The sequence below is a fragment of the Glycine max genome, chromosome 15 (genome assembly GCF_000004515.6).
Source record: "Glycine max cultivar Williams 82 chromosome 15, Glycine_max_v4.0, whole genome shotgun sequence".
In the NCBI taxonomy this organism is placed as follows: domain Eukaryota; kingdom Viridiplantae; phylum Streptophyta; class Magnoliopsida; order Fabales; family Fabaceae; genus Glycine; species Glycine max.
This window is the reverse complement of record NC_038251.2, coordinates 41,025,557-41,097,645: the sequence shown is the minus strand read 5'-3', so window position 1 is coordinate 41,097,645 and position 72,089 is coordinate 41,025,557. Positions and strand designations below refer to the sequence as shown.

At 35.7% G+C, this 72,089-nt stretch overlaps 2 protein-coding genes and 1 pseudogene across 2 annotated transcripts; 2 read left to right on the top strand and 1 right to left on the bottom strand.

Moving 5' to 3' along the window:
- Window positions 1-18,024: 18,024 nt before the first annotated feature.
- Window positions 18,025-18,627, bottom strand: LOC102660149 (uncharacterized). The gene is made up of 2 exons (XM_006598490.1): window positions 18,516-18,627; window positions 18,025-18,386 (listed from the first exon to the last, which is right to left on the bottom strand). Exons 1-2 carry the CDS (start codon window positions 18,625-18,627, stop codon window positions 18,025-18,027), a joined length of 474 nt encoding a protein of 157 aa, XP_006598553.1.
- Window positions 18,628-30,126: 11,499 nt separating this feature from the next.
- LOC732616 (calcium and calcium/calmodulin-dependent serine/threonine-protein kinase) lies at window positions 30,127-35,054 on the top strand. Its single transcript, XM_006597983.4, has 8 exons — window positions 30,127-30,785; window positions 31,241-31,546; window positions 31,878-31,932; window positions 32,342-32,452; window positions 32,808-33,040; window positions 33,663-33,870; window positions 34,363-34,422; window positions 34,695-35,054. Exons 1-8 carry the CDS (start codon window positions 30,352-30,354, stop codon window positions 34,869-34,871), a joined length of 1,584 nt encoding a protein of 527 aa, XP_006598046.1. The 5' UTR covers window positions 30,127-30,351; the 3' UTR covers window positions 34,872-35,054.
- Window positions 35,055-38,459: 3,405 nt separating this feature from the next.
- LOC121173551 (uncharacterized) lies at window positions 38,460-66,302 on the top strand (annotated as a pseudogene).
- The last annotated feature ends 5,787 nt before the right edge of the window (window positions 66,303-72,089 follow it).

Genomic DNA, 72,089 nt, shown 5'->3' with positions numbered 1-72,089 from the left:
TTTGAAAAAGTCTGAAATCCATGATACATGCAAATGCAAGTTGCAGTCTTATGGCTTCTAACCTTGCAACTGGAGCGTAGGTTTCATCATAGTCGATTCCTTCTTCTTGGTTGTAACCTTTTGCAATCAATCTTGCTTTATTTCTTACTATGATGCCAGATTCGTCAAGTTTATTTTGAAACACCCACTTGGTTCCAATTGACTTGTGAGAGGTAGGTTTAGGAACTAAGTCCCACAAAGCTTCATTAATGTTTCTTGGTTCAACCTGAGAAACAAAAGCCATGTTGTTGCAGAAAAACCTGAGTCTAGAATGAGTAGAGACACCCTTTGAGATTTCTCCAATTATGTTATCCAAGGAGAGGTCTTTCCGAGTTTTCCATTCTCTAAGAATTTCTTTAGGCATTGTAGTGAGATCTCTTTGCTTTGTTCAAGTTCTTCAGACTTGATATTATCTTCAAGAGCAAAATCCTTTTCCTGAAAACCTACATCATCTTCTTCTAAAGAATTATCTTGAACAATAGAGTTAGTTTCATCACATACTACATGAACAGATTCTTCCACACTTAGAGTTCTCCTATCGAATACTCTATATGCTTTACTATGCAGTGAATAACCAAGAAAAATAGCCTCATCGGCCTTTGCATCAAATTTACCAAGAGAGTCTTTACCATTGTTTAAAACAAAACATTTGCAACCAAAAACTCTTAGGTGAGACATATTTGATTTTCTTCCTTTATACAGTTCATAAGGAGTTTTATTTAAAATAGGTCTAATAAATACTCTGTTCAAAGTGTAGCAAATAGTACGTAAAATGCCAGCCTAAAAATACTTAGGTAAATTTGTTTCATTTAAAAGGTTTCTTGCACCTTCTTCAAGGGATCAATTTTTCCTCTCCACAACACCATTATATTGAGGTGTTCTTAGGGTAGAAAAATTATGGTGAAGTCCATTTTCTTCACAAAAGTTTTCAAAAGACTCATTTTGAAACTCAGCTCCATGATCACTTCTAAGTGAAACAATGTTGAGACCTTTTTATTTTTATTTTGAATCACCTTGGAAAGTTTGTGAAAAGCATCAAAAGCTTCATTTTTGGTTTTCAAAAACAAAGTCCATGTGAACCTTGAGTAATCATTTACTATAACTAAGCCATAGTAATTACCACCCAAACTCAGTTCTAGAGGGACCAAATAAATCAATGTGAAGACTTTTAAGGGGTTTTGAAGTAGAAACAATTTTTTTACTTTGAAAGGAATTTTTAACTTGGTTCCCTTTTTGACAAGCTTCACAATTTATTTTTCTCGAACTTGAGTTTTGGAAGACCAATTACTAAGTCTTTCCTAACTAGATGATTGAGATGGTGCATGTTTATGTGTGCAGTCCTACGATGCCACAACCATGTATCATCTATCTTACTTACCAAACAACTCAGCTCATGAAATGATGCATGTTCAATGTTTAACATATAGATATTACCTATCCTTTTGCCAATATGGACAATATCGCCGGGCATATGCTTCACTAATAAGACAACAATTCTTGTTGAATTCAATTTTGAAGCCTTTGTCACATAGTTGACTAATGCTCAGAAGGTTATGCTTTAGTCCATCAACATATAGAACATTCTTTATCTGTGTTTTATACTGATTTCCAATATTTTCTTCTCCCATTATTTTTGCCTTTATTGTTGTCTCCAAAAGTGACATATTCTCCTTCTTTTGACACAAAGTTAGTGAGTTTGGACTTGTCACCTGTCATATTTTCTTCTCCCATTATTTTATGCTTTAGTCCATCAACATATAGGAACTAAGTTCCACACTTCATTCTTTATTTGTGCTTAGAGCAGCCACTATCCAAGTACCATAGCGAGTCCCTTGCTTTTAGGCACACCTAGAAGACAAAATCAATTAGAGAAAGGTGGTACCCAATTTAAGTTGGGTCCAATGGGGTTAATCTTCACAAATAAATCTTTTGGAATTTAGATACATTTGCCTCTTAGAACATCATATCTCCTAACATAGCATTTATATGATGTACGATCTCTTTTCATGCAATAATGACATGTCTTTACATTTCTCTTAGAATGCACTATGTTCTTCTTTTTGGAGACCTTGTTTGGGTTCACCCCTTTTAAGGATACAAACTTGGTTTTCTTTGAAAAGGTAGTTTGCTTGTTATACCCCAAACCAATCTTATCTGTAGTATGCTTTCGCACGCTGAGCATTTGATTAAGATCACTCTTTCCTTTGTTTAATTTTCTAAAAAGATCTTTAAGATAGGAAAGCTCAATTTGAAACTTCATACATTCAACATAGTGATCCTTTTTGAAATTTTCAAATTTAGTTTGCAAAGACTTGTAATCATTCATGTTAAAAGAAGTAGAGGTACAATCACAACTAGTGGCTTTATAGTTGGAAACAAGTTTTTCATTTTCTTGCTTCAATTTATTCATTTCACTTTGTCTTTAAGCCAATTTAGTGATATGCAATTTCATATTGCTTTTCAACTTTTTTGTTTAGAACAAAAAGCCTTTGAGCTTCTTCATGCAATTCATTAAATGCTTCCAAAACTTCTTCAAATTTAGGATTTACCTCAATTTCTTCAATGGTTGATGAGTCATCTATTGACCTTACCATTAAGCATACATTTGCAACTTCTTCATCACTAGAAGAGTTGGAGGTTGTTGACACATTATCTTCCCAAGCTATGTAGGCTTTCTTTTGTTTTCTATCCTTCTTTCCTTTCTTTTCATCAACATGTTTTCTAAGGTAGATATGACATTCTGATTTGATATGGCCTTGCTTACCACATTTAAAGCATGTGAAGTTGTTGTTGTTGTTCTCAATCTTCTTGAAGGATTTAGAGAATTTTCTGTCTTTGGATTTCTTGAGAAATTTTCCAAACTTCTTTACCATTAAGTTGAAATTCTCTGCCTCTTCTTCACTGTTGGACATATCCTTGTAATCTTCATTTGAGGAGTTGACTTTGAGTGCAATTCCCTTTCTTTTCTTTTCTGTTTCTTCTACATGAGATTGTTGAATCAACTTATGTTCATATGCAAGTAATTTACCGAAGAGAACTTCCATCGTCATTGTAGCTAAGTCCTTGGATTCCTTGATTTTGTAATCTTTGGTTCCCATGCTCTTGTAAGACAATTGAGGATCTTGATGTTCAGCTCATCATCTTCAAAGGAGATGATTCATAATATGGGTGAATCTTGTTTGAAGTTCTGTAATGGTTTCTCCATTCTTCATTTAGAACGTTTCATATTTGGATACAAGAGTGTGTTTTCTTGCTCTTCTCACATTCGCTGGGCCTTCACGAGTGACTTCAAGCACATTCCAAATTTTCTTTGCACTTTTGAACCTTGCAATACGAAAGAATTCATCAGAAGATAAACCAGAAGTTAAAATATTTTTAGCTTTTTGACCATCTTGAACTTTTCTTTTCTCATCATATTTGATCTCATCCCATTTTTTAGGTACCAATTCACCATTTACTTCTTTAGTAAGAATGAAAGGACCTTTAACAATGACATTCCATGAACCGGGATCAATTAATTGGATAAAGATTTCCATTCTTTTGCCAAAAAGAAAAATGTTCACCCTCAAACAAAGGAGGTCGATTGAAAGATGCACCCTCTTTGAAAGTGATTTGTTTTGAGCCCATCTTTAGAAAAACTGTGATTTTGAGTAACTTTGAAGACTTAGCTTTGATACCAATTGAAAAAGATGATTGTACTCACAAACCAAGAGGGGGGGGGGGGGGGGGGGGGCTGAATTGGTTTTCAAAACAAAATGAACTTTTAAAACTAAAGTTGCAAAACCTTCTTTTGTACGGATCATATCACAAAAATAGAACTCAATCAATCCATCCTTTACACAAGATCCTTGTTAGAGTTCTTTCTTTCAAAAAGATATTTTCATGAACCTTTAGAAAACTAATCAAGACTAGAATGAGAAAGAAAGATAAGATCAATAGAAGAAGTACACAACCTTTTTATATTGGTTCACTCTCTATCACTAGAGAAGCTAATCCAATTATCTAATCCAAAACCTGAATTAGATTTTCACTATGCATATAAAATCCTTACAAGCAATCTATGATTCCTACCCTGGAAAAAGAGACTTAGGCACCCAACACTAGGGTTCTTTGTGAATAAGAGTCTAAGAGAAACCTACCCTTATTCCAAACTAGAAACACCAATTCCAGCATGCATTCAGCGATTCATGCACAAACAAAATATGTGTAAAACCATACACGAAAAACCAAAAGTAAGGATAGACACAACCTAGCCAATCCTTTTCACAAAACCTTGCTTGACTGAATAAAGTGGCTTCTTATACTCAAGAAAGTAACAAAATTCACTTATTACAAAAGATCTTCACAATCAAGAGATTTGAAGTTGTGAGTTACTGTTTCTAAGCACTTTTCTTCTCTTCTTTCTTTAAATAATAATAGCACATGATCTTGACTTAATTAGATGATTATTTCATTGTATTTTGAAGAGAACACAAGTTGGTTATTTATAGAGAAAAAAATTATAATTTCCTATAATCGATTAAATATACAAGGTAATCGATTAATTGAATGAAGTAATCGATTATATTATCTTTTTAATCGATTAAAGTGTTCTTCCCAAAACCTGGAAACAACTCAAGAACAATGTAATTTATTAGATACTCAAAGTAATTGATTAAAGTGTTCTTGTTCACTTCTGGAACACTTATAGAAAGGGAAGTAATCAATTATATCACATGGTAATTGATTAAAGTTGAGACTCCTAAATAAATCAGTCATTGTCTCAAAAACAATTGTGTAATTGTTTACGATAAGGCTATAATCGATTAAACCAATATGAGACATAACTCTGCAAGCTTAAGACAACTTGTGTAATCGATTATGATAAGGATTTAATCGATTAAAACAAAGAGTTTTTCCTTTTGAAGAACTTTTATAACTTCAGAAAATTTCTTCTCACTCACTCATGATGATGCATGATGCACAAAAGATATGATATTGACTAAGATGCAACATTTAATAGAGCATCCAATACAAATGCCACTCAAAGGAGTTGGGCATGTAAAAGAAAAAACATCTTCAAGCTTTAGTCTTTATATTGCTTATGTTGCTCCCTATATCTCTAACACCTCTCTCAAAGTACGGTGTGGTTTGAGGACGAACCAAATGGAAGTTGGTAGGAGTGTGTTAGACCCTGATTTCATCCGGGTATAATGTTTTTATCAATCAGATATGATGTTTTGATCATTGCTAATCGAATTATGGTGTTTGGAACCAGTTACAATGCAAGGCCAAGGGGTCGCGTAGGGTTTTGATGGTTGTTTGTCAGTTCCAGAAACAAAAGCCACAAGGAAATGGCAAAATGGTCACTTGCTACATTTTTCTGACCCTAAACTCGCCTAGGCTAGCATCTAGCTCGCCTGGGCCAAGAAAAAGCTTTAGCCTTAAGCAAGCTACTCACCACCAACGTTTATTTAAGGAAAACGTTAGAAAAACCAAAAAGAGGTCTGCGAATTTTGAACAGAAGGGTTCATGAGTTGTTTACGCATAGGGAAGGTATTAGCAACCCATGCGCTCGTCACAAGGGACGACATGCTTTAATAGAGTGTGTAAAACGTGACTTCAAAATTATTTATTTTCCCCTTTTTTTATTATTATTTTTTTTGAATCGACAAGGGTGTTGCCCTTGCTCCTATGTATCCCCAGGTGCAATGAGGAAATCAAACCTATGTAGTTCTTTAATAAGAATGTTTATGTTTTTTTTAAAGATTTATTTTAATTGCAAACAAAGAGAAAGGCGTTGGACCTTGAAACAATCTCAAGTGATATTTGAGCAGAAAATATTACATTTATAATATCAAGAGGGATACATAAGGGTACAAAGATTACACCCGATCCTTAAGAAAAACTAACTAATCATTGCGCAAGTCGCAAGACTAACAAGAGAAATGACAAAGGAAATGATCCAAAGTCACAATTTTGCAGCGCCTCAGCTTTACTTTTCTTCTTCTCTTTTTCCTTCTGTGTTTTTCCTCTGTTTTTTAAAGTTTTAGAACCCCCAACCTCTCCCCCTACATGGCTATTTATAGAAAAAGCCATCTAGTGCAGAGGAAGCTCGCCCAGGCGAGCTGGTTACTTAAAGCTGAAGGTATCAGCTCGCTTGGGCAAGTGGCTTGCTTAGGGCTGAAGAAATTTCATGGGCCAGGCGAGCCAGATGCTAGCCTAGGCGAGTTTAGGTCCAGAAAATTCTAGGAAATGACCATTTTCCCCTTTTCGTTGTGGCTTTTTGTTTTTGGAACTGACAAACAACCATCAAAACCTTGCGTGACCTCTTGGCTTTGCACTGTAATAGATGCCAAACATCGTAATTCGATTAGAAATGATCAAAACATCATATCCGAATGATAAAAACATAATACCCAGATGAAATTAGGGTCTGACAGTTGCCCCTCTTTACTTATCTTTTATTGAAAGTAAAAGATAAGTAAAGATAATGACACTAATTTCATTCGAGCAATCTAGCTATTCAAAACCAGATGCCAGAGAAAAAAAAGAAACCGAAAAAACAAAAGGACATTGAAGTCCTATAACACCAAACAGAGGATCTTGAAGTCCTATAAAACATAAAGTGGAAAACATTGGAGTCCTATGGGGCATAAAAACAGAGGAAATTGACATTGAAGTCTTGTAAAGCGTAAAAATAAAAGACATTGAAGTCTTTGAAAAGCATAAAAGTAGAAGACATTGAAGTCTTTAAAAAGTATAAAAGTAGAAGACATTGAAGTCTTGTAAAGCGTAAAAACAGAAGACATTGAAGTCTTTGAAAAGCATAAAAGGAGAAGACATTGAAGTCTTGTAAAGCAAAAAAACAAAAGACATTGAAGTCTTTTGAAAACATAAAGACAGAGGACATTGAGTCCTGTGAAAACATAAAGGCAAAGGACATTGAGTCTTATGAAAACATAAAGATGGAGGACGTTGAGTCCTATGGAAACATAAAGACAGAGGACATTGAGTCCTACGAAAAATAAAGACAAAGGACGTTGAATCCTATGGAAACATAAAGGCGATGACGTTGAGTCCTATGGAAACATAAAGGCAAGGATGTTTAGTCCCTGATAAATTACAAAATTTTGTGTTTGCTTCCTAATAAATTAACAAATTTTATTTTAGTCTGTATTAATAACAAATGGAAATATTTATCATGAACCAAACACAAAATTTGTTAATTTGTTAGGGACTAAAAATAAGTGTCTAGGACCAAAACTAAAATTTTTGTTTTATTATAAACTCATCGCAAAACAAAAATTTATGAAGGAGTATGACACCCTCTACCAAACATGCATATAAATGGGAAAAACATATAAAATATGGAATCTAATTAAATTAATTTGATTCAATAAAATTATAAGTAAATCCACGTGGATAAAATGTCCATATTCACTTCACTATTATCAAATAAAACTTCTCAGAAACATTTCTTGCTCAAAACAATGTCATTCAAGGTTACAAAAGAACTCAAGTTAAGTAGCAAAATAAAACAAAATAAAACGACATGTTTGGAACATCATGCAATTAAAACATAAACCCATGCCCCAGTGTCACATCCTATCATAGCATTGTGTCCCAACATCCTTCAGCACGAGGTTCCTTAAAGCAATCCATGTAGTCATCTACTCCCACGAACACAAGGTTCGAGATCATCACAAAATCCAAATACAAACAACACACGAGGAGTGAGTTATCACATTATTAAATAGGTAGAGATAAACAAAGAGATACATATAAATAGTATAAGTATAACATGCTCAACTTAGCACAATTCGCGTCATTTTACCACTCATTGCGTAACATCACTTGTTCCAAGGATTTAATCACAAAATCACATTCTAGACCTTCACATTAATCACTTGTTCAGAACAACAAATCTCAAGTCACAATGATTATTACACATGCATTATGCAACAGATATACTAAGACTCAATCCTATATGCAATGTGATGTCATGTCAATGAGAAACAACACCAGGGCGCTTAGGAGTACATAACAAGACACACTACACAATGGGTATGTTAGGTCACTCTCACTAAGTGAAAACATAAGGTGACCAGTCAGGGTCACTCTGTTTTGCTGGAATGCACCAATCATATGGGATCAATATAGGCTTAAAGGAGCACTCAAGCCGAGTGTATTTACCCCCAAGCCCTAGACTTTGAAGAATCTGTTAGGGCCTCACCTTCCTGATTCAGGTCCAAACCCTAAAACAACTTTTTCATGCAGACACTGCTCATGAATTATACAATACTCAAGATCTCACACTTATTTTGTAAACATGTTTAACACAATGCACTACAATTTAACACCTCAGGTTCCTAACTTGGAACCCTACACTTTCCTTTTAACGTCTTGCGCATTATGCTACAATTTAACAACTAAGGTTCATAACTTGGAACCCTACACTTTCCTTTTAACACCTCATGCATAAACATTTTTCTCAAGGTAAACACCAGTCAGGTTATTATATAATTCACAACTCAAAACACAAGTAATATCACATCAAGTATTAATCACACACTTATTCACAACCATATCCGATGCCCATAATTTAACACCTCCCAGTGTCACATTCCACCATCACATGTTCATGTGTATCTAACAAACTAACACATGCACAACTTGCCACTTATACTCAATCTCAATCAAAATTCATAATATACAAATAGTATTACACATATAAACACACACAATATATAAATAACTAAACACACAAATATTCTAATCATGAATTTACAAAGTGAAATATAATCAAACAAAACTTCACCAAAGATTCACTAAAACTTTCAAAGAACCTTATAGATAAATAGACTTTGACCAATTTTAAAGAATAAAAATATGAAACAATATATAAACTCATACTAAATATTAAAACTAAAACAATAATCGAGAATGTCATTTTGTTAGCCTATTCTAATTCCAAATTATAATATTAATTCCAAACTATATAAAAATACCCTAAAAAGCATGAGAAAAGGGAAACACAAAATCAATATCTCACTCCTTCTTACGGTAAATCTCTCCTTACTTAATTTCATCAATTCACACTAATTAGAAAATTCTCAATTTCTAGGTTTCACACTCAACACAAGAACATATTAATTTCACAATAATTTTACATTGGGACATCAATTGGTCTGTCAACCACATTCAATTCGTGAATTAAAGAATAAGAACATAATTGAAATTTATAAAACAACCTAAAATTTATCCTCTAGGGATCCCTATACATGTTCATTCTAATCTCCAAGCGTGAGTAACCCATATCTTACCTCTAAGCGCGCTCACGTGTGTGGTCCAACAGCGATAGCGCCATCTCTAGTGGTTCCATAAGATTTTTCAAGCTTTTCCTTTGGTTGCTCTGCTAGGGTTTCCAAGCGTTAGAGAGAAGGACAAGGATTGGAGCCTTAATTTCACTGTCTCTATTCGAGGGGAATTTATCTCTCTAAAGATATTATATCACAAATCCCAACATTGAGAATATATAAAAAGGAGTTCCGAAAGTGGTATTGAAATTTCAATACGATCCAATAGTTAACGAGTCTGGGATAGAAGTTTTACTTAGGCACGTTTGGGTGTATGCGGGAAAAATAAAGGGTTTTGAGAGAGGAAGAAGGGAGAACGAATTTGGGAGAAAGAAAGAGCGTAGAGGCGTATCGTAATTGTAAAAACTGACTTAGTATATCTCTATTTATAGCTAGGGTACTTAGAGCCTATTATTTACTCTATTTTCTTTTTTTTTATTATTATTTTATAAAAAAGAACTCTATTTTACTCTTTCATTAAATAAATAACCAATTAGATAAATAAATAGAGATGAATAAAAGCATAGATAGTTGAATAAAAGAACTCTATTTTACTCTATTTGAAAAAACATAGTTCTGACTTAATCCTATTTTACTCTATTTTACTCTATTTGAAAAAAGCATAGAGATGAATAAATAGAGATGTATAACAGGCTAAAAAAATCAACCTATCCCTAGTGATGAATTATTTAGATACCCTTTCCCAGTTCTATTAGAGAATAATACTTCCCAATGCTACCCCTAAAACTTACTATGCAAATGGGTGATCAAACCATAAACACAAAAACTAAGCATAGAAAAGGATAATGAAAAAGTAATATTCATAAATAGATAGGAAGAGAAATTACATCAAGCAGTTGGCTGCTGAGCTCCCAACAAAAAGGGTTTAGCCTTTCATTGTCATTGTAGACTTTACAATTGCAAGAGGATAATATTTAGAAAGGGGGAAATTGAAAAAGGGAATGGAGGAAAGGAATGACTCCTAATGATTGCTTCTCCTACTTCTGACCTTTGCCTTCTGCAAGGAATTGTATTCTCTTAAATTTTCTGAGTGTTTTTTTTCCTTCTTCTCTCTCCTTCTTTTATAAGTGCAGTTAATCTTGGTTTTCACGCAACCATCATGCTAAGCGTGATTGCCGCGCTTAGCGAGTATGGCGATAACCTTGCACTTAGCACGCGATTTGTGCTAAGCAGGCATTCACGTTCTAGACTTCTCTCAACTTCTTAGCGCTAAATGTGTGTTGCCTGCTAAGCGCCTGCATCGCGTTGGGCGCCTAAGACAAGCTGGGCAAGTAGCTTCACATCGTTGATTTTTCTTCTTTGGGATTTACTTTTTTTTCTATGCCAATTATTCACCAATTACAATGAATTCACAACTTTTAACACTTTCTGCACAACAACTTAAGTGATGTAAAAATTTCAATTATTCACAATAAAAGGAAGAAATAAGAGAGAAAAATTAACAATCCTTACTTAATTTAATCCCAAAATATACCAGTTATCAAACTCCCCCAAATTTAAAGCTTTGCTTGGCCTCAAGCAAAAGTAATTACACTAAGATAAAGTTTAGAGTTTACCAATCACTACACATGAGATAATTGCATACATTCCAAAAAGCTTCATTGGCCAATTCTCAAGTTCACAGTTGTCATAAGTTCATGAAAAGAGCATGAAAAGGATACACTTTGAGATGAATCAGTTAGCAAGAATGACAAGTCACATGGATGATTCACCAAGCTTCATTCTCTCAATCCCACAAGTGTCTCAGTTATAAGTGTTTCAATTACAACAACTGAATATTAAAGTTCCCAACTTTGCACGTCATCTCTGTCTATGCAATCCTACATGCATAATGTGGATCACTAAGGACTTTATCAGGCTTGTAACGTGGCTAGGCTAACAAAGAAATAATGGTTTTTCTTGGATTTGAGGCTTAAGATCTAGGAAAGCATTCATTCCCCCAACTCTTGACAAACCATAACTCATAATTTTTTCAACACACCAACCTTATTGTTTTGCTACTCTTTTCAGCACAACCACTTTATTGGTCATAACTTACCCCAGCTTTTTTTTCTTCAAAATGATAAGATTTTTTTAAATTAAAAGGTAATAGACATTAATACTGGGTTGGAGGAATACCATATATTGTGACTCACGTTAACTTGTGTTATTTATTTATATACATGCAATAAATATTCACCCAAAAACACTCCCCCAAATTTGGGACAAATTTGTTTGGATTCATGAGTACTCTTCTACAACCTAAGAAGGGTAGTTATTCAACATCAAAATTTTGGCTTAGGTTCCAATGACAAATAACTTACATTAGGCTAAAAAAGAATGCAAGGGATACATTCATTCACCGGATGACTTTTTGGCTAAGTAGCTGTAATAAAATAACAATTAAGGCCTTGATCATCACCACATCATACATGCATTCAAACAATCCAAGAGTCATGCAAAATTGGGAAATTAAAACCAATCATTCTCTCACAATTTAAAGTTCACATAACTCACCGGTTTTTATGAAGCATTCAGGTTCACCTTCTATGATTTTTTGTTAGAAATACTAACCTCTTTATTCTTGTATTGTTAATTCACACTTCAACACTTACATTGACGCCTGCTTACATGAGAATAAAAAATTTAACAAAAATACTCATTAGTATGCATTTTATCTCACTCATGCAATCAATTCACTCAAAATGTGTTGCAACCAATCAATAAGTGCCTATTTCACTATCAGAATTAAAATTAAATGACTGAATTTTAAATTACCATAGTTCAAGAAAATAAAATGACAATAAAATAGAGAATAAAATAAAGATAAAGAAAATAAAAATAAAAAAATATAGAAAAATAAAGAAAAGAAAAATGAAGAAAAATCCTGATCAATAAAAAAAAGGGCCTCAATCCCGAGCTGGTCAAGGGTCCCAGGCTCCCTAAGCAATAATGATGTCTGCCACATAATCTTCATCAGCTCCTGTGTTTGCGGTATCATCATTACTCACGGGAGAGGTGTCACCCCCCTCCCCCCGACAAAATAAGGCTGGACTCCTGGCCAAGGAACCTATTGTAGGAAGTCCTCTGGCGTCATTAGTGGATGCTGAAGGGAGAGTTGGATGGAAAGCTAATGGAGGTTCTGGATGATGAGGCACTTGTCGTGGTGGAGGTTTTGCATCATCTGAATTAGTTGCTCCGGCTGGGAAGAGGAGGGCTAGCTGGCGGAAGATTAGGTGGCTAGAGGAGGGATGATTGGTGGTGGTGGTGCATCCTGAGTGGCTGTTGTTCGGACCCACCTTGGCCCTGGAAATACTATAAAAGAATCTGCTGGATTCTAATAGTTCTTCTTAATATAAGCAAAGTTAATCATTGGGCTGAGGGACTCGTATGTCAAAGTGTCTAAAGAGACCCCCTAGGCATCGCAAAGTGCGATAATCAAAGCGGGGAAGTCGAGTCTGGACGTACTGGACTGGGCGACCTGTGTAATCTGTAGGGAAATCATACTGCACACATCTATGTCCATCTGCATCACGAGTTTGTATATCAGGCGGGCCTGATCCATGTTAAGGTCGGAGGTGTGGGAGGTAGGAGTGAGGTTAAATTATAAAAGCATGCTCCAAGTCTGGGTTAGAGTGGTGAGGTCCTTTCACAGAATCTTCCACAAAGCTCCCTCAATATTAAGAATAAACTACCTTTCTAGCATGCACAGCTTGGCCGCTATGGCTTGATGGTCAAGATAGGTGTAGAGATACTGTGATGCAATCCTCCCAAGGAGGGGACCCATCACCAGAACCATGGCTAGGAGACTTTAGGAAGATTGGGCCAGGGATGCAGGAAAAGGTCCTAGAGTTCTCATGAGCCTTAGGGTAGATTTTAGGCCCATGGGCTAAGTATGAACCCACTTATCTTTGTACATATTAGATTAGGATTTCATTATTTTTTGGATTTTGTATTTAGGGCTCCATAGTGTAGGGAGGGTACCCTACAAGTTTAGGATACCCTAGTAATGTAGGATTTTTCAACCCTTGTATTTTATGGCACCTAGTCTAGTTTTTGTATTAGGGGTAGTTTTTTAATTTCACATGCATTAAGTGCACTATTTGATGTGTGTGTTGGGAGAGAAATTTAATTGAACTACGAGAAGCCCAATCCAATTAAATTTCGGACTAACCTAAGGAGGAGGTGAACATTTGCTTGCTACACCCCATTGCCACATCATATAGTCACACTTTGTGCATATCTTTCATGCTTTACATGCCTCGTGACACCTAAGCACACTTAGTGGAAAATCTTGGATTTGATCTTGGATTAGTGGGCTGAACCATAGCTGAAATTCACTAATCATAATTAGTAAAATTTTGGCTCCACAAATTCAAATTCAAATTCAAATTCAAGTGAAATTTTGTGTGGCACATAGGCTATAAATAGAGGCCTTGTGTGTGCATTTTACAACTTTGATCATTTGAGAAATTAGACTTCAAAGTTCAGATCTCATTCCACCTCTTCTCTCTCTCAAAATTCCATTCCCCTCTCTCCCTCTCCCTTCACTCATCTTCTCCTACCTCTAAGCTCTTATCCATGGCTTCCTATGGTGGTGAGCTTGTTCTTAACTCATCTTCTCCTTGAAGTGGCATCTATGATCACCTTTCCTACTTCTCCATTCCACTGCCATTGATCTTCAAGAAGAAAAGGATTCCATTGATGAAGAAGATCCAAGGCCTACAAGCTCTACATGGAGCTACATTATATTGGGAGTATGTAGTCAACTGCTCTAGCTCCGGGAGGATGACAGGGGTCCCTAAGAAATCATTCAACATCTGAGCATTGAATCTGATGGTCCACCCCCGCTCTTGGCACTGCTTCGGAGAACCATCGTCCGGATCATAGATGTTGGAATAGAACTCCTTTACCAACACTACATCAATCTGCTTCTCAGGTAGGGCGGGTAAGTCTTTTGTGCCACTGATGCCTCTGGAGCTCACCATAGAATTCATCATACATGTTAGACACAAGCTCCAGGTTCCTCTCGAAAGAAAGCTACAAAGATGAAAGTTTTCTTGGTAGCGTACCCAAGCTGTCTCGGAAGCAAAGCGGGAGGAATCCCTCCAATGCAGCTGACTGGATCCTGTTCGGTGCTTCCTCGAGGTCATCTACAAATGAAAAAAAAAACAGTAACAAAAAATATTAGAACAAGGAAATAAGAAGAACAAAGAAACAAAAATTTAAATTCAGAGTGTGGCGCTAAGTTGCCATGGGATGCTTAGCGCCAATGCAAAACCAGTTGAGGCTTAGCGTGAGATAGCGCACTAAGCCCATGCATGGAAACAAAAAACACTGGGGCTTAGCGCGAGACTTGCCCTAAGCCCATGCATGAAAAATGAAAAGACTCAAAAAAGACAAAATAGTAGTGGGCTTAGCATGAGACTACATGCTAAGCCCATGCATGTGGTACTGAACAGACAATGGGGCTTAGCGTGAGACTGCGCGCTAAGCCCATGCATGAACATTCATCAAAATTCTGTAAATGCAATAATATGTGCATGTGACTCATGAACTCGCTAAGCACAACATACCAGCTTAGTGCATTCAACCCTAAAAACCTAGAAATGAAAAAATGCGCTAAGCACGCGACGGTGGCTTAGTGCGTTTATCTAAATACCGTTATTTTGCCCAGATTGTCCGAACTCACTAAGCCATAGATGCGGGCTTAGTGAGATTAACAAGGCATAGATGAAACAAACCATTTTAATCATAATAATGCATGTTTGACATAACAAAACATGAATGCAACAAACGATAACAAGAAAATGAAAATAATGACTAAAGAAATGAAAACAACATCTAAGCATACCTAGTGTGATCAAAATGCAAAAGCAACACAAACACACAATGTAGTATGCAAAATGTAGAGATAAAATGCAAGAATGAAAGAAGAGACAAAGTTCACAAAGGAATGTGTAAAGAGTGGAGGAAGGAGAAGAAGAGTTTATAGTTTTAGGTAGTTTTTGAACTGCCTGTAGTTACGAATCTCGCGCTTAGCGTGAGTGTCACGCTTAGCGTGCAGTTTTATAGTTACAGTTGCATTAATGGTGTCTGCGCTTAGTGAGCCCGGCGTGCTTAGCCCACAAAGGACTAAGTCCTTCGGTCTTCCTTCTCATAAATTTGTTACTAGCGCTTAGCGAGATGATTGGGGCTTAGCGTGTCATCAAGATGTTCGCCCTTAGCACAGGATGGTGCACTTAGCGCCTACAGTTTCTTCTTGAAAGACAAAAATCATTAATCCTTACCTTATACACCTGTAAAATCATAGTGAACATTTTTTTTTGGATTTTTAATTAAAATAAAATTAACAAAAATAATTAATGAAAAATATGAAAATAGAAGAAATCTCGGGTTGTCTCCGAGTAAGCATTTCTTTAACGTCACTAGCATGACGTAAGGCCCCTTCATGGGTGTTGAAGGTGGATGATGATGGTTAGTCTTTCAATATAGCCACCATTGTAGATTTTCAGTCGCTGACCATTGACAATCCAGCTTCTCTCAAGTTCACTTGAGGCAGGATTTACTAGCTCCACTGCCCCATAAGGCTTCACTTCTTTGATTATGAATGGACCTGACCATTTAGACTTGAGCTTACCAGGGAAGAGCTTAAGTTGGGAATTAAATAACAATACTTGTTGCCTAGGATGAAAGTTATTCTTTATCAGCTTTCGATCATGGTACACCTTTATCTTCTGCTTATAAATTTTGGAAAACTCATAGACATTGAGTCTCATCTCCTTTAGCTCCAACAGCTATAGCTTCTGCTTCTCACCGGACAAAGATTCATCAAAATTAAGAAATTTGAAGGCCCAGTAAGCCCTATGCTCCATCTCTACTGGCAAGTGATAGACTTTCCCATAGACCATCTGAAAGGGTGATAGTCCAGTGGAAGTCTTGAAAGCAGTCCTGTAGGCCTATAATGCATTATTCAACTTTGTAGCCAATCTTTTCTTGAGGAAGAAACTGTCTTCTCTAAAATCCTCTTCAGCTCTCTATTAGAAACTTCTGCCTGGCCATTTCTCTGAGGATGAGAAGGTGAAGCTACCTTATGTCTGACATGATAATGCCCTAAAATCTTTTGTAATTGTGCATTGCAAAAATGTGAACCTCCATCACTGATTAGCATTCTAGGAACTCCAAAATGGGAAAAAATATTTTTCTTTAGGAACCTGATAATCGTCTTGGCATCATTCTTTGGATCAGTTACAACTTCTACCTATTTAGACACATAATCAACAACAACAAAGATGTATTGATTCCCATAAGAGGATGGTAGAGGACCCACAAAATCAATGCCCCAACAATTGAAGACTTCTACTTCCATGATGTGTTGCAATGGCATCTCATTCCTCCGAGAAATGTCCCTTGTTCTCTGGCATTGATCACAATGAAACACATGATCATGAGCATCCTTGAAGATAAAAGGCTAGATGAATCCAACTTGTAGCACCTTAACAGTTGTCCTATCCCCACTTAAAGCCTGCCACAAGGAGAATTGTGACAGTGCCATAATATACTTCTGGCTTCTTCCATGGTGACACATCTTCTCAATAAATTATCTGCTCCAATCTTGAATAAATGGGGATCATCCCAGACATAGAAATGAGCATGATGGAGAAACTTCTTCCCCTAATTCCAATTGAAATCCTTTGGAATAATACCTGCAGCTCTGTAGTTGGCCATGTTTGCAAACCAAGGTCTCTCATTCACATGTAAAAGGGATTCATCAGGAAATTCATCCCGGATTTCCTGCTCCTCTTGAGTTATTTCTTCATTTGCTAACCTAGAAAGGTGGTTAACCCCAACATTCTCGGAGCCCTTCTTATCTTTGATCACTATATCATACTCTTGAATCAGAAGGACCCATCTGATTAGCCTTGGCTTTGAATCTACTTTTGTGAGAAGGTATTTGATTGTTGCATGATCATAAAGATAACCACTCTGGACCCCACCAAATATGATCTGAACTTCTCTAATCCGTAGACTATGACCAGCATCTCCTTCTCAATGGTTTCATAATTTAGTTGTGCATCATTCAGGACCTTGCTAGCATAATAAATAGTGTGGAATACCTTGTCTCGGTATTGCCCAAGAACTGCACCAACTACATAGCATTGGTGTCGCACATGAGCTCAAATTCTTTACTCCAATCAGATGCCACTATTATCAGAGTAGATACCAGACTGTTCTTTAGGGTCTAAAAGGTTGTCAAACATTCTTCATCAAGCTTAAGCATTGCATCTTTATTCAGCAAGTTGCTCAAGGGTCTAGTAATTTTGGAGAAGTCCTTTATGATTCGCTGATAGAATCCTGCATGTCCAAAGAAACTCCTGATGCCTTTCACATTGACTAGTGGAGGTAGCTTTTCAATGACATCAATTTTTGCTTTGTCCACCTCTATCCCCCGAGCGGAGATCTTGTGGCCTAACACTATTCCTTCCTTGACCATAAAGTGGCATTTCTCCCAGTTCAGCACCAGATTTACTTTAAGCAATCAGTAGCATTTATTAGGGCCTTCTCCAATGGGGAGTGAATGGTTAGGTAATGCATAGCGAGATCGACTTCTTGCTCTATTGCCTCCACCTTGAAGCGTGTTTTACTATCACTGGGATGTTTTTTTTGCTTCGAATAGGTTGAAGGTGACTTTCTGATCCTCCACACTCATTTCTAAGTTTCCATTCCCTATGTCCATAACACATTTTGTAGTAAGCATGAATGGTTGGCCCAGTATTAGGGGAATATAAAAGTCTTCTTCTATATCCATGATCACAAAATCCACTGAATAAGTAAATTGGTGAACCTTAACAAGGACGTCTTCAACTACACCATATGGTCTAGTAATAGAGTTGTCTACTAGCTGAAGCGTCATCCTAGTAGAAGCAATTCTCAAATTCCTGATTCTCCAGCACATAGATGGGGGCATTAGGTTGATGCTTGCCCCCAGATCAATAAGAGCTCTACCCACTGACACATCCCCAATATAGCATGAGATGGTTACACTTCCTGGGTCTTTGAATTTCTGTGGTAGAATCCTCTAGATCATAGCAATGTAGTTTCCTTCCACCACGATGCTCTCATTGTTGATGTATTTGCCTTTCGTGAGCAAGTCCTTCAAAAACTTTGTATACAGAGGCATCTGCTGTAAGGTCTCTCCAAAGGGAATGGTGATCTCCAGCTTCTTAAATATTGTAGAAGCAAGCTTCATGATGATGAATCAAGTATAAATCAAGTAGTTTTGATGATGACAAAAATCCCAAAAGAATGATTTCAAGATTAAGTCAACAAGTTCAAGATCAAGATTAATTTCAAGATTCATTAGAGGAAATCAAGAAGAATCAAGATTCAAGAGAAGATGAATTCAAGATTCAAGAGAAGAAATCAAGAAGCAACAAGTCAAGACTTCACAAGGGAAGTATTGAAAAGAATTTTTCAAAAACCAAACATAGCACAATTTTGTTTTACAAAAGAGTTTTCTCAAATTTTTCTAAGTTACCAGAGTATTTACTCTCTGGTAATCGATTACCAGTGTTAAAATTTGATTTCAAAAAGCTTTAACTGAATTTGCAACGTTCCAAATGATTTTTAAATGGTGTAATCGATTACAATATATTGGTAATCGATTACCAGTGTATCTGAATGTTGAAATTCAAATTCAATTGAGAAAAGTCACATCTTTTCATAAAAAGCATTGTGTAATCGATTACCAATGACAAGTTTTGAACAAAAGGTCAAGAGATGTAACTCTTGACATGATTTTCTCAAGGTTATAACTCTTTCAATGGTTTTCTTGACCAAACACGAAGAGTCTATCAAAGCAAGACCTTGACTTGCATTCAATTTTCTTTTTTGAACAACTTCTTGAACAACTTTTGAGAAACCTTTAAACCTTTACAATTCTTTCCTACTCATCTTTCATTCTCTTCTCCCTTTGCAAAAAAGAATTCAACAAGGACTAATGGCCTGAAATCTTTTTGTGTATCTCTTATCCCTTTTCCAAAAGAATGAAGGATTAATCGCCTGAATTCTTTTGTGTCTCCCTTCTCTCTTTCCAAGAGAATTCAAAGGACTAACTGCCTGAGAATTCTTTTGATTCTTCCCTTTCCCTTAAACAAAAGATTTCAAAGGACTAACCATCTAAGATATCTTTTGTTTCCCCTTACAAAGATTCAAAGGACTAACCGCCTAAGAATTCTTTGTCTTAACACATTGGAGGGTAAATCCTTTGTGGTACAAGTAGAGGGTACATCTACTTGGGTTGTTGCAACTGAGAACAAGAGAGGGTACATCTCTTGTGGATCAATTCAAGTGGAGGGTACATCCACTTGGTTGTTCAAAGAGAACAAGGGAGGGTACATCCCTTGTGGATCTTTACTTGTAAAGAATTTTACAAGGTTGAAAGAAATCTCAAGAACCGGTGGTTGCTTTGGGACTGGATGTAGGCACGGGTTGTTGCCAAACCACTATAAAATTCTTGTGTTTGTCTTCTTCTTCCCTACACTTTTTAATTTTCACTGTGCACTTTACTTTTACGCTTTACTTTTGTTTAAGTTACATAACTTAGTAGTAAAGCCTAATTGAATCTAGTAACATTAAGAAGGATAAGTTTTAATTAGTCAAGGTACATTAATAATTAATTCACCCCCCCTTTCTTAATTATTCCGAGGCCACTTGTTCCAACAAATATATCAAGGAAATGAGCAAAGTATCGCTCCTTCTCTTTCTTTGACGACACCAAGGGATATGGGATGTCCTTCACTAGGGTTGCGAGTATCTTCTTCCTAGCCTCCCTAACTAACATACTCTTGGTTTTAGTGGTTAAGACTTCATTACCACTCTCCTTACTCTCATTTTTTTCTTTTTCATCATTTTCTCTCTTTTTATTCTCTCCTTCCTCATTACTCACATCCTCCACTACTCCATCATCTCTCTTTTCTCTCTCAACATTTTCCCTCCTTTGGATTCTAGTAAGAACCGCCTTGCACTCTTCCTTGGGATTCTTCTTAGTGTTTGCCACAAAACTCCCTGTGGACCTTTCAGCCAGTTGCTTAGCTAGTTGGCCCACCTAAACCTCCAAATTCTTGACAGCTGACTCTATGCTCTTGTGATTTGACAAGGAAACCTGCATAAATTGAGCCAGAGTGTCTTCTAGCTTGGTGGTCCTCTCATAGAGATTAGGCCCTTGGTTGGGAGGCCAGATGGATGGACCACCTTGATCTTTGTTGAATTTATTCCTAGAATGGGATCTACAGCCTTGGCCTTGAGAGAAATTTCCCCCCTGATTATATCCTGGAGGTCCTCCTTGATGAAACCCTTGATGGTTGGGATTGGCCATGTAGTTGACTTCTTTGGATGCATCGTCCTGAGCCATGCACATGCCTGACTTATGAGCCCCACCATAAATACTGCATCCCCCAATTTGCATGACTAAAGAATGAGCAGGTTGCACTACATGCAACTATTGAGGAAGCTTGTTCAGTGTCTTTGTAAGGGTCTCTATTTGCTTGGCTAGGAACTTGTTTTGAGCTATTAGTGCATCTTGTGATGTGAGCTCAAGAAGACTCTTCTTTGTGGGTGTGAAAGCTTGATCACAAAGGATAACATGGTCACTGGCTGCCATGTTTTCAATCAACTCCATAGCTTCATCAAGTTTCTTCAGTTTGATCTTTCTACCATTGGAGGCATCGAGAAGTTGCTTAGAATGGGGTCACAAGCCATCAATGAATGTGTTTAGCTGAATTGACTCACTAAACTTATGGGTAGGAGTCTTCCAGAGTAAACCATGGAAGCGTTCAAGAGCTTCACTCAATGATTCATCAGGGAATTGATGGAATAACGAGATTTCCACTTTCCCTCAGCGGTCTTGGACTTTGGAAAATATTTCTTCAAGAACTTCTCCACCACCTCTTCCCATGTCCATAAGCTATTTCCTTTGAACGAGTTCAAACATCTTTTTGCTTCACCAGCCAATGAAAAAGAGAACAGGTTAAGGTGGATGGCATCTTCTGGAACTCCTGCTATCTTCACCGTGTTGCAAATCTTTATGTATGTAGCAAGGTGGGCATATGGATCTTCATTTGGTAGCCCATGAAAGAGATTTTCCTTGAATCAGCTGGATGAGGGAATCTGGATAAGTGATGTTGGCAACTTGAACTTTAAGCTGGGCTATGCTTATGAAGTACTAAGGTGTAGAGGAACTAGAGTAGTCCTTTAGAGTGATCCTCTGTGGCCGGTCCTTTGCCATGATGTGTTCTTCAAAATATAGATGAGGATAGATCACATGTGTGGCGTCCCTAAATAATGACTGGTTTAATAGTAATAAATTAAATAGCAGAAACCATGGGGAATTTTTTCTCTTTTTCTTTTTTTTTCGCACTGTTATTCATTTCACGGTAATTAAATTCAGAAGGAAAATTATCACTATAGAGTCCTGAATGGCCAGTTCACAACTCTATTCGGATTCATTTCTTTCTGATCACTCATAACCTTTAAACTATTTTGCTCATTCAAAAATATACCAGCCATCATTTTAGGTCGTCACGTGAGAAATAATAAGATGTTGTCGGTAAACTCTTTTCAAATAAAGTTTGTTAACATTTCCTTTTCAAATAACAAGATAAAACATAATTATATTTATCATCTAAAACTGTCCAAAATATGGGAGTTTGCAAAATAACATAGTGACATCCAGAGCAAAGGTAACAACTGTGGTGGCTTCAGCCACAATATATACAATCATCAAAATCTCTATACAATAGGTCTACCCACCCAAAAATCAAAAGAGTAAACCTAGCAGTATGAACTAGATACACCCACCCCCAAAAAGTATGTACGCCTAGTCTAAGGAGTCGTCTGCTATGATGAAGAGTCGTCACTATTCACTGTCCCTCCAGGGTCACTCTCCTCTATAGAGTCTACCTCAGATGTTGACATAATATCCTCTGGAGAATCAACATCAGGGAGTGGGTCCTCATCATCCTTTGGGAAGTCAAGGGCATCCACAACAGGTTCAGGAGGTAACTCCTCTGGGTCCTCTTCAAGATCCTCTTCAGAGGATGACACCTCTATCACTTGAACCGGCTCAACTAGTCGATATGGAGTAGGTGTAGGTAGTATCCACTCCACAGGCTGCTGAAGTGTGCGTGCGGGTTCCTCCGGATGTACTAATGAAGTAGCAGTAAGTCGAATTGTGCCACGAAATCGGCACCTCTCATTGCCTTCGAGGGTCTCCCAAACACCCTCTAGGCACTCCATCGCAACGCGATCATGGATCAACTGCGCTGCCATCGTGATCTACAAGAGATGAAAGAAAGAGGGTAGACTCTTTCACAAGAAATCTAACTACACAGGTAACAATACAATGCGTCCTATAACGACTACGCATAGTCAAAATGTCTTTTTCAAGGGATTTCCTCTCTGGTAATCGATTACCAAAGTATGTAATTGATTACCAGTGCCCAAAAATGAATTACACAGCCTTTGCACATTGGAAACTAAAAATTACACTGTGTAAGGTAATCGATTACACAGTGTTACCTCTAATCGATTACCCACGAATGGTAATCGATTACCAGAGGCTAATTTCCAGATACCACCCAAGATACATAGCTGGCCAGCCGCCACACAAGTCTCCGTGCTTTGTGGACTTTGTTCTTTTATTGGTTGACTGCCAAGAGCTCGCCTGCTTAGGTACGTCACAGGTTCTCACTGACTGACAATGCCCGGGTTGGGTCGGGATTAGCCAAGATTGGTTTTGGGAAATAGCACCCCACCTGACGTCCCCAAGGTCTCCTGACCCGCGCGACATATTTCCAGGTACCACTCTGTGGTCAACAAACAAAAGTAGGAAGACTAACTCTTCCACGCTTTCTCACATCAAGCTTATTGGATTATGGGGCACCCGTCATATGTGGTACTAGGTGGCGATCGGGCGATGGCGCAAATCAACTCTCCTACTTCCACAAGTCAAACATAAACACACCATCCCCAGTTGCCCACCTTTAAATTGAGCTCACGCACTCCTACGTAGCCCTTATCCTCGTTCCTCTCAGCACCGGGTCCCCATCAACCCCTCCAAGCTTTCCCAATATCCAAACAATTCAATTTCATTTATCATGAAACTACCCTAAACCAAGAAAACAGAGTGGAGGCAGAAAACTCTGCACAAAACTTATTCAAATTCCACAGTTTTCCCTACTCACATACCCCAGTAACATTCTCTTCTTTACGATTCGTTAACCATTGGATCGCCTTGAAAATTTGACTGGAGGTTCCTAGTACATAAATATACATTTTGACCGTTGGGATCTGCTAAAAAATGCCTGGAACACGAGATGTACTACCCTTCCCGTGACTAGCAATGCACAACCATTTTTCTGCACATTTGGTAAAAATCTGTTGCACAATTTAACAACATTTTTCTGCATAATATGGCAGATTTCGAAATCCAACTTGCCCACATCCAATTTTACTCAAATTGGATCCTACAAGTCCTAAATCATGTATAAATCATATTTAAATCAAAAACAAACTTCAAACCAAAGCAAATCAAAATATAGGTATCCAAAACCCACCAATTTAGTGAATTCTCAAGGTTTGAAAGGTGAAATGAGAATTGGGTAATTTTGGGGTAAACTCTCATCTCAATCAAGTCTATAATATTGATTTAAAATTTCTCAAACTGGTTTTAAGGTGAAAACTCCACCTATTCAAAATTTGACCTCTCAACACCTAATTTACCCTAGAAATGGCTCTTTTCTTTCACATTTGTCACTCATTTTTCTCATTTGTTCTGCCCAAGCTTTCCTACAAGTCCTAATTGACATTCTAAACTTGAATCAACTCACTTTTGACTCCAATTTCCACTAACCCCAAAGTTGGCTTTTCTAACCCTCAAAATCTCACACTTTTCCACTCACAACATTACCAATCTCACATTTAACCCTAAGTTAACTCTCCCTATCATCTCTACCAGTTTTCTATCAACATTTTCAGCATACATATATCACAAAGCATCATCATAAAACCCTAAATCAGCATGGGTAATTTTGCTCACATCAAACATATCAAGTTTAGAATGATTTCAACAAATTCCTTCAGAAATAACTACCCTAAGGCAATAACCTAGTAGAACTACCCATCATAGCTCCCAAAAACCCAACACCCACGAATTTCAAGTGAGAAGAAGTCCACCCTTACCTGAAATTTGAAGCCCCACAAAGTAGAGGTGTGCTCCAAGACTCCGAAAATGGCTTCTCCTTGCAATTTGGGGTAGAAATGAGGAGGAATTTTGGAGCTTCAATGGAGGCTTCAATGGTGGAGAAGAAGAAGAGAAAAGCAACGTGGAAAGAGGGAGAAGTTTTTGAAATTTTCTGAATGAAGAGAGAGAAGATTTGGGCTGTTTTTTTAAAAAAATGATTTTCTTTTCTTTTTCCTTTTCTTTTCTAAAAGCACTTGCCACATGTCCCATTTTAAGTGGAGCAAAAGGGCCCACCTTTTTTCCTTGATTTGACGTCATACTCAGCCACAAAGGAGAAAAAATTTGACCTTTAGGATGCTGAAATCCTGCCTCGGTTTGCATGCCACCTCTCTGGTTCCAGTTCCTCGTGTTTCTCTGCACCCGTCGGGGCCCGTTTTCGAAAGTAGGCAATATATATCAAAACGCTCAGAATGAGACCCTGAGCGTGGTTCAGAGGTTGGTTTTTTTAAATTTTAAGTTGCATGCAAAACGATAATTTTTAGACTAATTAATTGCGAATTACTCTATAACCGTTCGGTTATGGGTTACTCTTTGTTAATTAGTCTAACCCGCGTATCTTTCCCCCAATGTACATACTTCTACCAAGAATATATATACACTGAATAATATATATATATATATATATATATATATATATATATATATATATATATATATATATATATATATATATATATATAATCATTTAGATGTAACACTTACAAAATTCCGGGTAGAAATTCTAGGATGTCACAACAGGGAAAAAGGAAGATGATACAGAGGATGATTTTTCTCTATTTATGTTTATTCCAATTTTCACTTGCATCAACTCATACTCTAACCATGATCCCTCAAGCAAAAGAACATAATTTATCTATTTTCTCTCCCAAATCTCTTTAAGAGATAAAAAAACAGTTAAATTGCATTAAGAAGAGAGATATATAACAAGCTAAACAAAATCAACCTATCCTTGGTGATGAATTATTTAGATATCCTTTTTCCAGTTTTATTAGAGAATAACACTTTCCAATGTTATCCCTAAAACTTACTATGCAAATGGGTGATCAAACCATAATCACAGAAAAGGATAATGAAAAAGTAATATTCATAAATAGATAGGAAGAGAAATTACATCAAGAGCAGTTGGCTGTGAAGCTCCCAACAAAAAGGGTTTAGCCTTTCATTGTCATAAGAGGCTTTATGATTGCAAGATGATAATATTTAGAAAGAGGGAAATTGAAAAAGGGAATGGAGGAAAGGAATGACTCCTAATGATTGCTTCTTCTGCTTCTGGCCTTTGCCTTCTGTAAGGAATTATATTCTCTTAAATTTTTGGTGTATTTTTCCTTCTTCTCTCTTCTTCTTTTATAGGTGCAGTTCAACTTGGTTTTCACACAACCTTTGCCCTAAGCTTGATGGCTGCGCTTAGTGAGTATGGCGGTAACCTCGCGCTTAGCACGTGATTTGTGCTAAGCGGGCCTTCACGTTTCATACTCTCTCAACTTCTTGGCGCTAGGCATGCGTTGCCTTCTAAGCGCCTGCATCATGCTGAACGCTTTATATGCGCTGAGTGAGTAGCTTCATATCTTCAAATTTTCTTCTTCTTTGAACTTTACTTTGTTTTTCTATGCCAATTATTCACCAATCATGATAAATTCACAGCTTTTAACACTTTCTATACAAAAACTTAAATGATGTAAAAATTCCAATTATTCACACAAAAAGGAAGAAATAAGAGAGAAAAATTAACAATCCCTACTTAATTTAATCCCAAAATACCTATACATAGCAGTTATCAATTACCTCTTTCAAGAGGTATTGAGCATCAAATTGACTGACTTCATTCCTGATGCTTCACTTCCAAATAGGCCAACCTATAGGCCAAGTTCAGAAGAAGCAAAGGAGATTCAAAGGCAAGTTGATGAGTTCTTGCAAAAGGGATTTCTTAGGAAAATTCTTGGTTTGTGTTCTGTTCCTCTGATCTTGGTTCCAAAGAAAAATGGGGCATAAATAAAATCATTGTAAAGTATAGATATCATATCCCTAGATTGGATTATATGTTTGATGAATTGCATGTTTCGTGTGTGTTTTCTAAAATATATTTGAAGAGGGAATACTGTCAAATTCGCATGAAAGAAGGTGATGAATGGAAAATAACTTCTAAAACAAAATATGGTTTATATGAGTGGCTAGTAATGCCATTTGGTTTAACTAATGCACCCAGTACCTTCATGAGGTTAATGAACCATGTTTTGCGTGCTTGCATTGGAAAATTTGTTGTGGTGTATCTTGAAGACATTTTGATCTATAGCAAAACATTAGAGGAACATGTTGATCATTTACATGTTTTTAATGTTTTGAGAGGAAATAAATTGTATGTCAATCTTAAAAAGTGTTCTTTTTTCCATGAATATGTTGTGTTCTTGAGTTTTGTCAATAGCTCAAAAGGAATAAGTGTGGATGAAGAAAAGGTAAAGACAATTAGGGAATGACTTTAACCTAAGAATGCTAATGAGGTAAGAAGTTTTCATGGTATAGCAAGTTTTTATAGAAGATTATTGAAGAACTTTAGTTCACTTGCTACACCTTTAAATGAACTTGTAAAAAAGAATGTGGTGTTCAAGTGGACTGACGTGCATGAGAAAACTTTTAATTTATTGAAAGGTGAGCTAACCAATGCACCTTTGCTTTGTTTGCCTAATTTTGATAAAGCTTTTGAAATTGAATGTAATGCTTCTGATGTTGGAATAAGAGCAATACTGATGCAGGACTCTAAACTAGTTGCATACTTTAGTGAAAAGTTTCCAGGAGATTAGGAATGGTTCATATGAGGAAAGAAAGATTCCCGGCTCAAAGAAAATCCAAGTTGCAACCAAGAGGAGATAAGCCTTTTCAAGTTCTAGAAAAGATAAATGACAATACTTACAAGCTGGACTTGCCAAGAGAATATGGTAACATAAGTGCCACCTTTAATTTGGCTGATCTATCTTTCTTTGATGTAGGTAATGAATCAGATTCGAGGACGAATCCTTTCAAAGAGGAAGGGAATGATGGAGGTGCAACTAGCCCGTCTAATGATCCTTTACAGGGGATTGAAGGTCCTATGGCAAGGCCCAAGACTAAGAGGATGAAGCAAGCATTGCAAGGCCTGATTCTAAAGATCTAAGAAAGAATACCAATGTGAATTAAGGGTTGCACCTAATTGGGTCACTCTCCTACAAATTGATGAAGATACTTTGAGGTCAACTTGAAGAATCACTTTAGGAAGCACAATTTACAAGACAAGAAGCATTGAGTTGATCAATTTTGGTGGATTATTAATATTGGGTTGGTTAGATAATAATTAAGCTCAACATGCTCATAAATTTTAACCAACTTTTAGAATAAGATTTGTTTTCATTTTTAATTGTATTTTGAACCTATTTTCAGACTTGTAATGGACTGTCACGACCTTTTATTGTTTTTTTAAAATATTTTAATTATTAGATTAGTTATTGGCCCTTGGGCCTAAATTAGGGTTATTAGTAGGAGTACAGATAGACTCCTTAAACAGCTTGTTGGGAGAATTTGAAGATTAATAAAATTTAAGAGTTTCTCTATTGTGAGAGCTTTTCCTTTGTTCTTGGGTTAAAAATTGATAGTGTTAGTTCTATCAGCAGATCACGGTTAGGGTCACGCCCCTTTTGATAACTTTGATTCTATCGATAGGTCACGATTAGGGTCAAGTTCCTTTCTTTTTATACCTATTTTCCAAGACGATCTTAAGTGATCTCTTATCACACAGTGTTAGAAAAAGGCATAGTTTACTACTAGCAATATTCAAAGTTCAATGAACCAAACTACCTATTAGAGTTTTGAGAGACTAAGTCAATCTCAATCGGAGGCATCAATGACATGCTAAAGCTGTCAATAAAGACCCACTCAAAATATTATTTCTTAGTCATATTATTGCATATCCAACCTTTGAGCATAAGAGGATCTTCCTGGAGTTGTTTACCAAACAAGATTTTAGTAGTTTGAGGAGAAATTGAACCCAACCATATCCATACAGAAGACGGAAGTTAACTTTGAATCCTTAACCACACATGCCAACCCAAGTTAGCAAATAGACCCATTCACAATCAAACTTTGTAATATCATACTTCAATACAACCACACTACTACATAAATAATAGGTTTAATTACAATTTTAGTCCTTTAATTTTTATTTTTTTAAGTTCATTTGGATCTTTTTTCTATAAAAATGGGTGCAATTTGGTCCCTTTTTTCTTCCATCTACTCCAAAAATTTAAAAAATAAGATCAAATTTGATTTTAAATGGAACCAAATTGAAAACATTTTAAAAAAATAAAATAAGAAACTTAATTGAAACTTCTATAAATAAAAGGACCTAATTGAAACTCTTTTAAAAATTATGATCTATTTGAACCTTTTAATAATAAAAAGACTAAATTAAACTTTTAAAATAAATTAGAGGATCAAAATAGTAATTAAGCCTAAATATTAAGACAATCATGTATTTTTGCATAATTTTTTGCACCGTTTTCATGCTTTCTAATGAACATTATTCCGTAAAATGAAAAAAAAGTATACCTAACCTTGTTTATTTTAGGTTGTGTTTTTATTTATATAAAATTAACCAATTTTGATATCAATGCCTCTAAATTTAACCCTGATTTATAAAACAAATGTTTTAGTTTTGCTATTTGTTAAGTAATGACATATAGCAAATGGATCACTGACGTATGGTATATTAAAGTTGATTATGGCTCATCATCACCTGAAGCGAAATTACTCTGGGGGGCTAAGAAACATATTTTTATTAAAAAATAAATTAAATAAAAAGAATTGAGGAACAAAATCAAAAGATAATCTTTATGGAAGAAAAAATACATAATCCTTTAATTTCATTTATGAAATAGTGTAAAGTTTTGTTAGATTTACATGTTTGCTTAAAGATTTCTTTGAGTTAATGACCATCATACATCACAAGCAAGATTAACAAGTAGGTTAGAGGACACCCATAATCTTTCATCTCAACAAAAAAAAATTAAAAAAGAATGTGCGACTTGTAATTGACCAATTCCTATTACCTAACATGAAAGAAGCTTACACTACTACTCCATAGAGTCTCAAACTGTTTCCAAATGTAAAAAAATAAATAGTAGTATTAGATAAATACAACAAATATATATATAGAGAGAGAGAGAACTATATGTATGTTTAATATAAAGACAATTAAAAATTAAAATGCTAGTAAATATCATGATATGGATTAGGTTAAGGAGAGCCTTGAGATAAAATCCAAGTCAGTTATCCTAGTTTATTTCTTTTGTTTTACACTTCATCCTGACAAAGATTAAATCTGAATTTGGCTAAATGGCGATCAGGGAAACTTCGAATATAATGCCAGCAGTTGACTCTCTCTTTGTCCCTTCCAGAACAGCTCCTACCAGCCATATTGTTTTTTCTCTTGTACCTATCCCAATTTGTTTCATATTTTATGTCATAAACTAATCCACAAACTCTTACAACAGGCTAATGTCACTCTCAACCGTTTCAACACGCGTTTTGAAAGCCCCTATCATTGAATTAAAGTTAACATTTTTTTACATACCAATTCCCTTCCCACTGCACATTTTCTGAGTCTTCAAGATTCCATAATTTCAAAGACTTTGTGTGCACCACACCACCATGGGGAATGAAACCAGAAAACTCTCAGATGAGTATGAAGTTTCAGAAGTCCTAGGAAGAGGTGGATTTTCTGTTGTCAGAAAAGGCACCAAAAAATCAAGCAGTGACACCAAAACACATGTAGCCATCAAAACCCTGAGAAGGGTAGGCACTGCCTCAAACTCCAACAACCCTTCTGGATTTCCAAGACCAAAGGGTGGAGAGAAGAAGAGCACAGCAGCTATGATGGGATTCCCCACATGGAGACAAGTCTCAGTCTCAGATGCCTTGCTCACAAATGAGATTCTTGTGATGAGGAGAATAGTGGAAAATGTTTCACCACACCCTAATGTGATTGACCTCTATGATGTGTATGAGGACTCAAATGGGGTGCACCTTGTGTTGGAGCTGTGTTCTGGTGGAGAACTGTTTGATAGGATTGTGGCACAAGATAGGTACTTATGAAGCACCAATACTTTTCATTTGTCCCACGCATCCGATTCCAATACTTTTGGATACTTCAGTGATACGCGTTTGGATACTTTAATTTATTCTACATAGCCTTCAAAAAAGTTATGAAAATCTAATATAGGTATATATGAGAGATAGAAGTATGTATAATATAGAAACAAAAACATTGTTCCTTGATGAATCAAAAATAGAAACTCTCTTTATGGATGATCTCAAGAAAGGAATGCGATTAAAACTATTCCAATTTGTAGAGAATAGAAAGTGATTTATGATAACATTTTTAATTTTTATTTTATTTTTTGCAATGTCCAAGAAGTATATTTTTAACTTAAATTTGCAGCATTGCAATTATATACAATTATGTTTTATGATTTTTTTTAGAATAATCATATCCCGTATCAAATATGTATCGTATCTGATATATTCTATCTATGCATAGGTACTCAGAGACTGAAGCTGCAGGTGTGGTTCGCCAGATAGCTTCAGGATTAGAGGCTATTCATAGAGCTAACATTGTCCACAGAGATTTGAAGCCTGAGAATTGCCTTTTCTTGGATGTGAGGAGGGACTCTCCTCTTAAGATCATGGACTTTGGGTTGAGTTCTGTTGAGGAATTCACTGACCCAGTTGTTGGTTTGTTTGGATCCATTGATTACGTTTCACCAGAGGCTCTTTCTCAAGGGAAGATAACTACCAAGAGTGACATGTGGTCTCTGGGGGTGATTCTATATATCTTGCTCTCAGGGTATGTTGACTTTTTCTTTTTCCTTTCACATATTTCAGTTTGTTGTCCCTATCTGTCCATGTGCAATTGCACTACATAGGGAAAGTCATCAATCACTTTTAGACATAGAAATAAAATATGGTATCACCTTATAATTGAAGGCAAATAATTAAAGGATGAGGTTTTCATATTCATCTTATCACTCAATTTTGCATATTATGTTGATCAGCTGTCCTTTGCTTCACTGTAGATGTTTTCTTCTAGGCACAAAAATAGATGAAGGAAATTATTATATTTCTCTTAAATAATAAAATTAGCTCAATTTTATCTTTTTTTTTGTGTGTGTGTGCAGGTATCCACCTTTCATTGCTCAAAATAATCGCCAGAAACAACAAATGATAATGAATGTAAGTAACATATCATGCACAGATTTAAAGTGTGATTCCTCAAAGAGAGAATGAGTAACAGACTGTAAAAATGAGCAATGTAGGAAAATGTGACTTTTACTCAAATACATTATCCATTTTCAATCTACCACGTGTTTTCTCATAGTAACTTACCACTTTCATCATAAAAGTACAAAATACATTAAATTACATCATTTGCAAGCCACTATACCTTTGCATTAATGTGCCAGATCCAATGATCAGTTCAAAGGTTTAGTATCCTGTGTTGCACTGTTAATTGCGTGACTATCATAACCTTTGGACTCTTAGAAGAAACAAATTTTAAGTTAAATACGGGTACATGTTACATCTTCCACCTAGTGATCATTCTATAATGTTCTTGCTTACCAAATCCAATATTTTGGAACAGGGGAATTTCAGTTTCTATGAGAAGACATGGAAGGGCATTACCCGTTCAGCGAAGCAACTGATTTCAGATCTTTTGATTGTTGATCCTAGTAGAAGACCTAGTGCTCAAGATGTATTGTACACTCTTACCAACTTCATTAATCTTAAATTTAATTGAGGCATATTTCTTTTTTCTTTTCTTGGTACAAAGAATGAAGCATATCTACTATGATAGCAATTCTGTGTTGGAATAAATTACCACAAAAAAACCGTTATTTATTTACTATATGTTTAGGTTTTTTTTTACTTAAATACTAGTAGTTTTTAGTAATGCATCTAAATCTTTCAGGAAAAAAAAAATAACTACTAATCAGTGTTCAACATTTTGCATCATATTATTTTCAAGCACAAAGAAGTTTGGGGATATTTTATTAAAATACTTTGAGAACAATAGCCCCACTTACATTTTGATTTATGTCTTGGAACAGCTTCTGAGTCATCCATGGGTGGTAGGTGACAAGGCCAAAGATGATGCAATGGACCCTGAGATTGTCTCAAGATTGCAGAGCTTCAACGCTAGGCGCAAACTGCGTGCAGTTGCAATTGCAAGTATTTGGAGCACCACAATCTTCCTCAGAACCAAAAAACTGAAATCCTTGGTGGGAACACATGATCTCACAGAAGAGGAAATTGAAAATCTCAGGATGAGTTTTAAGAAGATGTAAGTATTCATGAGTCAAGATCAAAATTCAGAACTGATCAAACTACTAAGGCCTTATTTGGATAAACTTCTCTATAAACACTAATAGGAGAAGAAAATAAGAAGGTAAAATACATTAAGCTTCTCCATAAGATAAAATTAACTTATGTACCTTAGCTTTGAGAGAATTTATATTAAAAGAGCTTCTCTAAAAATTAAGTGCATAAGTTGATTTTAACTTGTGCAAGAAGGTTAATTCATTTTAGCTTCTTATTTTCTTATTCTTTATAGAGAAGTTTATCCAAACAGGGTCTAAGACTATATTTTATATTTAGTTGGGACACTCCAACATTCTTTAAAAAGTAAAACTAATGAAGTCTATTTAGTTCTCAGTTGAGTTCGATTATAAACAAGTTTCGACTCAATTTTGCCTTGAAACTCAGCTTGAAATGGAAGAAAATGGAATGTTGTTTTTGCAAACTCAGCTTCAATACGGAATTCATTCAAATTTAAGTTTGCGAACTTTAACGCAAACATGCACAAATGTGGCTCTTCAGTTTGACAAGAAACCAATTATTTGTATATGCACTTGTCTTAGACAGTTTCTTTTGACTGATATAAAAATGTTGCTGGTTGTTAACAGATGTGTGAGTGGGGACAATGCCACTCTATCTGAGTTTGAGGAGGTGCTGAAAGCAATGAACATGCCATCACTGATCCCTCTAGCACCGCGAATATTTGACTTATTTGACGACAACCGAGATGGAACAGTTGACATGAGAGAGATACTATGTGGTTTTTCCAGCTTCAAAAACTCCAAAGGGGATGATGCTCTCCGTTTGTGCTTCCAGGTGAGCCTTTTCTCATAACTTACCGTCTACACAAATATGCCGTATATGGCAATCACTCATGTACTATTTATTCTTGTGATTATATTGCATGACTCACTATTTTCACCATACCTTAGTTCACAACCTCTCAACAACTCTGGAAAAATACTCCAACATACACAAAAGAAACCACTGTAAAGTTCTTTATATATGACTTCGTGTTTGGCTTCAGTTTAGATTCTCTAAAATCACCTTGAAATACCCGTTAAAATGATTTTAGGTATATATTTTCATGTTTGGTTTCATATTCAAGAAATGATATTAGGTTGGAAATTGATTTTGGAGAAAATTTTTTAAGGAATTTCTGCAGGATCGAAAAATTTATAGTTTCAGAATCAATTTTAACCAAAATTAATTGTATATAATCATTTTTAATGCTCACCTACACACTAATACAAAGAAAAAGAGCTTAGCATAATGAGCTAATTTGCCTCACGGTTTTCTTTGACACAGATGTATGACACAGATCGATCCGGGTGCATCACCAAGGAAGAAGTAGCATCCATGCTCAGAGTAATATTATGCCCCTTCTTTTTTAGGATAAAATATAATTGAAGTCTCTTAATTTTTGCTTAAAGTTAGTTATAGTTCCTATACTTTAGAAATATTATGATATTGATTTCCATATTCTTTATAACCGGTGAATTTTGTTTATTTTTTAAACTTAGACCAAGATCAATTTTGACTTAAAATTGAAGACTCAAAACACACTATACTCTATTTTTCTAGTTAGCCTTAACTTGTGACTTTCATCTCTTGACACAAACAAATTCACTGAACAACAGGCTTTGCCAGAAGACTGTCTCCCAACTGACATCACTGAACCTGGCAAATTGGATGAGATATTTGACCTAATGGATGCCAACAGTGATGGAAAAGTTACCTTTGATGAATTCAAAGCTGCTATGCAGAGAGATAGCTCTCTCCAAGACGTAGTTCTCTCTTCTCTTCGCCCACAATAGTTCTCCTAATTTTCATTAATTTATTGTATTATTAACTATGGTATTTTAAAATGGAGTAGTACTAGTGTTGTCCTTTTCTTTTTCTTCTTCCTGGCCTGGGCCATTCTTTTTGCTGACTTATTGATACTATAGGAAGAAAAAGGATTGGATTACTATATAGTGAATTTTTGCTTTTGACAGTTATCTATGAACTTCTGCGTTCTCATGTTGTTCGTCAATCTCGCAGTCGAGATTCCAACACCAACAAGATAACAAACAAAATATATTTTTTTGTTAGTAGGAATTGTACTGGAATTTTAAGAGATTTATAAGAATTCACGGACCCTTCTTAACCAATTAAGCTAGACCTCATCGACCAAAACAAAATACATTCAAGAATGAATTTTGGTTGCAATTTATTTGAGAAAATGATTAAAAATTATTGACTTAAATATGTTTTAGATCCTTAATAATTGACTAAATTTTGTTTTGGGTTCCAAATAATTTATTTATTTGCAATTAGATCCATAATATATTACAAATTTTGTTTTGAATCGCTACAATTATAATTCAGGCAAATGATGATATGTCCCTTAAAGTTTTGAAAAAACAATTTGTGGCAATTTTTAAAATAATTGGTATCTAAGGATAACAAAGTATATTTGGATCCTATGGATACTTGCAAAAATATTCAAGATAGGTAATTAGCCACAAAATTTGAGGCAAAGTACAGGATAGAGGTATATACCCGCAAATTTATGTAGGTATGGGTGCAAGTATGGATACCACCCAACCTCTCCCGCACATATCATATCATATCTTATTTTTGTGTTTGTTCCTTAATAAATTTTTGTTTTGTATTGAGTCCCTAATAAAATAATAATTTTATTTTTTATCCCTAATATTTTGTTTTAGTCTATTAATAACAAGTGGGAAATATTTATCATGGAGCAAACACAAAATTTGCTAATTTATTAGGGACTAAAAATAAGTGTCAAGGACAAAAAAAAATTATTGTTTTATTAGAGACTCATTGCAAAACAAAAATTTATTAAGAAAAAAATGCAAAATCGGATATTGATTAGGGACCAAAAACATATTTAAGTCTATTTTTTATGACTAATATTGTAAGTCTCTAATCTCTAGTAGTATCATTATTAGAGAGTTAAAAATCCTAAACCTTTAATTAGAGTCTTTGTTAAGCGATTAAAACATTAACTTTAACAATATGATTATCTTTGTAATTTTGTTTATTTATGACTTGAGATTGGATGAACCAATGTTATGTTTGCTTGTATTTAATATTATGTGTATGCTTTTAATATTATGTTTGGATTAATTAAGAATGAATTTTTACTACAATTGTAGTAATTAGATACGTAGGTACTTTGCGGGTACAAGGATGAGATTAAAATTGTTACCCTTGTGACACCCTCTACTCCACACATATATGTACTAATAATAAAAGGAATAAGAAATCTAAATTAATTAAAAGTTTTTAAACATATTAAAATAAAAGCTTTTCAAAAAGGTAAAAGGCTCACATTTACTTTTCTAACATCATAATAAAAATTGTCCAAATAAATAATAAAATCATCTTGGCTCAAAATAAGGTTGTCTAAGACTTCATGAAATTAAAATAGAAACTTATACTCCAATGTCACATCCTATAAGAGCATTGTGTTCCCACGTCCTCTAGCATGAGGTTCTCCATAGCCATCCACCTACCATTTGCTCCCACGAACACAAAATTCGAAATCATCACAGGATCCAAACACAAATAGCAGCACATGGGGAGTGAATTATCACATTCCTAACTAATAGAGAGAAACATGACAATATATATATATACATATCATATAAATAAGATACAACTTACTTAAACATAGTTCACGTCATTCCACCACTTTATCGGGTAATATCACATCACAACACAATGCGTCTCATTCATTTTTACCTCATTCACATACTCAAAGATCAAAATACAATATCACTAAACCAATCAATATTGATCAATACACAAGCGTTATGCAACAGATACATTAAGACTCAATCCTATATGCAATGTGGTACCATGTCAGTGAAAAACCTCGTTAGGCGCCTAGGAGTACATGGCAAGACAAACCACACACTAGTAAGTCAGGTTACTCTCACTAGGTAAAATCATAAGGAGACCAGTCAGGGTCACACTATTTTGCGAGAATGCTCCAACCATGTGGGATCAGCACAAGCTTAAAGGAGCACTCAAACCAGGTGTATTTACTCCCAAGGCCAACACTCCGAAGAGTCCATCAGGGCCTCTCCCTCCTGATTCAAGTTTAACCCAGAAAACATTTTAGCACACAGACTCTATCTATGAACTGTACAAAACACACGACTCCTCAATTATTCTCAAAATAATTTTATCTCGTTGCGCCTCAAAGTGATTCAATTAGTTGGGTTCCCCTAGTGGATCCCGTCACAATACTCGTCGCGCAATAACGCGTCACCCTTAAAGGGTCTTACAATTGTATGATTGCACAGTTCATAGCTCACATCTCAATACACATATATCTCGCCATTCATCACAGCTTCAATTTGTCACTTACTCATAATTCATAACCTCCATATAACAATTTATACAAAATGTTTCTCAATCCACGGGGAGTAAAACCCCACAAACAATTTCATATAATCATACAGGGAGAATTTCAATACAATAAACATTCAAAAATAGATCCCAATTTGATCCCTTAAGGATTCCTACACATGTTCATTCTAACCCCAATTATGATAAACTCACCCCTTACCTCTAAGCGAGCTCACGTGTGTAGTTTGGAAGTAATAGTGGCATCCCTAACAGTTCCCTAAGATTCCTCAGCTTTTCCCCAGTTTATTCTGTTTGGATTTCCAAGTGTTAGAGAGAAGGAGAAGAGATTGTAGTCTCCATATCACAGTCAAGGTGTGAGACTAATTTCTCTCCGAAAGACCATATTCCACAAATCCCAATGGTGAGACTTTGCGAAAATACATTAAAAATGCGGTGTCCAAATTTCACAACGATCCAACGGTTAATAATCTGAGATCGTAGTTTTACTAGGATAGGTTCAAGTGTATGTGGGAAAAGAGAAAGCTTAGTGCAAAGGATATTTCTTCTACCACAGACATTATCTCGAAAATCCCAACGGTGGGAGTATCTGGGAATAAGTTCTAAACCTCTTGATTCAATTTCAAGACGATCCAACGGTTAATGAGTCCAAGATTATTGTTTTCCTGAAATAAGTTTGAGTGTATGCGGGAAAAAGATAGGGTTTTAGGGGGGAGAAGGAAAAACGAATTTGAGAGGAAGGGAAATCCTAGAGATGTATCGCCAGTCAAAAAACTAACCTAATATGTCTCTATTTATAGCTAGGATACTCTCAGCCTATTATTTACTTTATTTATTTATTTATTTTATAAAAAAAGAATTCTATTTTATTTCCTATCAATGAATAAATAATTTTTTTTTCTTTCAAACTATTATTTTAATTAATAAATCTATTTCTCCTTATTTATTTAATTATAAAAACCCCATTATTTTTCTAAAACTCTATTTATTTATAAAAAAAATTTAAATTTATTTTACAAAAAATGAGGTGTTACAACCCCCATAGTATTAGCACTACTACAAAATGTAGATTTAACATCGGTTTTTGATAAAATTGATGTTAACAAAAATGTGATGGCATAATGGTAAATAACGTGAGTTTGTTAACATCGATTTTTTAAATAACCAATGTTAACACATTAGGTTAACATCGGTTTTTAAAAAACTAATGTTAATATCACTTCAATAACATTGGTTTTTTGAAAACCCGATGTTGGCAAATGATAAGTTAACGTCGGTTTTTTTTATAAAAAAAAATCGATGTTAATGTTAACATCACTTCCTTAACATCGGTTTCTTGAACAAACCGATGTTGGTAAATGATAAGTTAACATCACCTCATTAACATCTATTTTTTTTTTGTAAAAATCGGTCGGTGTTAACGAACTCGATTTTTAAAAATATTATTGCCTCCATACCCTAATTCGCTCAGGTTTGCTGCACATCTTCATCTTTGTCACAGCTCTGGTGTTGCCCATGTCATCCTCTCCGTCACAGCTCCTCCATTCACAGTTCACAACATCCGACTCTCACGCCTCCGCGTCTTCCTCTCTGTTGCAAACTCTCCGCATCGAGCTCCTATGTCATTCTTGCTACCACTCGCGGCTAGTCTCATTGCCACTTCGTTGTCAGTGTCGAGGTAAGCTTCTCTCACTCATCATACTTTTGTACTATTTCTATTTTAAATGGAATGGTTTTCTTCATGGACTTTGTGTGTCTATTTCGTGTGTCAAACAAAACTAGTTATTTGTTGTTTTTTTGTTGTTTGGTTGTTTTCATGTTTCCTCTATCTTTATGGTTCCTTTGTTCAGTAGCTTCTTTGATTTCTATTTTGTCAATGACAGTGAAATCAAGCACTACTCAAAATTGGTGGAATGGTTTGAATGGCTACTTTTGTACTATTTCTTCATTGTGAGTTATAGTTGATAACAAACATTGTAAAACTCAACAAATTTACTTGAGAACAACATTGTAAAACTCAAAATCTAGTTTCATACTTTTCTTCTTCTTCTTGAAATAGCTCCCAGGCTGCTTCTCTTGTTCCTGCTTGTTTTTCGGTTCTTAAAGAGATTTGCTTCAATCTCCCACATTGTGGCTTCTTCTTATTCAATGTTTATATAGTTTTTCCAAAGAGATAATTGAACCATGACTTTTGTGTTTGCAGGAAAAGAGTGATGTGTCTCTCAAGGACTCCACCTTGTTCGGTTTTTTATTGTCAAAACCTATCAAAGCTAACTTCAGCTCTTTGGCATTGAGGTGCAAGGTAAGTTAAACTAAAACTTTCTGTCTTCTTCTTAATTCATCATTAAGTTGTTTCTTACTTACCTCTTAGTATATTAAGGTATTTTACTTTATATCCTTTCAGAAGGACTTTATGTTTAGCAAATTATACTAATCATTGTGAGGTTTTTCTATATTGATACTAACCTTTCAGAAGGAATACATGGTGTAATGTGTTTCTTGGATAGTAAGGGATGCCACTGTAATATATAACTATAAGTATATAAGGAGCAATAGTGTAATATTTGTCAAGCAATTGAAAGGGTTAATGTAAGGATAAAAAAGATAAAGGGTATTGGAGTTGTCGCAACCTACCATTTGGCAGTAGGGCGAGGCGAAATGCCAAAGGAGCGTCTTCCAAAAAGGAAAACGCGTGGGAGTCGCCACCAACGTTTATTCGAGAAAAATGTTAGAAAAACCAAAAAGAGGTATGCGAATTTTGAAAATAAGGGTTCGGGAGTTGTTTATGCATGGGGAAGGTATTAGCACCCCACACATCCGTCACAAGGGACGACAACCTTTAATCGAATGTGCAAAAATGTGACTTTAGATTTATTTACTTTTCCATTTTATATTTTTTTTATTTTTTGGGGTCAACAAGGGTGTTGCCCTTGCTCCTACGTATCCATAGGTGCGATGAGGAATTCAGACCTACGTAGTTCTTTAAGTCTGAATGTTTGTGTGTTGAATTGATTTTATGTTTTTGAAAGATTTATTTTAATTGCAAACAAAAAGTCATTTAAGGCGTTGGACCTTGAAACAATCTTCTAAATTTTGAAAAATGGAGGCAATCATTAAGGCGTTGGACCTTGAAACGATCTCAAGTGATATTTGATAAAAAGAAGTTAGTTATGAGCTGGTTTTATTTTGGTTTTGTTTATTAACTTTCAATCTTTTTAATGATAACTTTACAACACTAGTGATCGGTTAAGATTGAATTTTACAAAAAAAAAACGAGATCGTCGATGATAGATGGAGGAAATGAATGTGTACATAATAACAAGGGGGACCCCTAAGGGTACATAGATCACATTGAATTTTTAAAAAAAAAAACAAAACTAACCAACGGTCGCACGAAGAACACAAAACAAGAAAATGGCATAGGGATTGATCGCAGTTGTGATTCGGTAGCGCCTCGGCTTCGTCTCTTCTTCTTTCTCTCTTCTCTCAATTCTCTCCACTCATGAACCTTGGAACCCTTTAAAAGAGCTCTAGGATGCCTATTTATAGGCAAAGGGTCACTTTGGGGTAGTTGCTGCTCGCCCAAGCGAGCTAAAACTTAGTGCTGAAGCAATGAGCTCACCCAGGCAAGCTGGAGCTCGCCCAGGCAAGTTGGCATCTTCACCATGAAGTTATTTGGTGGCCCAGGTAAGCCAGAGGCTAGCCTGGGTGAGCTAGGGTCCAGGAAAACCAAGGAAAAGACCCTTTTGCCCTTTTTTTTTGGTATTTTTCGCATTCTTGATCAAAACACTGAGTGATCATCTGTTTCGCACTATAACTGGCATTCAACACCATAAGTTGACTACCAAGGATCAAAAGATCAATGAACGATAGTCCCCGGACAAAATTAGGGTATGACAGCTGCCCCTCTATACTTATCTTTTATTGGAAATAGAAAGGGAAGTAAAGATAAGGACAGTAATTTCGTTCGAGCGACCTTGCTATTCGACTGGGCAACTGGCGAAAACCAAGGAAGTGAAACATGTAAACAAAAGGACATTGAAGTCTTATAAAATGTAAAATGGAGGACATTGAAGTCCTGTAGAGCAGAAGATGTAGATGCAATTGGCTTTGATGTTTTGATGATGATCATGATGATGTGTTGCAATTGATGCAAATGGGCTTTTCAAGATTAAAATTCAAGACAATACTTCAAGATTACAAGTCACAACATTAAGATGATCACTAGAATATTAGGAAGGGAATTCCTAATTGAATTAGCAAAGGTTTGGCCAAGTGATTTATATTAAAAAGTGTTTCTCAAAGGTTTTACTCTCTGGTAATCGATTAGCAGAGGATGTAATCGATTACCAGTGGCCAAATACGTTTTATAACAGCTACAAAAATTTGAATTCGAAATTTTAGACTGTGTAATCGATTACACAATTTTGGTAATCGATTACCAGCAGTTAGTAAACGTTTTAATTCAAATTTTAAAAGCTGTAATCGATTACACAATTACTGTAATCGATTACCAGACAGGATTTTCAGAAAAATAATTTCAAGAGTCACAACTTTTCAAAGGCTTTACTCATGACCACCAATGGTCTATATATATGTGACTTAAACACGAAATTGCTTAGAGATTTTCAGAACAACAAAGTGTTTATCCTCTCAAAGAGCAAATTCATTTTATCCTCTTAAGAATTCCTTGGCCAATTCAATTGCAATTCATTAAGGAATTATTTGAGTGCTCAATCTGTAAAATCCATCTCTTTCTAGAGAGATTTGTTCTTCTTCTTCTTCTCATTCTCTAAGGGATTAAGAGACTGTGAGTCTCTTGTTGTAAAGGATCTCTAAACACAAAGGAAGGATTGTCCTTGTGTGTTTAGAACTTGTAAAAGGAATTTACAAGATAGTGGAACTCTCAAGCGGGTTGCTTGGGGACTGGACGTAGGCACAAGGGTGTGGCCGAACCAGTATAAAACTGAGTTTGCATTTTCTCTTCCCTTAATCTCCTTTATTTATTATTGCTTTATATTCATATTCAAATTGTTTCATTTGAATTAATATTTAAGAAGATTGTCATTAAGGGAATTCATAACTTGAGTAAAAAGTGAAATAGATTTTTAATTAGGGGAAACAGTTTGGAATATCTTAATTCAACCCCCCCCCTTCTTAAGATATCTGAGGCCACTTGTCTAACAAGTGGTATCAGAGCTTCGTTCTTGTACAAAGTTTAGAAGCTTCAAGAAAAAGATGGCCTCAGCAAATTCCTTATTTCCAGAAGGGAATTCTATCAATAGACCTCCAATCTTTAATGGAGAGGGTTACCACTACTGGAAAACCCGAATGCAAATTTTTATCGAGGCAATAGATCTAAATATCTGGGAAGCCATAGAAATAGGGCCTTATATACCCACCACAGTAGAAAGAGTTTCAATAGATGGTAGTTCATCAAGTGAAAGCATAACCATAGAAAAACCTAGAGATAGATGGTCTGAAGAGGATAGAAAATGAGTACAATACAACCTAAAAGCCAAAAACATAATAACATCTGCCCTAGGAATGGATGAATATTTCAGAGTTTCAAATTGTAAGAGTGCTAAGGAAATGTGGGACACTCTTCGATTAACACATGAAGGAACTACAGATGTTAAAAGATCTAGGATAAATGCACTAACTCATGAGTATGAATTATTTAGAATGAATGCAAATGAAAATATTGAGAGTATGCAAAAGAGATTTACACATATAGTAAATCATCTAGCAGCCTTAGGCAAAGAATTTCAAAATGAAGGTCTTATAAACAAGGTGCTAAGATGTTTAAGTAGAGAATGGCAACCCAAAGTAACGGCTATTTCTGAATCAAGAGATTTGTCTAACATGTCTCTTGCCACTTTATTTGGTAAGTTGCAGGAACACGAGATGGAACTATTGAGATTGCACCAAAATGAAGAAAATGACAAGAAAAAGAAAGGAATTGTTCTTAAAGCATCATCGTCAATTCAAGAAGAAAGTGATCAGGATAATGATGCAGATGATGATGATGATCTAAGTCTCTTTGTAAAAAGATTCAACAAGTTTCTTAAAGTAAGAGGAAATCAAAGGCGACCAAATTTTAAATCAAAGAGAAGGACAGAAAATTCATCCTCTACTCTAAAATGCTTTGAATGCAATCAACCTGGACATCTGAGGGTTGATTGTCCCATCTTCAAGAAAAAGATGGAAAAATCTGAAAAGAAAAATCATAGTGAGAAGAAACTAAAGAAAGCATACATCACATGGGATGAAAATGATTTGGAATCCTCTGAAGATTCTGAAAATGAAGAGATAAATCTTTGCCTTATGGCCAAAAGTTACGAAAGTGATGAAGAGGTAACATCTTCAAACAACTTATCTATTTCTTTTGATGAATTGCAAGATGCATTTGCTGATTTGCATAAAGAATCAATTAAACTTGCAAAATTAGTTTCATCATCAAAGAAAACAATTTCAAATTTAGAAAATGAAATTTCAAAATTAAACAAAGAATTAGATCTTCTTAGAAATGAAGTCTCAATCTCTAAAACAAATGAAAAAGTTAATATCTCCACTATTAATGACAAGAAAATAACAGATTCTTGTAGTTGTTGTGATAAATATGTAAAAGAAATTAAAGAGTTAAAAAATTCTCTTGCAAAATTTTCATATAGTAGAAATAATTTAGATGTTATATTAAGTAAACAAAGATATGTGTCTAATAAAAATGGACTAGGGTATAAATCTGAAAAACTACAAAAGGTTCATAAAAACTTTTCCACTTCCACACAAAAATGTAATTCTAATTCTATCACTTGTTTTTACTGTGGAAGAAGAGGACATGGCATATCAACTTGCTACTTCAAGAAAAATTACAGTAACATTAAAATGATATGGGTCCCAAAAGGATCCTCAGTTTATACTAACATGCAAGGACCCAATAAAATTTGGGTACCTAAGTCAAAAACTTGATTATGCAGGTATCTTTGAGAAAGAAGTGGTACATAGATAGCGGATGCTCAAAACATATGACTGGAGATGCATCAAATTTTACACACATATCTCCAAAGAAAAGCGGGCATGTAACATATGGTGACAACAACAAAGGTAGAATTCTTGGAGTGGGTAAAATAGGTACAAATTCTTCAAACTCCATTGAAAATGTTCTACTTGTTGAAGGCCTTAAGCACAGCCTGCTTAGCGTTAGTCAACTATGTGACAAAGGCTATCTAGTATCATTTGATTCTCAGAAATGTCTTATAGAACATAAGCATGACATTAATATAAAGCATGTAGGACATAGAGTCAATAATGTTTACATGATAGACTTAAGCATAAAACAAGAAAACAATCATTGCTTTCTTAGTAAAGATCCATGGTTATGGCATAAAAGAATTGCTCACATAAACATGGATCACTTAAATAAATTAATTTCAAAAGATTTAGTAGTTGGTTTGCCTAAATTGAAATTTGAAAAAGATAAACTATGCGATGCATGTCAAAAGGGCAAACAAACAAGAGTCTCATTCAAATCTAAAAATGTTGTTTCAACCACTCGACCATTACAGTTATTGCATATGGATCTATTTGGTCCATCTAGAACCATGAGTTTTGGAGGAAATTACTATGCTTTAGTTATAGTTGATGATTTCTCTAGATATACTTGGACATTATTTATTACACATAAAAGTGATTCATTCCAAGCATTTAGGAAACTTGCTAAAGTCATACAAAACAAGAAAAATCTCAAGATTGCATCCATTAGAAGTGATCATGGGGTGAATTTGAAAATAAAGATTTTGAATTATTTTGTGATGAACATGGTATTGAACATAATTTTTCTGCACCAAGAACCCCTCAACAAAATGGAGTTGTTGAGAGGAAAAATAGGTCATTGGAAGAAATTGCAAGAACTTTATTAAATGATACTTCTCTTCCAAAGTATTTTTGGGCTGAAGCTGTCAATACTGCATGTTACATCATGAATAGAGCCTTGATAAGACCTATTTTAAAGAAAACCCCATATGAGTTATTTAATGGTAGAAAACCTAATATTTCTCATCTACATGTTTTTGGTTGCAAGTGCTTTGTACTTAATAATGGTAAAGATAATCTAGGAAAATTCGATGCAAAATCTGATGAAGGCATTTTTCTTGGATATTCTTTACAAAGCAAAGCATATAGAATATATAATAAGAGAACTATGAATATAGAAGAATCCATTCATGTTACCTTTGATGAATCTAATGCTATATTGTCAAGAAAGAATATGCTAGATGACATTGCAGATTCTTTAGAACATATAAACATTCATGAACAAGATTCCAAAGGAAATGAAAAAGGAAACAATAAAGATCCTCCAGAAGAAGTCAAGTCCAATGATGCACTCCCAAGAGAATGGAAAACTTCAAGAGATCATCCCCTCGACAACATTATTGGTGATATCTCAAAAAGGGTAACAACTAGACACTCTCTTAAAGATTTATGCAATAATATGGCTTTTGTATCCATGATTGAACCTAAAAACATAAAAGAAGCCATAATAGATGATAATTGGATCATTGCCATGCAAGAAGAATTAAACCAATTTGAAAGAAATAATGTGTGGAAATTAGTAGAAAAACCTGAAAATTATCCTATCATAGGAACAAAATGGGTTTTTAGAAATAAATTAGATGAACATGGTATAATTATTAGAAATAAAGCCAGGTTAGTAGCAAAAGGGTACAATCAAGAAGAAGGAATAGACTATGAAGAAACATATGCTCCTGTTGCAAGATTAGAAGCCATTAGAATGCTATTGGCATATGCATCCATAATGAATTTTAAACTTTATCAAATGGATGTTAAGAGTGCCTTTCTAAATGGCTTAATTCAAGAAGAGGTATATGTTGAACAACCCCCTGGTTTTGAAATTCCTGATAAACCAAACCATGTTTATAAATTACAAAAGGCTCTTTATGGTTTGAAACAAGCCCCTAGGGCATGGTATGAACGATTAAGCAATTTTCTTCTAGAAAAAGATTTCTCCAGAGGTAAAGTGGATACCACATTGTTCATAAAGAGAAAGCATAATGATATTTTGTTGGTTCAAATATATGTTGATGATATAATTTTTGGATCCACTAATGATTCATTGTGCAAGGAGTTTTCCCTTGATATGCAAAGTGAATTTGAAATGTCAATGATGGGAGAACTAAAGTACTTTCTGGGATTACAAATCAAGCAAACTCAAGAAGGTATATTCATCAATCAATCCAAATACTGCAAGGAATTGATCAAAAGATTTGGGATGGATAGTGCAAAACACATGTCTACACCGATGAGCACTAATTGTTACTTAAATAAAGATGAATCTGGTCAGTCTATAGACATAAAACAATATCGAGGTATGATCGGATCTCTTCTTTATTTATCTGCTAGTAGACCTGATATTATGTTTAGTGTATGCATGTGTGCTAGGTTTCAATCCAACCCCAAACAATCACATTTAAGTGCAGTAAAGAGAATCATGAGATATCTATTAGGAACAATCAATTTAGGATTATGGTATCCTAAGAATTCAACATGTAACTTAATAGGATATTCTGATTCTGATTTTGCCGGATCTAAAACTGATAGAAAAAGTACAAGTGGAACTTGTCAATTTATTGGATCGGCTCTTGTCTCATGGCATAGTAAGAAACAAAACAGTGTTGCTTTATCTACTGCTGAAGCGGAGTATATCTCTGCCGGTAGTTGTTGTGCACAGATTTTATGGATGAAGCAACAATTATCTGACTATGGCATCATTCTTGATCGCATACCTATTAAGTGTGATAATACTAGTGCCATAAATCTATCCAAAAACCCAGTTCAACATTCAAGAACTAAACATATAGAGATTAGACACCACTTTCTTAGAGATCATGTCCTAAAGGGAGATTGTGTATTAGAATTTGTTGATACTAAGAATCAACTTGCTGATATTTTCACTAAACCTCTCCCCAAGGAAATGTTCTACTCTATTAGAAGAGAATTAGGTCTCTTAGATGTAAGAGATTTAGAAAAATAGGGATTGATTGGTTGATTTACTTTTACCTTTTGATTGTAGATTATTTTGTTTGATCTTGTTTGAATTCTTGTTTTTATGATAGAATTTATGATTTCTTGTGTATATAGTAATTGAATGATTGAATTTAGTGTATTAGTAGTGAAAATTAGTCATATAGGATGTATTTGAGCATAAATATAGATATTCTCTTAAGAAACTAGCCTAGGATAGGCTCTGATAATCGATTACCATCCAGTGTAATCGATTACACATGAACAGGCAGCCTGTAATCGATTACAACATCCTGTAATTGATTACCAGAAGGCTTATTGGGCCTGTAATCGATTACCAATACCTGTAATCGATTACAATGCGTCATCTTCTATAAATACTCACGAAATCAGAGCTGCTGCGCAGCCAAAGCATCCTCCACGTTTTCCTCCATACCTAGAACTTCAAACCTTCGATTCTCACTCAATTCTTCACCAAATCACGTCCCGTAAAGCCCAATCTTCCTCTTTTTCACTCCTCTTTCACTTCCACCGATCAAAATCCAGAAAAACTTCATCAAATGGCAGAGCCATCAAAGAAGAGAAAGGGATCATCCTCCACCGCTACCGCTGCTGCCCATCGCCGTCACGGCCCATCCGGAGCACCCACAGCACCTATTCCTCCTTCTTTGTCATCTCCAAGATCATCAACACTGTTTTCATCCGATGATCAACGTCTACGGTACCTTTCTCAGTTTTCTTCTAGAATAATCTTAGACCCTAAGTACCTAGACGTAGAGTTCTTTAATGATGAAACGTTTGATTGCTATCAAGTGTTTCAAAATTCTGGTCTTGTTGATTTCATGTCATTTAAATTGCCATATTATACTGAACTTGTAAAGGTCTTCTACTGCAATTTAAAAATTCAGGATGGTATTATTATGTCTGAGGTGCATGGTACTTCTATGGTCATTGATCAGTCACTTTTCTTTTCTTTGACTCATTTACCCAGTCAAGGTGCACCTTTTGAGGGCACCATTGTTGATGACTGGAAATTCGATTATTCGAGTCATGATGCTCGTCGCATGGTCTGCAATGATCAAGCTGAAATGACCGGTAGATTGTTGGCCGGGTCATTAACTTTTGATAATCGCATCATGCATTATATCATTGTTAGAATTTTGCTTCCTCGGTCTTCAAATTTAGCACAAGCCTCTGAGGAGGATTTGATTCTTATGTGGGCTTTTCTTACCGGTCGTCAGATCGACTGGGCCCATTTAGTTCGGTACCGAATGCATAAGGCATTACGGGCCAATGCACCTCTTCCTTATCCACATTTGATTACTCTGTTTTTGCGTCATTTTCAAATTCCGCTTGATGATGAACCCTTTGTTCAAGTCAAGCGTTCCTTTGCAATTGGTGCTGGTGCAGTGACCTCCTTTGGGTATCGTAAAGATCGGAATGGACAATGGCTGAAGAAGGATGCACTCCCTCCTCAAGATGAACGTACTCCTTCACCTCCCCCTCAACGTGAAGATTCCGCACTCATGAATGAAGTCCTCTCCGAATTACGGGGTCTTCGTTCTTATGTTGGTGACCGCTTCGACTCGTTAGATTCACGCTTTGCCGGTATGGACATTCGCCTTACACAGCTTGAAGAGGATGTCGGATACATTCGTCAGAGTTTTGATCTTCCTCCACCACCTCCATCTTCTTAGATTTTAGTTTCTGACTATATGTCTTTTTATAAGCCGTGTATTTTGGCTTTTAGTTTCTTAGAATTTAAATTATTATGCTAAGTACTTTGCTTATTTATGTTGGTTTTTAAATTTCAGTCTTGGATATTTTGTGATTGTTGACATTTTATGTTATTTGAATTCTAGTTTGATTATTTCTTGTTTGAGAGTTTGGGTTATTGTGTTTAATACTCTGATATTTATATCTTGCAACTCCATTGTTATATCTGTGTTGGTTTCCGAGTTCTTTGGCTTTTTGATGTTGCCAAAGGGGGAGAAAAGGTTGCTTAACAAACTTAGAAATCAAGTGATCATGTATTCCGAAATATAGGGGGAGTAAACGCATGCACATTTTATCTATATACAATTGTTTGTTGCTTGCTTGAATCTTGATTTCAGGTATTGTATTGTCATCATCAAAAAGGGGGAGATTGTAGATGCAATTGGCTTTGATGTTTTGATGATGATCATGATGATGTGTTGCAATTGATGCAAATGGGCTTTTCAAGATTAAAATTCAAGACAATACTTCAAGATTACAAGTCACAACATTAAGATGATCACTAGAATATTAGGAAGGGAATTCCTAATTGAATTAGCAAAGGTTTGGCCAAGTGATTTATATTAAAAAGTGTTTCTCAAAGGTTTTACTCTCTGGTAATCGATTACCAGAGGATGTAATCGATTACCAGTGGCCAAATACGTTTTATAACAGCTACAAAAATTTGAATTCGAAATTTTAGACTGTGTAATCGATTACACAATTTTGGTAATCGATTACCAGCAGTTAGTAAACGTTTTAATTCAAATTTTAAAAGCTGTAATCGATTACACAATTACTGTAATCGATTACCAGACAGGATTTTCAGAAAAATAATTTCAAGAGTCACAACTTTTCAAAGGCTTTACTCATGACCACCAATGGTCTATATATATGTGACTTAAACACGAAATTGCTTAGAGATTTTCAGAACAACAAAGTGTTTATCCTCTCAAAGAGCAAATTCATTTTATCCTCTTAAGAATTCCTTGGCCAATTCAATTGCAATTCATTAAGGAATTATTTGAGTGCTCAATCTGTAAAATCCATCTCTTTCTAGAGAGATTTGTTCCTCTTCTTCTTCTCATTCTCTAAGGGATTAAGAGACTGTGAGTCTCTTGTTGTAAAGGATCTCTAAACACAAAGGAAGGATTGTCCTTGTGTGTTTAGAACTTGTAAAAGGAATTTACAAGATAGTGGAACTCTCAAGCGGGTTGCTTGGGGACTGGACGTAGGCACAAGGGTGTGGCCGAACCAGTATAAAACTGAGTTTGCATTTTCTCTTCCCTTAATCTCCTTTATTTATTATTGCTTTATATTCATATTCAAATTGTTTCATTTGAATTAATATTTAAGAAGATTGTCATTAAGGGAATTCATAACTTGAGTAAAAAGTGAAATAGATTTTTAATTAGGGGAAACAGTTTAGAATATCTTAATTCAACCCCCACTTCTTAAGATATCTGAGGCCACTTGTCTAACAATTATGTATCAGAGCTTCGTTCTTGTACAAAGTTTAGAAGCTTCAAGAAAAAGATGGCCTCAGCAAATTCCTTATTTCCAGAAGGGAATTCTATCAATAGACCTCCAATCTTTAATGGAGAGGGTTACCACTACTGGAAAACCCGAATGCAAATTTTTATCGAGGCAATAGATCTAAATATCTGGGAAGCCATAGAAATAGGGCCTTATATACCCACCACAGTAGAAAGAGTTTCAATAGATGGTAGTTCATCAAGTGAAAGCATAACCATAGAAAAACCTAGAGATAGATGGTCTGAAGAGGATAGAAAACGAGTACAATACAACCTAAAAGCCAAAAACATAATAACATCTGCCCTAGGAATGGATGAATATTTCAGAGTTTCAAATTGTAAGAGTGCTAAGGAAATGTGGGACACTCTTCGATTAACACATGAAGGAACTACAGATGTTAAAAGATCTAGGATAAATGCACTAACTCATGAGTATGAATTATTTAGAATGAATGCAAATGAAAATATTCAGAGTATGCAAAAGAGATTTACACATATAGTAAATCATCTAGCAGCCTTAGGCAAAGAATTTCAAAATGAAGATCTTATAAACAAGGTGCTAAGATGTTTAAGTAGAGAATGGCAACCCAAAGTAACGGCTATTGACAAGTTGAATCAAGTTGAATTCAAGACTCAAGAAGAAAGTCTAGAGACAAGAATCAAGATTCAAGGTTCAAGATCTCAAGAATCAAGATCAAGATTCAAGACTTAAGATTCAAGAATGAAGAGAAGATTCAATCAAGATAAGTATTAATTTTTTTTTCAAAACTTTGAATAGCACATGAGTTTTTGACAAAACCTTTTACCAAAGAGTTTTTACTCTCTGGTAATCGATTACCAGTTTGTTGTAATCGATTACCAGTAGCAAAATTGTTTTGAAAGAGTTTTCAAATTGAATTTACAACGTTCCAATTATTTTCAAAAAGCTGTAATCGATTACAATGTTTTGGTAATCGATTACCAGTGCCTTTGAACGTTAAAATTCAAATTCAAATGTGAAGAGTCACATCCTTTCACATAAAAGCTTTGTGTAATCGATTACACTTATTTGGTAATCAATTACCAGTGACTGTTTCTGAATAAATCAAAAGATGTAACTCTTCAAAAAGGTTTTGACCTTTTCAAATTGGTTTTAAGTTTTTTCTAAAAGTTATAACTCTTCTAAATGGTCTTCTTGACCAGACATGAAGAGTCTATAAAAGCAAGGCTTTGATTTGCTTTTCATTACTATTATCAATTCATTCTTTCATACTTTACTTTTCCAATCAATCCTTTACAAGCCTTGAATCTCTTTGAACTTCTTCTTCTTCTTTGTACCAAAAGCTTTCTGAAGTTTTCTGGTTTTCTAAACCTTGAAAACTTGTGCCATTCATCTTTTCATTCTCTTCTCCCTTTGCCAAAAAGAATTCGCCAAGGACTAACCGCCTGAATTCTTTTTGTGTCTCTCTTCTCCCTTTTCCAAAAGAACAAAGGACTAACCGCCTGAATTCTTTTGTGTCTCCCTTCTCCCTTGTCAAAGAATTCAAAACGACACAGTCTGAGAATTCTTTTGATTCTTCCCTTTCTCTTATACAAAAGTTTTCAAAGGACTAACCGCCTGAGAATTCTTTTGTATCCCCATTCACAAAGTATCAAAGGTTTAACCGCCTGAGATCTTTGTCTTAACACATTAGAGGGTACATCCTTTGTGGTACAAGTAGAGGGTACATCTACTTGGGTTGTTGACTGAGAACAAGAGAGGGTACATCTCTTGTGGATCAGTTCTAGTGAAGGGTACATCCACTAGGTTCAAAGAGAACAAGGGAGGGTACATCCCTTGTGGATCTTTGCTTGTAAAAGGATTTTTACAAGGTTGAAAGAAATCTCAAGGATCGCAGGTCGCTTGGGGACTGGATGTAGGCACGGGTTGTTGCCGAACCAGTATAAAAACTCTTGTGTGTTTGTTTCTTTCTTCCCTATTCTTTAACTTTCCATTGTGCATTTAATTTCCGCTTTTACTTTCTGTTAAGTTTCTCTTCTACTCCTCATTCTCTTAACAATTTAGTAAAAGCCTTAGAAGAGTAATTTTTAATTAGTAAAGGTTTAGGAATAATTAATTCAACCCCCCCCTTCTTAATTATTTCGAGGCCACTCGATCCAACAATTTAGTCACTTGACAATTTTGGGTGGCGGCAGTGGAGCCATTTGACATTTAATCAATCAATTAAAATATTGATCCTAGGGTTTGTCCCTTTTTTTGTTTTAAAACTTCTATTATTCTGTACACCAAGGAAACATAAGGCTTTGGGATCGATCGTGCACCCCATTGAAGGATGGCAATGGATTGTCACACTTTGGTATGTGACCAAGTGAAACTTTCCCAATTTAAGATCGTAGAGTGATGCCAAGGGTCTGTTGATGCCGATGAAACTTGATGACATGGGCTGATCCCAAAAGAATTTATACAACAAAGGCCACCCTTGGATTCAAAAGGAATCCTAAGGAGTCTACATGAGTGACTAACATCAAATGTACCCTACTATCACAATTGTCTTTGGGCATCTTCCACGAGCTCCTGCTAATGTGCAAGTGCGAACCTCAAGGTTTTTTTTATATTTTTTTCCAACAATCACATGGGCTTTATTGGGCTTGTAACATGGTCAGGGGTAAGAGAACTATGACAAAATATCAGAGAAGCTCAAAGAGTGTTTAAGGGTTACATTGAGTAAGATCCTTGAGAGTCTTGCTTGTACTTTGTTCATTTCAACTCTTTGGTTGGGCTCTATTCCTTTTGCCTTATACATTAATCCTTATTGTACTTTTGTGCCTTTCATGTAAAATCTAGAGATCTTTTCTCTCTCTTTTTTTTTCTTCACTCGCCTTTGGAGGATTATATTTTCTTTTTCTTTTCATTGTTGCCCAAATTCATGCATGCGTTATTTGCATTTCTCTGCCCGCCACTTTAGCAGTGGTTCCTACCCAGGGTTCCTATTCTTTTGTTGTTTTTTTTGTGTTTTTTTTATAAAACAAACATGCTTTGGCTCGGAGGGGGTAGCAAGGGATAAATTAGTGTTTGGGATGTTGAAACACGACCATGTGTCATTTCAAATCTTGACTAGATACTTTTGTAGTTTGGATTTTGGGACAAAACCTTTGATAAACACGCTCCTTATTCTTTATTTTTTATTTTTTATTACCCTAATTTTTACCTAGGCTACCCTTTCGGGTTTTTGACCTACCGAGAAAGAACTTCTGATCTGCCCCTAGGTTTGCTTGAGGCTCATGCATGGTGCCTCTCATTACCCTAGTGTAGGACTCTTAGGTATCTATTGTTGTCTTTTGTCATGACCTTGTAGCAAGGAAAAATGAAAGAAACTGTGCAGGTTCTCGAGAAATATTTAAAGGATTTTCAATTGACAGATTAAGTCGAACGACTCTTGTTCTTGACAACTCACTTTTCTCTCAAAAAGAAAACTTTTAAGAATGAGGTCAAATGAATGTCTGTACTTCTTATTGTGATTTGAAACACAGTCAATCAATTTTTTTTTTCTACTTTACTCGTCGTTTACGACACCCCCACCAAACGTGTAGAACGAGCAAATTCTGATTGAACAGACTTGGAGATCAACTCAAGAGTGTAAGTCACTTGAGCAAACAAACCAACGATGTACATTCACATTCTAGTGAAAGTTAAATAAGCAAAGATGTAACTGTGAGAGAATGAGAGACAAGGACATCAAATTTATCCATATTATTAGCATTGTGACTGTTGTTTACAGTAATGGCATAAGCCTGAAAACCCTAATGAGTCCTTGGGAACATCTAACAACAACCTTCAAATTTCCCCAAGCATCATACATAGTATTGCTTGACGACATCAGAATTCACGAGCGATTCTCCTCCTCAAATCTCAGCTAGCCTGCATCAATTAGACTTTGCGCCTTATGTTTCAGGGTCATACAATGCTCAATGGAATGCCTCGGAACTCCCCCATGATAAGCACATGTCACTTGGGGTTGTATCCATCGGGAAATGAAGGTTGAGAAATCTTTGTTGGGCTTATGACTGCCATTGCATTATCGAGCAGATAGGGAAGTTAGTCAGCATATGGCATTGGAATTGAGGTGAATTCTACAGGCTTGTTTTCTGGAAAGCTCCTTCCCTAGTTGGTGTTTTTATTGGTATTAGAGGTGGTGTTTGGTCTTGGATGTGCATCGGGTGGATTTTGTGGCCAATTTGGGGGTGGCCTTTGTGGATGATTAGGCGTTCTTGGCTGGTAGGGTGGTGGGTAATGAGAATGAGTGATATTGGCTGAGTATTGATATTATTGAGCTAATGGGAAATTTGTCCAGGTAGGAATGGCAGCCATAACGTGGGTTTCTCCCTCCTTCTTATTCTATCCATTTGCCCCAGGCCTCCTATCACCAAAATTCATCGAAGCAACATAATCAAATTTGCCTTTTCTTAGGCCTACCTCGATCCTCTCACCCGCAAACACTAAATCTGCAAAGCTTGAAGGCATTAACCCACCATCTTCTCAAAGTAGAACACTGGTAATGTGTCCACTATCATTGTTATCATTTTCCTCTCCATCATTGGGGGCGCTACTTAAGCTGCCAGATCCCTCCACCTTTGGGCGTATTCTTTGAAAGATTCATTCTCCCTTTTGCACATGTTCTATAGTTGCATTCTATCCAGAGCCATGTCAGAATTGTACGGATACTGCTTAATGAAGGCAACCATTAGGTCCTTCCAGGAATGGACCCGGGAAGGTTCCAGATTAGCATACTAGGTGACGGCTGCCCCAGTAAGACTTTCTTGGAAGAAATGCATCAACAATTTTTCATTTTTTGAGTATGCCCCCATTTTTCTGTTATACATCTTCAGGTGATTCTTGGGGCAAGTAGTCCCTTTGTACTTATCGAAATCTAACACCTTGAACATCGGAGGGATAACGACGTCGGGCACTAGGCACAATTCTGCCATGTCAGCAAAGGCATAATCTCCGCCTCCTTCAATAGCCCTTAGCCTTTCCTTTATATGATCAAATTTCTCCCTTTCCATCATAGTAGGAGGGTCTCTTCCCACCGTAAAATGAAAAGGTTGTGGTTGTGGGCGAAACTGAGGGCTCCCCAAAGTGTTTGGCAAGGGTACACCACCAACTGCTTTCCCCTCAGTGGCATATCCGAGGTGAGGTTCAAAGTCGGCTAGATTATGGTCTCGGGGTGCTTCATGTGTCTCCCCCATGGGTTGAGAGACATGTGCATGATCAGATTAGGTTAGTTGGCTCTCAATGGGTATGGGTGCAGAGTTGTCGACATTCTCATTAGGAGTGTGTGCAACATTGGGTGGTGTGTAGTTGGGAGGAAAGCCATGCGGTGGGAAGGAATGCTCGTTCTAAACCTGCACAAAATGGGGGCTGCCTGCACTTCCCAATGCTTTGCCTCCTTGACCTACCATATCCGAGGCTGGATGATTTACTTGATTAAAGCCAGGTGGGTGAGTCGGGTTCACTTCTGTGGCAGTACTTGCGGCAACGACTGTCGTCGTGTTGACCTCCATCATTTTTCTCATACTCATCATGTCTTCCATCATTGTGGTCATTTGCTCTTTCATGGCCTCCATGTCGGCCTTCATCTTCTCTTGCACCTCCTCTATTTCACTCATCACTCTAGCTTTGGCATGTGTTCGGTAAGGGCTCCGTAAAGCATATTCTTTCCTTTTGATTACAATGATTATGATTCTGATTTCAAGGAAGGAATGCAATGAGCCATGCAACCAATGTGAAAAGAAAAATAAGCATGGATGTATGTAAATGATATATTGTTGAAGTATTGCAAATTTTACATAGGACATCCAGTGGAACATAGGATCGAATCAATTCAAATTTTCATTAAAACAACATTGTTCATTACATCTTGTCAGAGTCAAAGTGCAACTGGAATCAACAGTCTCAAAATTTTGTAAATTATTTAGCTCAATCATGTGTTGGCAATAGCCAAAGAAGCTATGTAAAACTTGATCCATCTTTTGCCCCAACTTTTGCAAGCTAGTTACTTCCACATTTGACCTTGACTTGATGAAAACCTTTTCTTAAAGCATGTGCTTGGTTCGACCCCATAATCCAAAGAATAGATGTTTTGATTTTCAAGACTTTGACAACCTATCATAGAGATGAATGATTAGGGCATACTTATGCTATGCATGACAAACGTAATTATGAGATCGACATGAGATGCCCGAAGAACCATCATTTCCTAGTTAACAATGCATTAGGTACCATGTTCACGTGATTTTCAATCATTTTTCAAGAGAAATGAGTGTATAATCCCAACATGGTTTGTTTATAGCTATCATCATGGTACCTAACACATGTAACTAAGAAAGTGGTGTAAACTTTCACGCTTCATTGTGACTTTCTTTTTGTTTGTTTTTGTTTTTTTTTTGGTTTTTTTAGAGGAAAATGCAAGGATCATGCATGAGTGAACATAACATGGGAACAATGAAAATAGAATGTATGCAATTGGCAGAACAAAAGCATGCTCAATGAAGATGTATGATAATGCAATGACTTATGCAAATGAAATGCATGAATATGATAAATGATAAATGTAGGAATGATATGTCCTTTACGATGCCATGAAGAGATGCATGATGCAATCAAGGAACAAGCCAAAGTGAGTTTGCTATGTGCCCCCTAATTCAGAAACCTAATGGAAAGGATCCAAAATTCCACTTCTAGTGATAACTCCCAAGGGTGGTTTCATGTAGCTTTATCGGCCTCTAAAGATATCATCCTCTTAGGTAACAACATTGTGGCGTTAGGGACTACCAATGACAGTGCATCACCAAAGGAAGAAAACTCTAGATGAGCCTTCATTGTTATCAAGCGAGTCGGAGACCCAACATGACCACAGATAAACCTCCACTCCCTATGGCTCACACATACCCAGGTATAGGGCCTAATATCTCAACGTGTGTGCGAGGTGTAGGTGCCATGTGTGCATAGAACAAAAATATTTCTAACTATGAATGTAATAGATAGACAGACACACACCAAACACAACAACATAGCAAAGGTTATATACAAACATGGACAAAACAAAAGATAAAAGGGAAAAGGGAATGGAAATAAAGAAAAAGTCACGATGAAATATTGCACACTGATCAAATGGCTTAACTCTCTAACATCCCTAGTGGAGTCGCCATCTATCGCAACTACCCTTCAGCAAGAGGGCGAGGCGAAATGCCAAGCGAGAGTCTTCCAAAAAGGAAAATGCATGGGAGTCGCCAACAACGTTTATTCGAGAAAAATTTTAGAAAAACCAAAAAGAGGTCTGCAAATTTTGAAAATAAGGGTTCGGGAGTTGTTTACGCATGGGGAAGGTATTAGCACCCCACGCACCTGTCACAAGGGACGACAGCCTTTAATCGAATGTGCAAAAACGTGACTACAAATTTATTTACTTTTCCCTTTTATATATTTTTTTTTACTTTTTGGGGTCGACAAGAGTGTTGCCTTTGCTCCTACATATCCTCAAGTGCGATGAGGAATTCAGACCTACGTAGTTCTTTAAGTATGAATATTTGTGTGTTAAATTGATTTTATGTTTTTGAAAGATTTATTTTAATTGCGAATAAAAAGTTGTTTAAGGCATTGGACCTTGAAACAATGTTTTAAATTTTGAAAAGCAGAGAGAATCGTTAAGGCATTGGACCTTGAAATGATCTTTTAAATTTTGAAAAACGAAGATAATCATTAAGGCGTTGGACCTTGAAACGATCTCAAGTGATATTTGATAAAAAGAAGTTATTTATGAGTTGGTTTTATCTTGGTTTTGTTTATTAACTTTCAATCTTTTTAAAGACAACTTTACAACACTAGTGATCGATTAAGATTGAACTTTATAAAGAAAAATGAGATCACCGATGATAGATGGAGGAAATGAATGTGCACATAATAACAAGGGGGAACCCTAAGGGTACATAGATCACATTCAATCTTAAAAAAACAAAACTAACCAACGGTCGCACGAAGAACACAGAACAAGAAAACGACGTAGGGATTGATCATGGTTGTGATTCAGTAGCGCCTTGGCTTCGTTTCTTCTTCTTTCTTCTTCTTCTTTCTCTCTTCTCTCAATTCTCTCCACTTCTGAACCTTGGAACCCTTTAAACCACCTCTAGAACGCCTATTTATAGGCAAAGGGTCACTTTGGGGTAGTTGCAGCTCGCCCAGGCGAGTTGATTTCTTCACCATGAAGTTATTTGGTGGCCCAGGCAAGCCAGAGGCTAGCCTGGGCGAGCCTAGGAAAACCAAGGAAAAGACCCTTTTGCCCCCTTTTTTTTTGGTATTTTTTGCATTCTTGATCAAAACACTAAATGATCATTTATTTCGCACCATAACTGGCATTCAACACCATAAGTTGACTAGCAAGGATCAAAAGATCAACGAACGATAGTCCCTAGACGAAATTAGGGTATGACAGGAGCAAATTTAATGAAACCTTCGTAGGTGTTTAGTATAATTTGTATTTTCTTTTTATGGGTCTTCACTCTTCACTTCCGACATTTCTCTAGCTACGCCATCGTTATTGTTGTTGAGTTTGTTGTGTTATGGATATAGCATGACCAATTTTCTGGGTCTTGAGAAGAATTATATTAATGGCATTTTATGTCCAGAATTTTGTTGTTGAGTTTATTGATGGTTGAAACTGTTATGATTAATATCTTCAAGACTTGGATGGTTGAAACTATTAGATATTAGTATCTATTTGTTAGTTCTTTTAATTGTTAATTCTGAGTTCTGATCAAAGTTGTTGATTTCACTGTTTCTAGCATATTTGAGGTATCTTGACTTGCTTGGTTTTCTGTTGAGCCTTGACTTCCTTGCTCCCACTCCAACCCAGCTTGACTCTAGTTTGTTGCTCGAATTGTTGGTAAGTTTGTCGATGAACTTTTGTATGTCACATGTTAGCAATATGGTTGAACAAATTTGGTTGCTTTAATTTCTTGTCTCCATTTTTTGTTGTTGGAAACTTGTAATTCAATGGTAGTAAAGAACTTAATGTCTTGAACTAGAGAATTAGTTGGTCTTTGCCTTTGGTATTATGTTATTTACTTATATAGAGTCAGGGATTTTGGATCATGGTGGTTTTGGACTGTGCTGGCTGCATCAGGGAAGTTTTATATATAATGTTTTTGGGAATGATGATTGATGTAGGTGGTGATTGAGTTCTTTATTGGATTGCTGCTCTATTTTTGGACCGAGCTGCTCATCATCACATGTACAAATGTATTTTGTAAAATTTTGGTGCTGCTGTTTGTTACCAATGTTTTTATTACTTGTTCATTATGATTAATGAGAATTGTTATATGTTATACAAGTTGTGTTCATCATGAGTGAACCTTAGATTCCGGTTTGAGATTGAATACAATGATTCTTGCGGACAGTTTGCATTAATCGTTGTATTGTGTTGGATCAAGTGGCCTTGGAATAATAAAGAAGGGGGGGGTTGAATTAATTATGAATGCGTCTTGACTAATTAAAAAATTTATTCTTCTTAATGTTACTAGATTCAATTAGGCTTTTACTACTAAGTTAAGAAAGTAAAGAACAATGAGATTGAATACAATGATTCTTGATGACAGTTTGCATTAATCGTTGTATTGTGTTGGATCAAGTGGCCTTGGAATAATAAAGAAGGGGGGGGGGTTGAATTAATTATGAATGTGTCTTGACTAATTAAAAAATTTATTCTTCTTAATGTTACTAGATTCAATTAGGCTTTTACTACTAAGTTAAGAAAGTAAAGAACAATAGCTTAACCAAAAGTAAAGCGGCAATTAAAAGTACAAAGCGGAAAATTAAATAGTGTAGGGAAGAAGAAGACAAACACAAGATTTATACTGGTTCAACCACAACCCGTGCCTACATCCAGTCCCCAAGCAACCAACGGTTCTTGAGATTTCTTTCAACCTTGTAAAATCCTTTACAAGCCAAAGATCCACAAGGGATGTACCTTCCCTTGTTCTCTTTGAACAACCAAGTGGATGTACCCTCCACTTGAATTGATCCACAAGAGATGTACCCTCTCCTATTCTCAGTAAAACAACTCAAGTAGATGTACCCTCTACTTTCCACAAAGGATGTACCCTCCAATGTGTTAAGACAAAGAATTCTCAGGCGGTTAGTCCTTTGAATCTTTGTAAAGGGAAACAAAAGATATCTCAGGCGGTTAGTCCTTTGAAATCTTTTGTTTAAGGCGAAGGGAAGAATCAAAAGAATTCTCAGGTAGTTAGTCCTTTGAATTCTCTTGGAAAGAATGAAGGGAGACACAAAAGAATTCAGGCGGTTAGTCCTTCTATTCTTTTGGCAAAGGGAGAAGTGAATGAAGAAGAAGAATAGCACAAGTTTTTCAACAATGAACTTTTCTCGGAAGAGAAAGTATTGAACAAAAACTCTTAGAAAGAAGTTGAGAAATGAATCAGAAATTTCAGTAAAAAACTTGTTTTTTTTTTTTAAAATTCATGCCATGGTCACATATTTATAATCATTTGATGACTCAAGTTAAAGTTTGTGACTCTTGGCAATTTCCTTAAAACTAGTCACCTTTTAAAAAATGCGACTCTTTTGAAAACTAGTCACTTAAAAAGTTGTGACTTTTGAAAAAAAATCTTGAGAAACAAGTCACTTTAAGAATTGTGACTTTTGGAAATTTATTTTTCGAAATCAGTCACTGGTAATCAATTAACATCAAGGTGTAATCGATTACACATCAACAGATGTGACTCTTCATGTTTAAATTTTGAAAATAAAAAACATTTAGAAACTCTGGTAATCAATTACAAGTATTGTGTAATCGATTACACAAGTTTAAAATGATTTGAAAATGTTTTATCACTAGTTGTGACTCTTGAAATTTGAAATCTAACGTTTTAAAACATTGGTAATCGATTACATGATTATGGTAATCGATTATAGCTTTGTAAATCAGTTTTGAAAACAATGCTGGCTACTGGTAATCGATTACTACCTTCTGGTAATCGATTGCCAGAGAGTAAAACTCTTTGGTAAAAGATTTTGTGAAAAATTCTTGTGCTACTCAATGTTTTGAAAACTTTTTTAGTACTTATCTTGATTGAGTCTTCTTTTGATTCTTGAATCTTGAGTCTTGAATCTTGATCTTGATTGTTCTTGAATCTTGATTGTTGAAACTTGATTGAATCTTGAGACTTAATTATTCTTGAATCTTGATTCTTTGGAACCTGTTTAACTCTTGATTCTTTGGCATCATCAAAATAATCTTGGAAGGCATTGCTTCCACAATCTCCCCCTTTTTGATGATGACAATCCTGAAATCTAGAGAATACATACAAGTTTTGTTCTACCGTTCACTCATCCATTTCTCCCCCTTTCTTTTTGAATTTATGCTTAATTTTAAAGCTTTAAAAATATAATATCTTGATTTCTAAAATATCCATTTTTCTCTCCCCCTTTGGCAACATCAAAAAGCCAAAATGCGTGAAAAAATAAAATCATACAAATAATTTTAAAACATACACAAAACATAATTTTAATAACATATTTATAAATTTCAATCATAGTCTTGTATCAACAAAATAACCAAGTTTAAACATATAACAGAAAGACATTAAAACAAACTATTTTGAAAATACATATCCACTATCTTAATCAACATAGCCTTTAAACATAATCATCAAAATAAAAAAAATCATAATAACTTTCAAACATAATCAAATATAATCAATCATCAAACATTTCAAATTAAATTAATTAAATTAACAATCAACTAACTATGCACAATAATTTCTATTTTCAAAAAAAATATTCAAATTTTTAAATTTCAATTTGAAATTTGAAATTTGAAATTTCAAATTCCAACTTCAACTTCCAATAACTTCCACTTCCAACTTCCATTTTCAACTTTCAACTTCCAATAACTTCTACTTCCAACTTCCTTTTTCAACTTTCAGTAACTTCTACTTCCAACTTCCATTTTCAACTTTCAGTAACTTCTACTTCCAACTTCTATTTTCAACTTTCAACTTCCAATAACTTCCACTTCCAACTTTCAAATTTTAATTTCTAACTTCCAAATTGTTAGACACAATCACCAAAGACAATCAAAACTTAAAAAAAATCAAAACTCAATTAATCAAATATTAAATATAATCGATCTATCAAACTAACAAACACTGAATATTAATCAAGCAAACACAAAAAAAAAATCAATCATGTATATTCAAATTCTTTAAACTAAATATAGTTAATTAAACATTGTAAAAACATAATCAAACAATTATGGAATTATTTTCAATTAGCCACAATAATAAAACTTAACTGAATGCGATAATCAAACCTTGAGATAGTTCAGATGTTACCTCTTTTGAGATATTACTAATAATGTTGTCAAGAAAATGTTTTAGGAGACATTCTACTCTTTTGCTTTAGTCTTTAATTTCTTGAGAATCATCTTCTTCATCATCCAAGTCCTCATTGTCACTACCTTCTTGGATGGAGGATGAGACTTTGAGAGCTATTCCTCTTTTTCTTTTGTTGCTTTCTTCATTTTGATTGAGTCTTTGCAATTCCATCTCATGTTCGTGGAACTTCTCAAATAATGTGGCAAGAGACATAGTAGATAGATTTTTAGATTCTATAATGGCAGTTACCATGGAATTTCCTTCTGGGAATAAGAAATTTGTTGAGGCCATTTTTCTTGAAGTTGTTAAACTTTCTACAAGAAACCTGCTCTGATACCACTTGATGGATCAAGTGGCCTTGGAATAATTAAGAAGGGGACGGGGGTTGAATTAATTATGAACGTGTCTTGACTAATTAAAAAATTTATCCTTCTTAATGTTACTAGATTCAATTAGGCTTTTAATACTAAGTTAAGAAAGTAAAGAACAATAACTTAACCAAAAGTAAAGCGGCAATTAAAAGTACACGGTGGAAAATTAACGAGTGTAGGGAAGAAGAAGACAAACACAAGATTTATACTAGTTCGGCCACAACCCGTGCCTACATCCAGTCCCCAAGTAACCAATGGTTCTTGAGATTTCTTTCAACCTTGTAAATCCTTTACAAGGCCAAAGATCCACAAGGGATGTACCCTCCCTTGTTCTCTTTGAACAACCAAGTGGATGTACCCTCCACTTGAATTGATCCACAAGAGATGTACCCTCTCTTGTTCTCAGTACAACAACCCAAGTAGATGTACCCTCTACTTGTGCCATAAAGGATGTACCCTCCAATGTGTTAAGACAAAGAATTCTCAGGCGGTTAGTCCTTTGAATCTTTGTAAGGGGAAACAAAAGATATCTCAGAAGGTTAGTCCTTTGAAATCTTTTGTTTAAGGGGAAGGGAAGAATCAAAAGAATTCTCAGGTGGTTAGTCCTTTGAATTCTCTTGGAAAGAAAGAAGGGAGACACAAAAGAATTCAGGCGGTTAGTCCTTCTATTCTTTTGGCAAAGGGAGAAGTGAATGGAGAAGAATAATAGCACAAGTTTTTGAACAATGAACTTTTCTTGGAAGAGAAAGTATTGAACAAAAACTCTTAGAAAGAAGTTGAGAAATGAATCAGAAATTTCTGTAAAAAACTTGTTTTTTTTAAATTCATGCCATGGTCATATATTTATAATCATTTGATAACTCAAGTTAAAGTTTGTGACTCTTGGCAATTTCCTTAAAACTAGTCACCTTTTAAAAATTGTGACTCTTTTGAAAACTAGTCACTTAAAAAGTTGTGACTTTTGAAAAAAATCTTGAGAAACAAGTCACTTTAAGAATTGTGACTTTTGGAAATTTATTTTTCGAAATCAGTCACTGGTAATCAATTAGCATCAAGGTGTAATCGATTACACATCAACAGATGTGACTCTTCATGTTTAAATTTTGAAAATCAAAACTTTTAGAAACTCTGGTAATCAATTACAAGTATTGTGTAATCAATTACACAAGTTTAAAATGATTTGAAAATGTTTTATCACTAGTTGTGACTCTTGAAATTTGAAATCTAACGTTTTAAAACATTGGTAATCGATTACATGATTATGGTAATCGATTACAGCTTTGTAAATCAGTTTTGAAAACAATGTTGGCTACTGGTAATCGATTACCAGAGAGTAAAACTTTTTGGTAAAAGATTTTGTGAAAAATTCTTATGCTACTCAATGTTTTGAAAACTTTTTAGTACTTATCTTGATTGAGTCTTCTCTTGATTTTTGAATCTTGAGTCTTGAATCTTGATCTTGATTGTTCTTGAATCTTGATTATTGAAACTTGATTGAATCTTAAGACTTGATTATTCTTGAATCTTAAATTCTTTGGAACCTGCTTAACTCTTGATTCTTTGGCATCATCAAAATAATCTTGGAAGGCATTGCTTCCACATATTGAATCTTAAATTGTCTGTTTAGATAGTTTGGGAAGAGTCATATTTTTATGGTACATTCATGCGTTACGGTTAAGATTATTCTGTTGAATTTAATGTTTTTTATGGTAGATTCGTTTTTCAACCACAAGTTAATTTGGGGTCATTAAAATAATAGACAACATATTAAAAAAAATCCAATAAACAACATCGGTTATTTCAAAAACCGATGTTGTTGTTGGACATCAACATTTATTTTCACTAAAATCGATGTTGGTCGGTATAAGACAACATTGGTTTTTAGTATAAGCCGATGTTGATTACTAGATCATAACATCGGTTTTTAATAAAAACTGATGTTGGGGAGTACAAATCCTAAAAACTGATGTTGTATGTATATATTAACATCAGTTTTACTAAAAACCGATGTTGTAGGTATACATTAACATCGGTCTTGGACCAAAACTGATGTTGATTTGTATAGATTTCACTTTCATTTTTTTGTTATTTCTTACCATACAAAATCATTTTTTTAATATTGTCATTTTTATGTTAACATCAGTTTTGAAAAATCGATGTTAACGTTATTACTTTCAACGTCGATAGTTTCAACATCGGTTAATAACCGATGTTGAAAGTACTTAATAACCGATGTTAAAATCCTATTTTCTAGTAGTGTAGAGTATAATATGTAAAATATTGGTTATAGCATATAGTTAGTTAGTTAGTTGTTAACAACTTTTGTACAACTGTACCAATAAGGTCGGCCTCTATAAATACCCCAACTTAATTTGTTTTGAGTTAAGTTAAGAAATACAAAGCTCCATTTTCTCTCTGAAATTCTTTCGCTTACTTTATCTTTATGGTATTTAGAGTCATGGATATATTTTTCGTAAACCCTAGTTCCTCTTCCCCCATGGCTAGTTTGAATCCCATCCCTTCCGCAACTCAAAATTTTCCTAATTCCATTGCTGAGAAACTAGATGATTCCAATTATCTTCACCAGAGGAAACAAATCGAACCAGTGATCAAGTCGCACAAGTTTCAGCAATTCGTTGTTAATCCAACGATTCCTCCTCGATTTCTCACTGATGAAGAATGTGATGCTGAAAATGGAAATCCTAAGTATGAAGCTTGGGAAGTTCAAGATTAAACGTTGCTTGTTTTGCTTCGATTGACATTGTCGAAGTCCATTCTTTCACGTGTTATTGGTTTGATTCACTCTTATCAAGTTTAGGATAAGATTCATGAGCTTTATCACATGCAAACGAAGGATTGTGCTAGGCAATTACGAGCAGATCTTCATGCCACTTCTCTTGAAGGCAAAAGAATGTGTGATTTCTTGAGTCAAATCAAGAACATTGTTGATGAACTTTCTCATGTTGGAAGTCTAGTGGAGCATGAAGAGTATGTTGATGCAATACTCAAAATTTTACCACATGACTATGCTCTAGTGGATTTTGTGATTGAGAGAAAATTTATCTCTCTTTCAATCGTTCAAGTCAAGGCTCTCTTACTCACACATGAGTCTCATATCAATCGATATCGCAAACATTCATTTTCTCCCTCTGTTAATTACACTTATGGTTATGTTAACCCTAATTCCTTTGCTTTAATTGATTTCGATGGCTATTGTGGTGGTCATAGTGGAGGCTATGCTCACAGAGGTAGAAACCATGGTGGTAATGGAGATCACGGCGGTGCTAGTGGTGGTCATCATGGTGGTGGTTCTAGTAGAAACTGTGGCTGTCATTTTGCTAATTTTCAATGTCAAATATGCTTAAGTATGGTCACACTACTAATATCTATCACTATAGGTTTGACACCAGTTATCAACCACATGAATCTCTAGTTTTGTATGATCCAGCTACCCTGCAACTAGTGTAGGTCAATTCTATTCAATCTAACACCAAATTCAATAATACTTGGGTGAATCCCAATTCCAAAGCTCATTCTCAAGGTGTTGCAGCTAATCAAGCTCCACTAAGTGTTATGTTGGCTAATTCTTCTTCTCAAAGAACTGCCAATTCGACTTGGATTCCTAATTCTAGTGCATCATTCCATGTCACTGGTTAACCATAAAACATTCATCAATTAGGCCACTTTGATGGTGCAGATCAAATTTACATAGGCAATGCCAAAGGTTTGACCATAACCCATTCTAGTTCTTCCTCTTTTTTATCTCCTATGAAACTCAAATTTTCATTTAAACTTAATAATTTACTTCATGTTCCCTCCATTACCAAAAACTTGTTAAGTGTAAGTCCATTTGCGAGAGACAATTCAATCTTCTTTGAGTCTCATCTGCATCTTTGTCTTGCCAAATCCCAAGGGACCAATGAAGTCCTTCTTCAAGGCATTGTTGGTGCTAATGGCCTTCACTCTTTTCCAAACTTAAAGTTTCAAGGTTATTTTGTGTTTTTGTCCACTTCAAGTTTTGTTTCAATTTCTAATGTAAAAAATGCTTAGATGTATCTTTGGCTCCTAGCACCACCTCTATGTGGCATGCTAGGCTTGGCCATCCTAATTCTCAAGTTCTTTGGGTTGGTTCTAAATCATTGTAAAATTGCTCCATTGAATAAAAATGTTCCTGATTTTTGTTCTTCTTGTTGTCTGGGCAAATCACATAGATTACCTTCCTTCATTTTTGAATAAGTTTACTCTAAACCTTTGGAACTTATTTTTACTAATCTGTGGGATCTATCTCACGTGACCTCTCATTCTGGATATGTTTATTATGTGTCTTTTATTGATGTATATTACAGGTTTACTTGGCTTTATCTCTTAAAATCTAAATATGAACCATTTACTATTTTTCAACATTTCAAGGCCATGGTTGAAAATCAATTTAATTCGAAAGTAAAGAACATTCAGTCTGATTAGGGTGGTGTGAATATAGGTCATTTACCTTTTTCCTAGCCACTCGTTTTATTACTCATAAACTCATTTGTCCCTACTTATACCATCAAAATGGTGTTTTCGAGAGAAAACATTGCCATATTGTTGAACTTGGTCTCACCTTACTGCATCACACTTCCTTGCCTCTTACATTTTGGGACTATGCTTTCACTATTTCAATTTACCTCAATAACCGATTACCTTCTTCTTCCTTAAATTTTTCAATTCCATACATTATTTTTTTTAATAAATCTCCTGATTACTGTTTGCTTCCGGCAAGTGCACCGGATCGCACAAGTAGTATAAAACGGTAAGAATTGAGTATCAAACTCTCGAGGAACTTGTGTTATTTGGTAAGCTATTTCAGCAAATAGGTGTCTGGTGTGTAAAGATAAGTGTGAATATGAACATGTGTGTAAACTATCTATACAAAAAATAAAATCACGTGAGGGAAATGATGTGTAAAAACAAGTAGAAAACACGTTGGCCTTCCTAATAGGTGCCTGATGCTAAAACGATATTCTATATCTAACAATGCTCATGTGTTCCTATGGTGTCTCCTGAGATACTAAACCCTGATTCCTCATGATAGTTTAGCCTAATCCTGATCAAGCATCGCCTGCAGATTCCTCTTGTTGGACTAAACTCAACCTAGACCGCATTAAGACACACATACACAACTAAATTATCGCACCCCGATTCCTCGTGATAGTACGACAACTTAGCCCTGCACTATTAAGGACTTTAGAATCAAACTAGTTTCCACTGTTGAATGACCCTAGCAAAGCATGCATCTACGTGATCAAGGTAAAAGCATATTGGAGTGAAAAGCAGATGGCACAGAGAACACACAAAACATCATTAAATAGATAGAAATATATTTACATAAGGTACCTAGAGGGAAGATCTAACAGAGGATTTAGTTTTCCATAACCAGGAAGCCTTCTTTACAACAAAGAGAAGAACAAGATGAAAGATTGCAAAAATACAAGTGGTGAGGATGTCTCCTTCACCTCTAGGATCTCACAATCACTCACAAACTCATCTCAAGCTCTCAAAACGGCTCCTGCTTCAAGCTCTAGTCTTTGCAGATCTTCACACAGCAAAATCTCTCAAAACTCTCTGGAACTTGGACCTTTCTCTCTCTAGAATCTCTAGACACGCAAAGCTCTGAATCCCAGCCCAAACTCTCTTCACAAAATCTGATTTCTGGCTTAAATAGGTGGCCTTGTTTGTGCTCGTGCACTTAGCGCAATTATGGACCGCTTAGCGCATATTAGTGAATTTTGGCTTAGTGCGTGCCTTTCTCGCTTAGCGGATGGACTGAAGCGGTGCACTTAGTGAGATGAAGTGGTGCGCTTAGTGAATTCCCTTGTGGATCTTTGGCTTGTAAAGGATTTTACAAGGTTGAAAGAAATCTCAAGAATCGCAGGTTGCTTGGGGACTGGATGTAGGCACGGTTTGTGGCCGAACCAATATAAATCTTGTATTTGTCTTCTTCTTCCCTACACTCTTTAATTTTCGTTGTGTACTTTTAATTATTGCTTTTACTTTTGGTTAAGTTTCTATTTCTGTTCTTTACTCTCTTAACTTAGTAGTAAAAGCCTAATTAAATCTAGTAACATTAAGAAGGATAGATTTTTAATTTGTCAAGACATATTCATAATTAATTCAACTCCCCTTCTTAATTATTTCGAGGCCAATTGATCCAACACAAACACCTACAGATTTTGAGATCATGGACATTGAAGAGGATGCTGAAATTCCATTTATTTTAGGCCGTCCCTTCATGTTAATAGCCAATTGTGTGGTTGATATGGGGAAAGGTAATCTAGAAATGAGTGTGGATGACCAGAAGGTCACATTTAATTTGTTTGAAGCCATGAAGCACCCAAGTGGCCACAAGGCCTGTTTTAAAATAGAAAAGATTGAACATGAGGTAGACATGGTAGCTAGAGCCATGGTGCTACATTCCCCATTGGAAAAAGCACTGACTAATACTATGGAGTGTTTTCCAACTGAGGAAGAAAAAGAAGTATAGAACTGTTTGGAAGAATTAGAGGGCTTAGAGGAAGAATTAAAGAAGGACATTCTGGCAGAAAAAGCCAAGGTGGAGTTGAAAACTCTTCCAGAGCATTTGAAGTATGTTTTCTTGGAAGAAAATGAAGTAAGTCCAATGATCATCAGCAATTCCTTAAGAAAGGAGGAGGAATCTCAGCTAGTGGACTCTCACTTTTGCAATAGCCAACTGTAGAAGGTGCTAGGCCATTATCATGTCACACACAAAGTAGCCTCACCATATCACCCCCAAACAAATGGTCAAGCTGAAGTTTCCAATAGAGAACTGAAGAAGATCTTGGAGAAAACTGTGGCTTCCACTCGGAAGGATTGGTCAAGCAAGCTGGATGATTCACTATGGGCTTACATAACTACCTTCAAGACCCCTATAGCCTTGTCTCTGTTCCAAATGGTTTATGGCAAAGCTTGCCACTTACCGGTAGAAATGGAACATAAGGCATACTGGGCTTTGAAACTCCTGAATTTTGATGAGGCTCTGTCAAGGGAAAAGAGGAAGTTGCAACTCTTGGAACTGGAGGACATGAGATTGAATGCTTATGAGTCTTCAAGACTGTACAAAGAAAAAGTGAAGGTTTATCATGACAAGAAGTTGCTAAAGAAGGACTTTTGGCCCGACCAACAAGTTCTGCTATTCAACTCAAGATTGAAGCTGTTTCCAGGTAAGCTAAAGTCCAAATGGCCTGGACCATTCACCATGAAAGATGTCAAGCCATATGGAACAATGGAATTATTTGACCGTCAATCAAAAACTCCGGATAGAACATGGATAGTAAATGGTCAGAGATTGAAGGTATACCATGGTGGGAACATCGAGAGACTGACCACCATTCTGCAATTGCAAGACCCTTAAAGGTAAAATGCATCAAGCTAGTGACGTTAAAGAAGCGCTTACTGGGAGGCAACCCAGCTTTTTCTTTATTTTCTCAATCATTATTTTTTGTTCACCATTGCATATAGCTAGGTTTCAATTTATCTGTGATTGCTAGTGTAAGACATCAACATGTTTTCCTATGATAGAGGGGTTGGCAAAAGCTTCTATGAAGCAAAGGATGAGGAAAGAACTTAGAAAAATTTTCAGTCATCCACTCGCTCAATGCACCCTATGTTCTAAGCGAGACATACCTCATGTGCTAAGCGAGTATCATCTCTCGCTAAGGGCGTCGACCCCCACCCATTGGCTGAAGGGGTCTCGCTAAGTGAGACAGTTGCACTAAGCCCAAAAACCTCTCAGGTTGTGCAATTAATGGAATAGGGCTAAGCGAGCAAGCTTACTAAGCGCATCATAGCGTCTCACTAAGCACATCTGTGGACTAAGCGCAAATCACTCTCTGCCTGGACCCCCATGTCAATTGGGCTAAGCGGGTCATACCCGCTAAGCCCAAAACTCTCTCTGGAACGGCATTGCGCTAAGCGAGACCTTCTCGCTAAGTGCGACCCCACTACTGCAACTTGAGGCATTTAATCCGCTAAGTCAGCCATGTCCCGCTTAACAAAAATTGCAGACCAATCAGAGCTACATAACTCGCTATATGCGCACCTATGCGCTGAGCCCAAAACCTTCCCGGGTTTTCTTACTTTCGAATTGGGCTAAGCGAGCCTGTCCCGCTAAGCGCATGAGTTTAAATCCTGAAAATTCAAACGTCACTGAGTGCTCGCTTAGCGAGTCACTCGCTCTAAGCAAGACAGTCGAAACTGCCAAAAATAAAACATAACTGCCTTAGGCAGTTACCATTTGCACAAAATATAACTTTCACTCCCATCATTGGCATTCAATTGCATTGTTGCACTGTACTCATCTTACTACTCTACTTCTTTGCCTTCATCTTTCTCATCACTTCAATTTCTCTGCAATCCAAGTAAGTACCCTTTGCTTTTCCTTTTTAATTTCATTTTTGAACCCTAGGGTAGAAAACACTTTACTTTCTCTGTGATTTTTTATTTTGTGTTGTTGTTGTTGCTGATT

What these genes read in the sequence shown, in the direction of transcription:
- LOC102660149 (XM_006598490.1), bottom strand. Translation starts at nt 18,627, where the DNA reads ATGAAGCTTGCTTCTACAATATTTAAGAAGCTGGAGATCACCATTCCC. An exon ending in GAAGGACTTGCTCACGAAAG is followed by an intron (nt 18,387 to 18,515) that starts GCAAATACATCA and finishes GGGATGTGTCAG; the next exon opens with TGGGTAGAGCTCTTATTGAT.
- LOC732616 (XM_006597983.4), top strand. Translation starts at nt 30,352, where the DNA reads ATGGGGAATGAAACCAGAAAACTCTCAGATGAGTATGAAGTTTCAGAA. An exon ending in AGGATTGTGGCACAAGATAG is followed by an intron (nt 30,786 to 31,240) that starts GTACTTATGAAG and finishes ATCTATGCATAG; the next exon opens with GTACTCAGAGACTGAAGCTG. An exon ending in AAGTAGCATCCATGCTCAGA is followed by an intron (nt 34,423 to 34,694) that starts GTAATATTATGC and finishes ACTGAACAACAG; the next exon opens with GCTTTGCCAGAAGACTGTCT.